Source organism: Giraffa tippelskirchi, chromosome 6 (assembly GCF_054371585.1).
Source record: "Giraffa tippelskirchi isolate mGirTip1 chromosome 6, T2T-mGirTip1v1.2.pri, whole genome shotgun sequence".
NCBI lineage: Eukaryota > Metazoa > Chordata > Mammalia > Artiodactyla > Giraffidae > Giraffa > Giraffa tippelskirchi.
The window spans coordinates 86877120-86949208 of record NC_137280.1 but is presented as its reverse complement, the minus strand read 5'-3'; the positions used below and the strand labels follow the sequence as shown (position 1 = coordinate 86949208).

General features: G+C 39.6%; 3 protein-coding genes and 1 pseudogene across 3 annotated transcripts; 3 read left to right on the top strand and 1 right to left on the bottom strand.

Annotated features, from left to right (window-relative positions):
* The first annotated feature begins 9968 nt into the window (after positions 1-9968).
* On the top strand, positions 9969-10901 carry LOC145509723 (olfactory receptor 7A17-like). Its single transcript, XM_081499011.1, has one exon. The coding sequence runs from the start codon at positions 9969-9971 to the stop codon at positions 10899-10901; it is 933 nt and encodes a 310-aa protein (XP_081355137.1).
* A 10856-nt stretch (positions 10902-21757) lies between these two features.
* Positions 21758-22690, top strand: LOC145511639 (olfactory receptor 7A17-like). Its single transcript, XM_081505227.1, has one exon. It carries the CDS (start codon positions 21758-21760, stop codon positions 22688-22690), a length of 933 nt encoding a protein of 310 aa, XP_081361353.1.
* A 12547-nt stretch (positions 22691-35237) lies between these two features.
* Positions 35238-70870, top strand: LOC145510351 (olfactory receptor-like protein OLF4). The gene is made up of 3 exons (XM_081501264.1): positions 35238-35405; positions 64519-64699; positions 69530-70870. The coding sequence occupies exons 2-3, from the start codon at positions 64662-64664 to the stop codon at positions 70494-70496; spliced, it is 1005 nt and encodes a 334-aa protein (XP_081357390.1). The 5' UTR covers positions 35238-35405; positions 64519-64661; the 3' UTR covers positions 70497-70870.
* LOC145510811 (olfactory receptor 7A17-like) lies at positions 49865-50843 on the bottom strand (annotated as a pseudogene).
* Positions 70871-72089: the final 1219 nt, after the last annotated feature.

The window sequence follows — 72089 nt, the reverse complement described above, 5'->3', positions numbered from 1 at the left end:
TGTCCATGAGACTTTCCAGGCAAGCACACTGGAGTCTGTTATCGTTTCCTCTTCTAGGGGATCTTCCCAACCCAGGGACTGAAACTTTGTCTCTTCCATCTCCTGCATTGCTTCTTTACAACTAGCGCCACCTGGAAAGCCCAATCATTTCAACAGATGCAGAATAATCATTTGACAAAATTCAATGTTTGTTTATGATAAAAACCCTCAACAGAGTGGGTACAGAGGAAGCATACCACCACATAATATAGGCTATACATACAAGTCCACAGATAACATTATACCCAATGTGAGAAGACGAAAACCTTTCCTCTAAGATCAGAAAAAAAGAGAAGAATGCTCACTCAGGCCACTTTCATTCAACATAGTATTGGAAATCCTAGCCACAGTAATTAGACAATAAAATGCAATCAGAGTCCAAATTAGAAAGGAAGAAGTAAAACTGTCACTATTTACAGATAAAATTATACTATATATATATATATATATATATTTAAAAATTCTAACAGAACTTTTTGAACTAATGAATACATTTCATGAAACTATGAGATACAAAATCAACATACAGATACCTCTTGTGTTTCTAGACTCTAATAACGAATTATCAGAAAAAGAAATGTAGAAAACAATCCCATTTAAAGCTGCATAAAAAATAAAATAACTTGGCACAATTTGTAAAAGAGGGAAAAGACCTATACACTGAAATCTAGAAGAAATGGAGGAAAGAAATTGGAGAAGTCACAAATAAATGGAAAAATACTTAAGTTCATGGATTGAAATCATTAAGATATTTTTCCAAAAAGGCATACAAGTGGCAAACAGACACATAAGCAGGTGTTTGAACATCATTAGTTACCAGGAAAATGCAAATCAAAACACAAAGAAATCATGGCACGTTCTTTAGAATGGCTATTACAAGCAAGATGAGCACCTGAGACCTTATTCATCCTGTAACTGAAAGATTTTACTACCCTCTCCCTATTTCTTCCACCCCCAACAACTTTTCTATATAGTTACGAATATTTAGTCACTCAATCGTGCCCAACTCTTTGTGACACCATGGAATATAGACGCCAGGGGCCTCTGTCCATGGGATTCTCTGGGCGAGAATACTGTAGTGTGTTGTCTTTCCCTTCTCAAGGGGATCTTCCTGACTCTGGGGTCAAATCTGAGTCTCCCACACTGCAGGCAGATTCTTTACCATCTGAACCACCAGGGAAGCCCAGAATTACAAGTATACCATCTGACATTTTTTCTTATTGGAGGTTAATTGTTTTACAATGTTGTGGTGGTCTCTGCCATACATCAACATGAATAAGTCATAATTTTATATATATATATATATACACATATATTTATATACATATATGTAGATACATATATTTATATATACCCTTCCTCTGGAGTCTCCCTCCCACTCCCCCTTCCACCTGTCTAGGTTGTCACAGAATCCCAGGCTGGGCTCCCTATATTATACAGAAGCTCCCCGCTAGTTATCTATTTTACACGATAGTTTTTATATGTCAGTGTTGCTTTTTCAATTGGTCCTATCCTCTCCTTCCCCTACAGTGTCCACAAGTCTGTTCTTTACATCTACATCCCCACTTCTCTCTAAATACGTTCATCAGTACTATTTTTTCTAGATTCCTTGTATATGCATTAATAAATGATATTTGTTTTTCTCTTTCTGACTTACTTCACTCTGTATAACTGGCTCTGTGTTCATCCACCCCACTACAACTGACTCAATGCTTTCCTTTATATAGCTGAGTTATATTCTATTGCATATATGTACCATATCTTCTTTTTCCATTCATCTGGATAGTCTAATATTAATCTAAATTTATACACACACACATACACATCCCATAACATCAAACATAAAACCCAAATGAAATTTTTGGCTAACCAAATAAATCGTGGTGACTATTGTTGACAACACTGCATTGTACAATTGAAATTTGCTAAGACAGTAGAGTATTTGCCATCACTTCATGATGAATAGATGGGGAAATAGTGGAAACAGTGGCAGACTTTATTTGGGGGGGCTCCAAAATCACTGCAGATGGTGACTGAGCCAGGAAATTAAAAGATGCTTACTTCTTGGAAGGAAAGTTATGACCAACCTAGACAGCATATTAAAAAGCAGAGACATTACTTTGCCAACAAAGGTCCGTCTAGTCAAAGCTATGGTTTTTCCAGTAGTCATGTATGGTTGTGAGAGTTGGACTATAAAGAAAGCTGAGCAGTGAAGAATTGATGCTTTTGAACTGAGAGTCCCTTGGACTGCAAGGAGATCCAATCAGTCCATCCTAAAGGAAATCAGTCCTGAATATTCATTGAAAGGACTGATGTTGAAGCTGAAACTCTGATACTTTGGCCACCTGATGCAAAGAGCTGACTCATTTGAAAAGACCCTGATGCTGGGAAAGATCGAAGGCGGGAGGAGAAGGGGATGACAGAGGATGAGATGGTTGGATAGCATCACCGACTTAACGGACATGAGTTTAAGTAAACTCCAGGAGTTGATGATGGACAAGGAGGCCTGGCATGCTGCAGTCCATGGGGTAGCATAGAGTCAGACATGACTGAGCGACTGAACTGAACTGAAGAGAGTAGAACTTAAATTTTCTCACACATACACACACACACACACAAAGATAAGTGTATAAAGTAATGGGTGTGTAAGTTAAAGGAGAAATCCTTTCATAAAGTATACATAAATCAAATCATCATGATGTACACTTCAAATATCTTATGATTATAAATATTAACTATACCTTAATAAAGCTAATTTTTTAAAGCTTCTTAAAAAATGAAAAAGGAGAAATAACAAATGTTGGTGAGAATGTGGAGAAAAGGAAACCCTAGTGCACTGTTGGTAGAAATGTGAATGTGTTATGGAGAGCAGTATGGAGATTCCTCAAAAATTATAAATAGAACTACTATATTATCTAGCTATTCAACTTCTGGGTATTTCTATGAATAAAATGAGAGCAGTAATTTGAAAAGATATATGCAACCCTATGTTCATGAAATCTACCTACATGTCCATTGATGCATGAATGGATAATGACATTGTGTGTGTGTATATATATATACACACACACAATGGCATACTACTCAGCCATAAAAAATAAAAATCTGGCCATTTGTGACAATGTGGATGGCACTTCCAGGTATTATTCCATACTAAATAGGCCAGACAGAGAAAGATAAATACAAGTATGATTTCACTTGCACATGAAATCTAAAAAACAAAACGAATAAAGAAATGAACCAAAACTTATAGATGCAGAGAACATATTGATGGTTATCAGAGAGGAAGGGGATTGGAGTAGTTGGGCAAACTGGGTGAAGGCAGTCAATTGTAATGTGACACATATTAGCTACGCTTATTATGCTGATTGGGCTTCCCAGGTGCCTCAGCGGTAAAGAATCTACCTGATAAGCAGGAGACACAGCTTCCATCCCTAGGTCAGAAAGATCCCCTGGAGGAGGAAATGGCAACACACTGCAATATTCTTGCCTGGGAAAACCCATGGACAGAGGAGCCTGGCGCGCTGTGGTCCACGGGGTTGCAAAGAGTTGACATGACTTAGCGTCTAAACAACATTCTGCCTACTACACAGTCTTTTTGGTAAGTGTATCATTTTGTGTCATTCAAGAACCCTTCAATAAAAGAAACAGACACAGAATTAACTACAGCCTCTGGAATGAGTGAATACACTATTTCTTCAAAATTAAATGCAAAGATACATTTTGGGGCAGAAGACCTAAAGCTATCTACAACTAATTGTATCATGGAATCACAGCCTTGCTACTCAAAGAGTGGTCCACAGACCAAGACCTGCAGAGTCAGCATCACCCAGCAGCTTGTTAGAAATGCTGTCCTTGGACCCACCAGGACCTGCTGAACCAGATTCTGAATTTGTAGTAGGATTGTTGTTGATTTGTAGCTACAATGAAGTTAGAAAAGGAATGACTTAGAATAACTTTTCTACCCCTTATTGTTGCCATTTGAGGAAGCATACTATTCTGGGGATGCTTTCCCACAGGTTTTAGATGTTTGGTAGCATCATTTGAGATGTTGTCAAACATCCCAGGGGAAAATCCTCTATGATTCAGAGCTACTTGTGTACAGTTTGGAAACTAGACACACCCTGACAGATTTACAATCAAGGCGCATCAAATACTCAGATATTAACTTCGGCCAGATCATTAAACTCCTCCAAGCTCCATTTCTGCAGTGGAGAATGGAGTTCTTAAATGTACTTCCTCATAGATGAGACATCTGTAAATATTTGGTCAAACAGTTCTTATCAGGCACTAAGATCAAGCTTTAGCACAAAAGATCTATCATCAGCAAATATTTTATAATGGAGGATTACATCAAAGCTCAGAACTAGAGATGTAAGTATGAAGTTCCTAAATGTTATGGCAAAAGTGTCGTGAAGACAACATATGTAGTGCCCCAAGGTTGATTAACAAAAGAACCCAGTTCTTCCCCTTATTGAAAAAGAGAATAGAAATTTCCTGGAGATTTAGAGTCTGTATCTCCATCATAAATCAAAACTTTGGAGATACAAGAGACCTAATCCAGATACACAGTCTTAGACTTGGAGAAAATTTAACACAGGGTTGAAACAAGGTGCTAGGAGATTTAGAGATCTGAAAGGGAGGAAACTCTATAGAGAAGGAGTGAAAAAAACAAGAAAAAACTTGGGTTCTCTTGACTTATACCCTGATCCCTTGTGAATAGAGAATCATTAGGAAAAATTTTCTTCCTTCCTGAACAAGTTTCCACAGGGGAATTATGTGCTTAGAGTTTGAAATAACAAGAAATGTGCCTAATGAGCAGGTAGGACCTATAAACACTAACATCTGCAGTCTCTCAGTGTGTGTAATCTTGAAGTGGATGGACCCTTTATTTCCTTTGTTTGGAGCCCTAATCCTGTTTGGGGTTGGGGGTGGGCTGTAGCTTCATCCCTTCCTGCTGTTTTGTCTGGGGACAGAGACTTCTTCTCCATCATTAGCCTTCCAGAGAAGAATTCAGACTCTCCCTCGGAGACCTTCCTCCCAGAGTTCCCCCATCCAGGTGAGTCTCCAATCTAGATGAAGAAAAGAAACCAGTTCAACTCAGCCCAGAGGCAAGAGATCGCTGTGGCTGTTTGTTTGCTTGATTAATTAATTAAAATATGTGTGTCAGTGGCTAGGTAATATTTCACAGTGTGAAATATGCTATGCTACTCACACTTTTGATGAATGGCCTTTCATACTCTTTATCATTAAAGTGCTATTTCATTTATGCTACAGAAATATGTTGAGATTTTAAGTTCAAACTGTGGTTCAAATCAGGAAGGATTTTTCCCCTGCAGAAGATTCTGAGCAATGTCCAGGAACATTTTGACTGTCTCACTGGAGAGGGTTGGTTGGAGGCCACAGAGGCTCTCAACATCTTTCAATGCATAGGACAGAGCAACAGAGACTGATCTGACTGGGAATGTCAGTAGTTCTGAGACTCAAAAAAGTTGAGTTAGAGAATATCTGTATGATAACATTTATAGCTGTCTTCAGGTTGTTTCCAAAATTTGTAAGACTTTACTTTTCTGGCAGCAAAATTAACAATGCTGCTTTCACTACTGGTTTAAAAGTTCAAACCCCAAGCAGTGTGACAGGTTTTTACACTTATTTCTCAGGCTAATGGGTATGAAAGACATTTCTTGTTTTCATAAACTGTGGCTCAGCTTTTCAGCAAACTTTACAAAGTTGATCATCATTTTGACTGGCCTATTATTATTATAAGTCATATATCATTTGCCCAGTTTTCTCCTGTTATCAGCATTTCAAAAAAATTTATGGATTATTATTTCTCAATTGACTTTTGGAGGATATTTTCATGATAAAATGTTTATTTTATTTCAAAATATCTATCTTCCAACTTCTGAGTTTTTTGGTTTTCATTTTGCCACTTGTAAATTTTATGTATAGTTTTCTAGAATATTCATCTAAAATATATTGGTCACTTTACACTAACATTGTAATACCTAATTTTTTGTAAGATGAGTGAGCTAGGACACCAATTTCATATTCTTTCAGATAAATAGTCATTCATGACAGATCTTTTGTTTTTTGGTAAGTACTTTTTTAATTTTTTTACTTTTAATTGAAAAGTAGTTGCTTTATAGTATTGCTTTGGTTTCTACTAACCATCAACATGAACAAGCTTCAGGCCAGATCTTATTTGACAATATAATCTTTTCCATCTAAATGAAAACATGACCTTGCCATTTGCTAAATGTTCATAACTATTATAACTTAATTACTGATCATTCAAAAATAAATAATGGAACATCCACTATGTGCCAGGAAGTCCTCAGTACATTATACATTATATTCTCTTCTATCAGGTCTTTGCTGCATTAAATATCAGCACATGTTCATGCCATTAAATTATTGCTATTTTATATCACATTTCAGTTAGTCTGATTCTTCATTCAATTTTGCTCACTACAGTTTTTTGAAACTCTTCGTTTTAACCTGGTTTAATTATCCTTTATTCTTTCATTTTGTAGCTTTTCACACTCTTATGTGTGTGGATAAGCACACATATATTCATATACCTTTCTGAAAAGTACAAAAGTGAACAAAGCAGGTAAGTTCCCTGCCTTTTTGGGTCACACAGTCTAACAATGAGGTCAGCTGCTGCTGCTGCTAAGTCTCTTCAGTCATGTCCGACTCTGTGCGACCCCACAGACAGCCGCCCACCAGGTTTCCCCATCCCTGGGATTCTCCAGGCAAGAACACTGGAGTGGGTTGCCATTTCCTTCTCCAATGCATGAAAGTGAAAAGTGAAAGTGAAGTCGCTCAGTCGTGTCCGACTCTTAGCGACCCCGTGGACTGCAGCCTACCAGGCTCCTCCATCCATGGGATTTTCCAGGCAAGAGTACTGGAGTGGGGTGCCATCGCCTTCTCCAATGAGGTCAGCGTACAATGAAATAAATGTGTTGTGATGCAATGTCCTCAGGCATAATTATATGAAGGAAGTTATTTAGCATAAAAATACAGAATTGTCATGGTGTAGGACACCATGGATTTACAGAGCATGGCCCAGGGAGGCCTCTGCATGTTGGATGAATTTCAAAACCAGGATCAGAGCATGGCCGTTGGGTTTCTCAAAACCCAAAGTCCACGAACAGCTAAGGAAAGATGCTACATGAGAAAAGTGAGAAAAGAGATAACCTCATTCCTTATCAGATGATACAAAAACTAATTGGTCAAGTAATTATGAAATGCACCCAGGAGAAACAAGTCTTCTACTGCTTGATATTAAAAATGCCCAATTTTGTTAAACTTTGTATATATTTTTTTTTTATAAATTTATTTATTTTAGTTGGGGGCTAATTACTTTACAATATTGTAATAGTTTTTGCCATACATTGACATGAATCAGCCATGGGTTTACATGTGTTCCCCTTCCTGGACCCCCCACCCACCTCCCTCCCCATCCCATCCCTCTGGGTCATCCCACTGCCCCGGCCCTGAGCCCTTGTCTCATGCATCGAACATGGAATGGTGTTCTGTTTCACATACGATAATATACATGTTTCAATGCTATTCTCCCAGAACGTCCCACCCTCACCTTCTCCCTCAGAGTCCATAAAATTGTTCTATGCATCTGTGTCTCTTATTCTGTCTTGCATATAGGGTTATTGTTACCATCTTTCAAATTCCATATATATGCATTAGTATACTGTATTGTTGTTTTTCTTTCTGGCTTACTTCACTCTGTATAATGGGCTCCAATTTCATCCATCTCAGTAGAACCGATTCAAATGTATTTTTTTTTAATGGCTGAGTAATATTCCACTGTGTATATGTACCACAGCTTCCTTATCCATTCGTCTGCTGATGGACATCTAGGTTGCTTCCATGTCCTGGCTATTGTAAACAGTGCTGCGATGAACATTGGGGTACACGCGTCTCTTTCAATTCTGGTTTCCTCGGTGTATATGCCCAGCAGTGAGATTGCTGGGTCATATGGCAGTTCTATTCCCAGTTTTTTAAGGAATCTCCACACTGTTCTCCATAGTGGCTGTACTAGTTTGCATTCCCACCAACAGTGTAAGAGGGTTCCCTTTTCTCCACACCCTCTCCAGCATTTATTGCTTGTAGACTTTTGGATAGCAGTCATTCTGACTGGTGTGAAATGATACCTCATTGTGGTTTTGATTTGTATATTTTTTTTTATGAAGTGTTGGTTTATCCCTTTGCTCATTTTTTCTTAGGGGGAACAATAAGTAAAATGTCTTTTGATATCTTTTGACACTGTAGAGGTATCACTACTATTGTCTTTCAGGCAAGTTCATTTTGGATCTCTTTATTATTTTGCTGGGCATCAAAGGAAAATAATTAAGGTTGGAATGCTGCCAGGACCAAGGAAGATTATTCTTTCTCACAACCTCTCAGGGACCAACTGAGCTTGTTAAGATCATTTTCTCATCATTACTCTCTCTCTGTACCTCCCTCCCTCCCTCCCTCTCTCTGCTCTCTGTTTATTGAAAAGACAATTTAATGTTTGTTTAAATACACAAAATGGCCATCTCAATATGGAACCCCAGGTTTGTCCATAGGAGACTTAAGAATTGGAATTTCAGGGATTCATTTCTATATTACACAGGGTAAAGTTCACTGATCTGCCCAACTTGGGTTGTACACATTCCTAGTGTACTCAGTAATGCTGCAGCTGAGAAAGACATGAAAATAACACAGTGAAGAAAGACATAGTGTGTTCTGTGTCTGTTTGCTACTGGTGGGGTGTCAGAAATCTTCAGAACAAGGGTACCAGTTCTCATATATTCCAAAATGACTCTTACAGTAGTGGGGCCAGAATTCAGTCAAGGGAGATACTAAAGAGGTGGGCTATTTCAATTCACAGGATCCCTTTGCAACAAGATTAATAAAGGGCAAGATATAGTATAGAACAGAAAGTCCCTTGCCCTGGGATTTCAGCAGTAGCAGAGAGACCATGTCCCTCCTCAACAGGTATGACACCATCTCTCATCACTCTTTGTCATCTTCATTCACTTGCAACACTGGTTTACTTTCTTTGACTTGAGCACTGGAAACAAGCACCTTCCTCAAGGCCTTTCACTGGATATTTCCTCTGCCAGGCACATACTTCATTACATAAACTTGCATCTCCCTCCCTCTCTTGCTTGAGGTCACTGTTCAAATGTCTGTTCACTTGTTTGCATGTCTTACCTAAACACCCATGCAAAATAGAATGCCTAATTCACTCTCTCCTCTACACGAGCTTACCCTTTCTATGTAGCACCTATCACCATCTGAAATGTAATGATCTCTATTATTTTCTTATATTTTCTATCTCCATCATTGAATGTGTATATGTGCTCAGTCATGTCTGTCTTTCTGTTACCTCATGGACTATAGCCCACCAGGCTCCTCTGTCCATGGGATTATCCAGGCAAGAATACTGGAGTGGGCTGCCATTTCTCCCTCCAGGGGATCTTCCTGACCCAGGGATCAAATCCTAGTCTCTTGCATCTCCTGCATGAGCAGGCAGATTCTTTACCACTGCACCACATGGGAAGCACTCCTATCGTTTAATAGCAGGGTCCTATTTTGTTCTTCAGCAAACTATACTTGTTGCCTAGTCATTGGTAATATGGTCAGATCTCAATTTTACTACTGAAATGTATGAAAAAATTCTAATGAAAATTATAGGATACATAATCCGTCAGGGAAAGAGTTGACAGGAACAAAAATTCCATATCAGTGGTGGTGTGAGGCAATCTAAAGGAGACCATATTCACACACAAAATATATTTTATTGAGTTACATGACTACAATATATAAATCCCAGCATTTAAAATGTGTGAGTAAAGCATGTAGTTGTGAAAATTAGTCATGTTACTTTCCTCTTTCTGTGAAGTCACTTCCATCACATGGAACGAGGCAATGATACACGAATTTCGGAATTTCTTCTTCTGGGATTTTCAGAGGATCCAGAACTACAGCCCATCATATTTGGGCTTTTCCTCTCCATGTACCTGATCACTGTGTTTGGAAACCTGCTCATCATCTTGGCCATCACTTCAGACTCCCACCTCCACACCCCCATGTACTTCTTCCTCTCCAACCTGTCCTTTGTAGACATCTGTTTCACTTCCACCACCATTCCAAACATGCTGTGGAACATCCAAACACAGAGAAAAGTTATCACTTATGAAGGTTGCATCACACAGATTTATTTTCTCATCCTCTTTGCAGTGTTGGATGTTTTTCTCCTCACTGCGATGGCCTACGACCGCTTTGTGGCCATCTGCCATCCCCTGCACTACACAGTCATCATGAACCCAAGACTTTGTGGACTGCTGGTGTTGATGTCCTGGATCGTAAATATTCTTAATTCCTCATTACAAAGCTTAATGATGCTGCAACTGTCCTTCTGCACAAACATTGAAATTCCCCACTTTTTCTGTGAACTCAATCATATGGTCCAACTTGCCTGTTCTGACATTTTTCTTAATAACATAGTGATGTATTTTGCAGCTGTCCTGCTGGGTGGAGGTCCCTTTGCTGGTATCCTTTACTCTTATTCTAAGATAGTCTCCTCTATATGCAGAATCTCATCAGCTCTGGGGAAATATAAAGCATTTTCCACCTGTGCATCTCACCTCACCGTTGTCTCCTTGTTTTATTGTACAATGCTTGGAGTGTACCTTAGCTCTGCAGCTACCCACAATGCACACTCAAGTGCAATAGCCTCGGTGATGTACACAGTCATCACACCCATGCTGAACCCATTCATCTACAGTCTGAGGAATAAAGACATGAAGAGGGCTCTGAAAGTACTCTTTGTGAGAGGAAATGTATAAGAGCCAGTTGTCATAAAATTGAAAAAGCACTTAAGATCGCAGAGGTCAAAGCCTCAGAGTCAGAGATTGTGACTATTTGATCAGACTATGAAATTAGAACTTGCTCTTTTTAAATAAATACATTCCTGAAATTTCCATTTATTTGACTCTAACTTTTCTATTCAATTCATGTAAATCACTTTATTAGGTTTCCTTTTCCTGCTTTCTCTTTGTTCTATTCCCACTTTCACACATTTACTTCAACAGTGTATCAAGAATGTTTGGAAATTCCCACTGACTAAATGAGACAACATAGATTTTTTTTTAGAATAATTTTTCACAAATGACACACCTGCATGCGTGCTCAGTCGCTCAGTCACGTCTGACTCTATGCAACCCTATGGACTGTAGTCCACCGGGCTCCTCTATCCATGGAATTTTTCTGGCAAGGATACTGATGTGGGTTGCCATTTCCTCCTCCAGGGATCAAGCTCACGTCTCTTTCATCTGCATTGGCAGGCACATTCTTTACCCCTACTGCAACCTGGGAAGCCCCACAAACGACATTTGTCTTACCAGATATTTTTCTTCTCTTTCTCTAAAAGAAGTGTCATGAGTTGTAGTCTTCCTGCCAAAAAACATATGTTTGATCACGAAGACAATTTATGTAATTTTATAATAGAGGAAAACCTGAGACACTATTTTCACCTTTATATCCAATATTCCCGTGTACATCACTATCTTAACTGACTTTTCTCGCCATTGAGACTGTAACATACTACTGTGATTTGTGACAAGTCATTGATTTTTATTCTCCTCATTTGGATCCTGTTCTTGGCCTCCGTATTGCCCGCAATAGCCACTGTCAACATGATTATCAGATACATGTCTGCAAAAGGAGTCCCCACTGAAAGACATTTTAATAAACAGATTGACTTAATATGGCTTTAGAATCACAGATGAACATCAATATTTCAGTTCAGTTGCTCACTTGTGTCTGACTCTTTGCAACCCCATGGACTGCTCATGCCAGGCTTCCCTGTTCATCACCAGCTCCCGGAGCTTGCTTAAACTCATGTTCATTGAGTCAGTGGTGCCATCTAACCATCTCATCCTCTGTTGGCCCCTTCTCCTCCTGCCTTCAATCTTTCCCAGCATCAGGGTCTTTTCCAATGAGTCAGCTCTTCACATCAGATAGCCAAATTAGCAGCTTCAGCGTCAGTCCTTCCAATGAATATTCAGGACTGATTTGTTTTAGGATTAACTGGTTTGATCTCCTTGCAGTCCAAGGGACCTTCAACACAATGAAGCAAAATTGTAATTCATACATTGTATTACTTTGAAAAATATTCATTTTCCATGCTGTATATCTACTCATTGGAATATGGAGGATTGGTGTCCATGTGTTAAGGGGAGGTTTACACATATTAGTGAAAGATTGATTAGCATTTTCCTTTTTTTATTCAATTATCTTCCTGTTTCTGCTTGAAAACTTTCAGTGCTACCTGTAATATGATTCATGTCATTGATTTAATGGAACTGTATCCCCACTACCTTTTTCATAACCCAAGAAAGATGGTGAATGATCACTATCATTATCCTCCATGATAAGTTTATTATACTCACGATTCTATTCACATTTTATGATCAAAGAATGACTCAGCAGACATCTTGAATTGCTGTCCAGTCATGCGAATCAGGGTTACCAGTTTTTTTTTTTCCTACATAGACATGCATGTCCTTTCAAACTCTTCTGGTTACTGAGAAATGAACCCCAATGAGAGATTTCAATTACAGTTATCTGAAATGAACTGAAATGACAGAGTAACCATGAAGCTTATCCCAAAATACAAGAACAAATGACAAGAATAATCAGGAGCAATTATAACTGTCCTCATTCTGTTCACTTTGATTATTGTTATCAGTTAAATATTGCTGCATAACAAGCCACCCTAAAGCTAATGCTGTAATATATTGCCTTTGTTACCAGATGAGATTATAAGGTAGAGAGTTGTTCTGAGCTCTGCTGATCTCCTAATGAGTGTAAACTCAGCTGTGAGTCTCTAACATTGCTTTTCTTGGTTTCATCGATGATACGGTGTGTGATATGATGTCTTTCTCACTTGACCCAATGTATCAGTTTATTTCTCTGGTTTTATCTTCAATTTTGCTGAAAGAGAGTGCCAAGAGTAAATTGCTTTAATTTACTTCTATTTCTATACCCACATATGACACTTTTCTTTCCACCTGGGTAAATGAGATATCTCCCATCACTGCTCAGTGTGAATCAGCTATCTGCGCTCTAGATCCTACTCTGATCCATGCACCTTTAGACTTCAAAGTGATGTATTGGAAAATAACTGCATACTATAAACTGCATATTTTGAAATGATAAATAAAATGATCTGTACCAAATTTACAATGCATACTTTACATTTCCATTTTCACATAATTCATGACAGTGCACAATAACTTTAAAGGCTTTTAAAAGTGTTTAAATATGTTAATCTCCCTGAGCCTAAATCACTATCTATGTAGGTAATGTGGCATAATAAACATAACTTCAGAGGAAGAGTTCAAGAAATCAATGATGTAAGTGGACATATTTTTGTGGAATCCTAAGAAAATGTTCAAATGTAAACTTGTGTGTATTTATTTATATAAATTTATCTTCAAATGAGCATAAGCATAGCTATATATGTACACACAGAAATGCATTTGTGGTTCTATGTTTTATATAGAAAGAAAGCTTGAGAGAAAATTGGAGAGGATACGCTACTGGCCATATACACCGAGAAAACCATAATTCAAAAAGATAATTCAAAGCACGTGTACCCCAATGTTCATTGCAGCACTATTTACAATAGCCATGATATGATATGGAAGCAACCTAGATGTCCATCAATAGATGAGTGGATAAAGACAATGTAATACATATATACAATACAATATTACTCAACCATAAAAAGGAATGAAATTGAATCTGTTGTAGTGATGTGGATGAACCTAGAGCCTACCACACAGAGTGAAGTAAGCCAGAAAAACAAATATCATATATTAATGCATACAGGATGGGGGAGCTTGGTGGGCTGCCGTCTATGGGGTCGCACAGAGTCGGACACGACTGAAGTGACTTAGCAGCAGCATAGGATCTAGAAAAATGGTGCTAATGAACTATTTGTGAGGGAAGAACAGAGATGCAAATGTAGAGAATGGACTTGTGAACACAAAGGAGAAAAAAGAGGGTGAACAAACTGAGAGAGTAGCATTGACATATATACACCACCATGACTAAAATAGATAGCTGGCAGAAAGCTGTTGTATAACACAGGGAGCTCAGCTCAGGGTGCTCTGTGATGACCTGAGATAGGGGATGGGGTGGGAAGGAGACTCAAGAGGGAAGGAATATATGTATACATATGGCTGATTCACTTTGTTGTACAGCAAAAATTGACATAACATTGTAAAGCAATTATATTCCAATAAAAATTTAAAAAACATTATGAGCAAAAAAAGACTATAGAAAGTTAAGCACAGATTTAAAGTGAACCACAGAGGGGCTGGTCCAAGATGGTGATACAGGAAGATACAGAATTCACTCCTCCCATGTATATGCTGAATCTACAGCTACATGTGGATCAATTCCCTCTGAAAAAGACATGAAAACTAGCTGAAATGGTCCTTTGTATCAAGTGAGAAAAGACCACATTGAGGCAGCTAGGAGAGACTAAGATGATCTCTTGCCAAAACCCCCACCTCTGATGCAGCAACCCAAATTCAGAAGGGGTTTTACACATCTGGAGCCTCTTCTTGAGGATTAAAAGGTTCATAGCCTATATTAGACACCCCAGCTCTTAAGACCTACATATAGGAGATGAGCCTCCAAAATACCTATCTTTGAAAACCATCAGGATTTATGTCTATGAGATGCAAAGTGACATAGCAAATGGAAACACTGCTTTTAAAAGGCTCCCACATAGACTCAATCACCACATAGACTCAATCATCTCAATGCTCACTGCTGAAGTAGCAGTTTGAAAAGTGCCTAGACTATATGCAAGGGACTGTTGCTGTTGCTATTTAGTCGATAAGTCATGTTCAACTCTTTGCAACCCCATGGACTGTACCCCACTAGTACCTCTGTCCATGGGATTTCCCAGGCAAGAATACTGGAATGGGTTGCCATTTCCTGCTCCAGGGAATCTTCCCCACCCAGGGATCAAACCTATGTCTGGTGCACTGGCAGGCGGATTGTTTACCACTGAGCCACCTGGGGAACATTCAGTTGCTAATCTAAATATATCCACCAAAAGGGCAGAAGCCTGTTGAAATTCTCTCTTGGCATGGAGGCATTGGTGGGAGGCATCTCACACTGTCCTTCTGCATCACTAAAGTCAGCAGGTACCATTCCTTGGCTCATCCTTTGTCAAGCTCCATACTACCACTACCAGGGGAGATTTTGCACACGTCTGGTCCTCTGTGATATTTTTTTCTTTATGTGGAGCATTCCAGTTTCTCTGGCAGCACTCCAGAGGACATTCTTTGTGTCCCTGGTTCTAGAGGCCAGGGGACTTGCATTCCAAGGTCTGATTGGATTGCAAAATCAGGAAGACAGTTCTTGACAGCCTACCACTCCCAGGATATTGCACAGGTAGCAGGCTGAATCACACCCCAGCCTTCCTGGAAGAGAGGCCCCGCTTACTTGTGCAGGAGCTTTGGCCTGAGGGGCAGGCTTCTGTTCTGGTGTGCTCCTAGAGGTCTGTGGCTATGATCTCAGGGAACAGAGATGAGCCTGGTGGATGAGTCTTTGTGCTCTGCCTCTGCTCTGCTTCATCTTGATGGTGAGCTTATACCCTTCTCTGGCCTCCGGAATTTTGCAACTGCTTCCTGGGACAACCTTACATGCCAGGAAGACAGTGGAGCTTATACTCTCAAGACCTGCAGGACTATAACCAATGGAGGAAGAATTCTTAAACTGCTACCACTTTCAGGACACAGGAGATAACAGACGTAGATGCTCGATCTTTCTGTGAAATAAGCTTACAAAGTTATCATCAATTGTAGCTGCAACCTTAGAGACAGGCTTCTCATTAAACACATACCTACTGGCTTCCCTGGTGGTTCCCTACCAGGTGGAACCCTACCAGGTTGAACCCTACCAGGTTCCCTGGTAAAGGACCCGCCTGCCAATGAAACATAGGTTCAATCCCTGGTCCGGGAAGATACACTGGAGAAGGAAATGGCAGTCCACTCCAGTATTCTTGCCTGGGAAATTCCATGGACAGAAGAACCTGGCAAGCTACAGTCCAGGGGGTTGCAAGAGTCAGACACAACTTAATGACTTTACAATACAAGAACATGGCTGAATATAAACCTTTCCAGTTACCTTGAAAGGTGGGTATTACCTTCATGCTCTCTCTCTACAACACCCCAGAATCCCAGTATACCTTGGAGTGGAATTCTCACATGTGTCTGGTGCCCCAGTTTTTACATCCAATGGCCTGGACTTTGTAGCTACTGCACCAGGAATCATCCTCTATTGTCTGGCTCTGGAGGCGGAGGTGGGGAGGCTTTTATGTAGTGCCCAAGGTTCACTAACAAAAGAACTCAGTTCCTCTCCCTGTTGAAGAGGAGGACAGAAATTTTCTGGAGGTTCAGAGTCTGCATCCCCATCATAAATCAAAGCTTTGAAGACACAAGAGACTCAATCCAGATAGGTTCCTCAGTCTTTGACGTGGAGAAAATTCTAATTGAGAGTTGAGATAAGATGCTAGGAGATTTAGAGATATGAAAGGGGGGCAATTTAATGGAGAAGGAGTAAAAAGAAAACAAAACTGAATTCAACTGACTTCTATGGTGGTCTCTTTTGAGGGGAAATCATTAGGAAAAATTTCCTTTCTTTCAGAGGAGCTTTCCACAGGGGAATTATGTACGCAGAGGTTGAAATACAAGAGAGAAGTGTGCTTAATGAGCACATACAGGGAGCTATAAATATCTCCATGTCTGAAGTCTCTTGGTGTTTGCAAACCTCACCTAGAAGGGCCCTTTTTTTGTTTTGTTTGATTTGAGTCCTAATCCTGGCTGGGGGGCTGTAGCTTCACTCTTTCCTGCTGCTGGTCTGGGGACAGAACCTTAGTCTCCATCATTAAAGGGGTTCAGACTCCTCCTCGGAGACCTTCCTCTCAGAGTTCCCATCCAGGTGAGTCCAACAACCCAGATGATGGTGCGTGAGATGGTCAGAGAGAATGGAAGCCAATTCAACTCGGCCCAGAGGCAAGAGATTGTTGTCCTTGTTCCTTTGTTTCATTGATTAATGTGTTTATTTCTGTGATTACATATTTCACAATGCAACAGTGCTATTTACACCTTTGACCATCTCTCACAGTCTTTATCATTAAATTGCTGTTATGTCAGTGCTAGAAAAATATGTTGAGATTGTTAATTTAAAACTGTGGTTCTAATCAGGGGATTAGATTTTTACCCAGGGGACACACTGAACAATGTCCAAGGACATTTTTGGCTGTCACACTGGAGAGGGTTGAGTGGAGACCATGGACGCTGTAAGCATCTTTCAATGCACAGGACAGAGCATACAATAGAGAATGATTTGGCCCAGAAAATTCACAGCACCGGGGTTGAGAAAGCCTGAGTTAAAAAACAATATTTATTGCAATATTTATAGTTGTCTTCAGGTTTCTTTCCAATCTTGTAACGTTTTATGTTTCTAATAGCAAAATTAGAGAACTGCTTTTGCAACCAGTTTAAAAGATCGAATTACAATCAGCATGACAGTTCTTTAAGGGTTTTCCCCCCCAGGCTGATGGGTGTGAAAGACACTTCTTTGTTTCTTAAACTATAGCTCAGATTCATCACACTTTACATATTTGATCACCATTTTGATTTGCCTATTATTATGTTGTTGTTGTTGTTGTTTCATGGCTAAGTCATGTTCAACTCTTTTGTGATCCCATGAACAGTAGCCCACAAGGCTCCTCTGTCCATAGGATTTTTCCCAGGCAAGAACGCTAGAGTGCGTTTCCATTTCCTTCTCCAGGGATCTTCCCAACCCAAGAATCAAATTCCCAACTCCTGCATTGGCCTATATAATAATTACCTATTTTTCTATAGTTTTTAGCATTTCAAAAAATTTCTGCTGATCATAGTTTTTCAATTGACTTTTGGAAGATATTTTTGACCATAAAAAGTTTTATTTTATTGAAATATATCTATATTCTTAGTTTTGAATTTCTTGTTTTATTGGATGGTTTTGCCCCCTGCAAATTGAATATGTTGTTTTCTAGATGCTCATCTAAAATGTATTGGTTACTCTTACACAGAGATTGGATGCAATACATTTCTTTTGTATGAAGTATGAGGGGGGAGAACTGTCATATTGTGGACAGGACTTATAGAACATGTCCCAGGGCAGCCTCTGCATGTTGGATGAAGTCCAGAATCATGATTAGAATGTGCTCACTGAGATTCTCAAAAAAGACATGAAATATTACAGAACAGGAACAGTAAAAGAAAGATACCACATGAGAAAATTGAGAAAAGGGCTAATCTCATCCGTTATTGGAGCATACAAAAACTAATTGGTCAGGGACTTCCCTGGTGGTCCAGTGGTTAAGAAGTCACCTTCCAATGCAGGGGGTGTGAGTTCAATCCCTGGTAAGGGAGCTACGACTCCACATGCCTGATGGTCAAAAAACTAAAATATAAAAAAACAGAAGCAATATTGTAACAAATTCAGTAAAGACTTCAAAAATGGTTCACATCAAAAAAATCTAAAAAAAAAAAACCTAATTGGTCAAGTAATTATGGAATAGGCACAGGAAAAGTAAATCTACTGCATCATACTAACAATGTCCAAATTTTGTTATACTGTATGCATTTTTTGGGGGGAAATGTTGGTTTATCCCTTTGCTCATTTTTTGGTGAATGTACCATATATAAGGTGTTTGACACCATTAAAGAAAATCACTACTTCTGTCTTTTAGACAAGTTTCTTTACTTTTCTTTTCTTTTTTGGTTCTCTTATTATTTTCTGGGCATCAAAGGAATGTAATCAGGTTTGGAATGCTGCCAGAACCAAGGGAGATTATTCTTGCCCACAATCTCTCTGGGGCCAGCTGAGCTTATTAGATCTTTTCCTCCTGACCCACTTTATTTTTTCTCTCTTTCTGTTAATTGTTCAATTAACAATCTGTTCAGATTCTTTTTTGCTTAAAAAAACAACCAAAAATGGCCCTATCAGTATGGAGTCCCAGGTTTATATGTCCATGGGAAGTTGAAGAATTGGAATATCTGAGGACCATTTCTGCATTCTGCCCGGGAAAGTTCACTGATTGGGCCAGTTTGGGTTTTATGCATTCCTAGTGCAATTAGGAAAGGAAATCAACCCTCAGTATACACTGGAAGGACTATTGCTGAAGCTGAAGCTCCAATACTTTGGCTGCTTGAAGACCTGAAGACCCAACACATTGGAAAAGACCCTGATGCCAGGAAAAATTGAAGGCAAAAGGAGAAGAGGGCAGCAGAGGATGAGATGACTAGACAACATCACCGACTCAATGGATACGAATTTGGGCAAACTCTAGGAGACAGTGAAGGACAGGGAGCCTGGTGTGTTGCAGTCCATGAGGTTGCAAAGAGTCAGGCAGGACTTAGCAACTGAAAAACAACAACAACAAAGTGTAATCAGAAAGGTGGTGGCTAAGAAAGACATGGAAATACTTCAGTGCTGGAGGCCATGGTGTGTGTGAGAGAGAGAGACTTGGAGAGTGTGACCAGTCTGCAGAACAAGAGTACCAGGACTCATACATTCCAAGATGATTCTTATAGTACTGGGACCAGAACTCAGAGGAGATACTTAGGAGGGGAGCTGTTTCTTTTTTAAAATATTGACTGATTGATTGATTGACTGACTGACTGATTGACTTGGCTGTGCAGAATCTTCTTTGCAGCCTATGAGATCTTTAATTGAGGGATGTGAACTCTTAGCTGTCTCCTGTGGGATCTAGTTCCCTGACCAGGGATCAAACCCGGGCCCCCTGCATTGTAAGCAAGAGTCTTAGCCACTGGATAACCAGAAGAGTTCCCTGGGGACCCTTTAGCCACAAGATGAATAAAATGCAAGTTGTAGTATGGAACAGGAAATACCTGTACCCTGGGGTTTCAGCAGTGGCAGAGAGACCACCTCCCTCCTCAACATGTGTGACACCACCTCTCCTCAGTCTTTATCAGGTTCATTCACTTGCAACACTGCTTCTCTTTTTTTTTTTCAATTAAGCACAGGAAACTAGCACCTTCTTCAGGCCCTTTGCCCTGGCCATTCCCTCTGCTGGGCATACATGTCCCCTCATAGACCCAATCTCTTCTTTGTGCCTGTTGTTAGTTTCATCACAGAATCTGTCACCATAGCATGATATATAATTTTACTGTCTGTTTAAATAGTCATTCTCTTTTTCTATTCCTGATTCATTTGTTTCAATTTATTTTTAATTGGAGGATAATAATTACTTTATGATGTTGAGCTGGTTTCTGCTGTACAATAATGTGAATCAGCCAGAAGTATCCACGTATCACCTCCTTCTTGAGCCTCCCTCTCACCCCACCCAATCCCACCCCTCTAGGTCATCACCAAGGACAAGGCAGGGCTCCCTGTGTTATGTAGCAGCTTCTCACTAGCTAGCTATTCTACACATGATAGTATATAGATGGCAATGTTATTTTCTCAATTCATGCCCCTGCTTCCCCTGATGTGTTCACAAGTCCATATTCTACATCTGCATCTTTATTCCTACACCTCAGGTAGGTTCATTTGTATCATTTTTCTAGATTCCATATATATGCATTAATGTGCAATATTTGTTTTTCTCCTTCTGATTTGCTTCACTCTATATAACAGGCTCTAGATTCGTCCACCTCCCTTCAACTGACTCAAATTAGTTCCTTTTTATGGCTGAATAATATTCCATTGTGTATATATACCACAACTTCTTTATCCATTCTTCTGTCCATGGACATCTAGGTTGCTTCCATGTCTTGGCTATTGTAAATACTGCTGCAATAAACATTGGGGTACATGTATTGTTTTGATTTATAGCTTTCTCAGGTTATATATCCAGTTATGGGATTGCGGGGTCATATGGTAGTTTTATTCCTAGTTTTTTTAAGGCATCTCTATACTATTTTCCATAGTGGCTATATCGACTTACATTCCCACCATATATTCATTCTCTATGATTGAAATGAGACTTTGGGGACTTTTGTTTTTTAGCACCTCATACTCATTGCCTAGACAGTGGTTAAAAATGATGGACTTTGTATTACATTCTTGAATTATACTATGAAATTCTCATTGAAAGTGCAAAACTCATGACCCTTATGGTAAAAGCTGGTTGGGAAAAAATTCCATATTATGTGGGGCACAAAGATACCTTCCATGCTACTGCTAAGTCACTTCAGTCGTGTCTGACTCTGTGCGACCCCACAGAAGGCAGCCCACCAGGTTCCGCCGTCCCTGAGATTCTCCAGGCAAGAATACTGGAGTGGGTTGCCATTTCCTTCTCCAGTGCATGAAAGGGAAAAGTGAAAAAGAATTTGCTCAGTCGTGTCCGACTCTTAGCGACCCCATGGACTGCAGCCCACCAGGCTCCTCCATCCATGGGATTTTCCAGGCAAGAGTACTGGAGTGGGGTGCCATTGCCTTCTCTGATACCTTCCATGGGGCTATACAAAATACACAAAACATCAAATTAATATTTGGCAACAAAATATAAATTTGAAACACCATTTTGAATATGTGAGTAATACAAGTTTGTGTGAAAATTAACCATATTATATCTCTTCTTTTCCAGAAGTCACCTTCCTGCATGGAACCAGACAATGACACGCAAATTCTAGAATTTCTCCTTCTGGGACTTTCAGAGGAAGTAAAAGTACAGCCCCTCATATTTGGACTTTTCCTCTCCACGTATCTGATCACTGTGTTTGGAAACCTGCTCATCATCTTGGCCATCACTTCAGACTCCCACCTGCACACCCCCATGTACTTCTTCCTCTCCAACCTGTCCTTTGTGGACATCTGTTTCACCTCCACCACCATCCCAAAGATGCTGTGGAATATCTGGACGCAAAGCAAAGTTATCAGCTATAAAGAATGCATCACACAGATTTATTTTCTCATACTCTTTGCAGTGTTGGATATTCTCCTCCTGACCGTGATGGCCTACGACCGCTTTGTGGCCATTTGTCAACCTCTCCACTACACAGTCATCATGAACCCCCAGCTCTGTGGACTGCTGGTGCTAATATCCTGGCTCATAAGTGTCCTGAATTCCTTATTACAAAGCTTAACGGTGTTGCGACTGTCCTTCTGCACAAACATTGAAATTCCCCACTTTTTCTGTGAACTCAATCATATGGTCCAACTTGCCTGTTCTGATACCTTTCTTAGTAACATAGTGATGTATTCTGCAGCTGTCCTGCTGTGTGGTGGTCCCTTCTTTGGTATCCTTTGTTCCTATTCTAAAATAGTTTCCTCTATATGCAGAATCTCACCAGCTCTGGGGAAATATAAAGCATTTTCCACCTGTGTGTCTCACCTCACCATTGTCTCCTTATTTTATTCTACAATGCTTGGAGTGTACCTTAGCTCTGCAGCTACCCACAATGCACACTCAAGCGCAACAGCCTCGGTGATGTACACAGTCATCACACCCATGCTGAACCCCTTCATCTACAGCCTGAGGAATAAAGACATGAAGAGGGCTCTGAAAGCATTGTTTATGAAGGGAAATATATAAAGGCCAATTGTCGCAAACCTGAAGGAGCACCCAAGATTGAAGAAGTCAAAGCCTCAGAGACAGATATTGTGACTATTTGATCAGAGGATGAAAGTAGAACTTGCTACTATTATTTTCTTGAGTTTCCATTTCTTTAATTTCAACTTTTCTATCTTAACTTGTAGCTCATTTTATTAAGCTTTCTTCTTTCTTTGATAGCCAGCAAATTTTCCCTTGTTTTATATTTTTTATTTTTTTATTGAAGGATAATTGCTTTAGAGAATTTTGTTGTATTCTCAACATGAATCAGACATAGCTATACATATATCCCCTCCCTTTTGAATCTCTCTCCCATTTCCTGGCCCATCCCACCCCTCTAGATTGGTACAGAGCCCCTGTTTCAGTTTCCTGAGCCATGCAGCAAATTCCCATTGGCTATCTATTTTACATATGGTAATGTAAGTTTCCATGTTACTCTTTCCACACATCTCACCCTCCCCTCCCCTCTCCCCATGTCCATAAGTCTATTCTCTATATCTGTTTCTCTATTGCTGCCCTGTAAATAAATTCTTCAGTACCATTTTTCTAGATTCCATATTTATGCATTAGAATATAATGTTTATCTTTCTCTTTCTGACTCACTTTATTCTGTATAATAGGTTCTAGGTTCATCCACCTCATCAGAACGGACTCAAATGCTTTCCTTTTTATGCCTTAGTAATATTCCATTATGTATATGTACCACAACTTCTTTATCCATTCATCTGTCAGTGGACATCTAGGTTGCTTCCACATTCTAGCTATTGTAAATAGTGCTGCAATGAACAATGGGATACATATGTCTTTTTCAATTTTGCTTTCCTCGGGGTATATGCCTACAAGTGGGATTGCTGGGTCATAAGGTGGTTTTAGTCCTAGTTTTTTAAGGAATCTCTATACTGTTTTCCATAGAGGCTGTATCAATTTACATTCCCACCAACAGTGCAAGAGCATTCCCTTTTCTCCACAGCCTCTCCAGCATTTATTGTTTGTAGACTTTTTAATGATGGCCATTCTGACTGGTGTGCGGTGATATCTCATTGTAGTTTTGATTTTCATTTCTGTAATAATAAGTGATGTTGAGCATCTTTCCATGTGTTTGTTAGCCCTCTGTATGTCCTCTTTGGATAAATGCCTGTTTAAGTACTTTTCCCACTTTTTGATTGAGTTGTTTGTGTTTCTGGCATTGAGTTGTATGAACTGCTTGTATATTTTGGAAATTAATCCTTTGTCAGTTGTTCCATTTGCAATTATTTTCTCCCATTCTGATGATTGTCTTTTCACTTTGCTTATAGTTTCCTTTGCTGTGCAAAAGCTTTTAAGTTTAACCAGGTCCCGTTTGTCTACTTTTGTTTCTATTTCCATTACTCTAGGAGGTGAGTCATATAGGATCTTGCTTTGATTTATGTCATTGAGTGTTCTGCCTATGTTTTCCTGTAAGAGTTTTATAGTTTCTGGTCTTATATTTAGGTCTTTAATACATTTTTAGTTTATCTTTGTGTTTGGTGTTAGAAAGTGTTCTAATTTCATTCTTTTACATGTAGCTGTCCAGTTTTCCTAGCACCATTTATTGAAGAGGCTGTCTTTGCCCCATTCCTCCTTTGTCAAAAATAATGTATCCATAAGTGCATGGGTTTATTTCTGGGCTTTCTATCTTGTTCCATTGGTCTGTATTTCTGTTTTTGTACCAGTACCCTGCTGTCTTGATGACAGTATACTGTCTTTGCAGTATAATCTGAAGTCAGGAAGATTGATTCCTCTAGCTCCATTCTATGTCTCAGGACTCCTTTGGCTATTTGGGATCCTTTGTGTTTCCATATGAACTGTGAAATTTTTGTTCTAGTTCTGTGAAAAATGCCATTGGTAATTTGATAGGGATCACATTGAATCTATAGATTGCATTTGGTAGTATAATCATTTTCACAATATTGATTCTTCCTACCCAGGAGCATGGAATGTCTCTCCATCTGTTTATGTCATCTTTGATTTCATTCATTAGTGTCTTATAATTTTCTGTGTACAGTTCTTTTTTCTCCTTCGGTAAGTTTATTCCTAGATATTTAAGTCTTTTTGTTGAAATGGTGAATGGAATTGATTCCTTAATTTCTCTTTCTGATTTTTCATTATTAGTATATAGAAATGCAAGTGATTTCTGTGTATTGATTTTGTATCCTGAAACTTTACTAAATTCACTGATTAGCTCTGGTAATTTTCTGATACTATCTTTACGGTTTTCTATATACAATATCCTGTCATCTGCAAACAGTGAGAGCTTTACTTCTTTTCCAATCTGGATTTGTTTTATTTCTTTTTCTCCTCTTATTACTGTAGCTAGGACTTCCAGAACTATGTTGAATAATAATGGTGAAAGTGGACACCCTTGTTTTGTTACTGATCATAGAGGGAACCTTTTCAGTTTTTCACCATTGAGAATAATGCTTGCCGTAGGCTTATCATATATGGCTTTTACTATGTTGAGGTAGATTCCTTCTATGCCCATTTTTTGAAGAGTTTTGATCATAAATGGGTGCTGAATTTTGTCAAAGGCTTTTTCTGCATCTATTGAGATGATCATATTGTTTTTATCTTTCAATTTGTTAATATGGTGTATCACATTTGTTTGATTTGTGTAGGTTGAAGACTCCTTGCATGCCTGAAATAAACCCAACTTGATCATGGTGTATGAGCTTTTTGATTTGTTGCTGAATTCTGTTTCCTAAAATTTTGTTGAGGATTTTTGTATCAATGTTCACCAGTCATATTTGCCTGTAGTTTTCTTTTCTGTGTTGTCTTTGTGTGGTTTTGGTATCAGGGTGATGGAGGTCTCATAGAATGAGTTTGGAAGTGTTCATTCCTCTGCAGTTTTTAGAAAGAGTTTTAGAAGATAGGCATTAGCTCTTCTCTAAATGTTTGATAGAATTCTCTTGTGAAGCCATGTGGTCCTGGGCTTCTGTTTTAGGGAGAATTTTGATCACAGCTTCAATTTCAGTGCTTGTAATTGGGTTATTCATAATTTCTATTTCTTCCTGGTTCAGTCTTGGATGATTAAACTTTTCTAAGACTCTATCTATTTCTTCCAGGTTATCTATTTTATTGCCACATAGTTGTTCATAATAGTATCTTATAATCCTTTGTATTTCTGCATTGTCTGTTGTAACCTCTCCTTTTTCATTTCTAATTTGTTGGTTTTATTCTTCTCTCTTTTTTTTCTTGATTAGTTTGGCTAGAGGCTTGTCAATTTTCTTTATCTTCTCAAAGAACCAGCTTTTAGTTGTATTAATCTTTACTATTGTTTCTTTCTGTTCTTCTTCATTTATTTCTGCTTAGATCTTTTTGATTTATTTCCTTCTACTAATTTGCGGGATTTTTTTTTTTGTTCTTCTTTTTCCAGTTGTTTCAAGTGTAAAGTTGGTTGTCTATTCAATGTTTTTCTTGTTTCTTGAGGTAAGATTGTATTGCTATTAATTTCCCTCTTAGAACTGCTTTTGCTGCATCCCATGGGTTTTGAGTTGTCGTGTTTTCATTGTCATTTGTTTCTAGAATTTTTTTTGATTTCCCTTTTGATTTCATCAGTAACATGTTGGTTATTTAGAAAAATACTGTTTAATGTCCATGTGTTTGTGTTTTTTATAGTTTTTTTTCTTGTAATTTCTATCTAGTCTCATAGCGTTGTGTTCAGAGAAGATGCTTGATACAATTTCAGTTTTCTTAAATTTACTGAAGTTTGATTTGTGATCTATGATGTGGTCTATCCTGGAGAATGGTCCATGTGCACTTGAGAAAAAGGTGTGTTCTTCTGCATTTGGATGGAATATCCTGATGACATCAATGAGATCCATCTCATCTAATGTATCATTTAAAACTTGTGTTTCCTCATTAATTTGTTGTTTTGATGATCTGTCCATTGATGTGAGTGAGGTGTTAAAGTTTCCTACTATTATTGTGTTACTGTCAATTTCTCCTTTTATGTCTGTTAGTATGTCTTATGTATTGAGGTGCTCTTATGTTGGGTGCATAGATATTTACAATTGTCATGTCTTCCTCTTGGATTGATCCCTTGATCATTATGTAGTGTCCTTCCTTATCTCTTGTAATCTTCTTTATTTAATGGTCTATTTTGTCTGATATGAGGATTGCTATTACAGCTTTCTTTTGATTCCCATATGCATGGAATATATTTTTCTATCCTCTCACTTTCAGTCTATATGTGTCTTTAGGTCTGGAGTTGGTTTCTTGTAGACAGCATATATATGGGTCTTGTTTTTGTATCCATTAAGCCAGTCTGTGTCTTTTGGTTGGAGCATTTAATCCTTTTACATTTAAAGTAATTATTGATATATATGTTCCTATTGCCATTTTAGTAAAAGTTTGGGGTTGATTTTGTAGATCTTTTTTCTTCTCTTCTATTTCTTGACTATATAAGTCTCTTTAACTTTTGTTGTAAAGCTGGTTTCGTGGTACTGAATTCTCTTAACTTTTGCTTGTCGGAAAAGCTTTTTATTTCTCCATCAATTTTGAATGAGACCCTTGCCAAGTACTGTAATCTTGGTTGTAGATTTTTCCCTTTCAGTACTTTAAATATATCCTGCCATTCCCTTCTGGCCTGCAGAGTTTCTGCTGAAAGATCAGCTGTTAAGGGAATGAGGTTTCCCTTGTATGTTACTTGTTGCTTCTCCCTTGATGCTTTAAATATTTTTTCTTTGTGTTTAGTCTTTGTTAGTTTGATTAGTATGTGTCTTGGTGTGTTTCCCCTTGGGTTTAATCCTGTATGGCACTCTTTGTGTCTCTTGAACTTGATGGACTATCTCCTTTTCCACGCTGGGGAAATTTTCAAAAATTTTCTCATACCCTTTCTTTTTCTCCTCTTCTTCTGGGACCCCTATAAGTCAAATGTTGGTGCGTTTGATGTTGTCCCAAAGGTCTCTGAGACCATCCTCAGTTCTTTTCATTCTTTTTACTTTATTCTGCTTTTCATAAGTTATTTCCACCATTTTACCTTCCAGCTCACTGATTCTTTCTTCTGTTTCAGATATCCTGCTATTGATTCCTTCTAGAGTATGTTTAATTTCAGTAATTGTCTTGTTTGTCTCTGTATGTTTATTCTTTAATTCTTCTAGGTCTTTGTTAATTGATTCTTGCATTTCCTCCATTTTGTTTTCAAGGTTTTTGATCATCTTTACTATCATTATTCTGAATTCTCTTTTCAGGTAGTTTGCCTATTTCCTCTTCATTTACTTGGACTTCTGTGCTTCTAGTTTGTTCCTTCAATTGTTTAGTATTTCTCTGCCTTTTCATTATTTTTTTTAACTTATTGTGTTTAAGGTTTCCTTTTCCCAGGCTGCAAGGTTAAATTCTTTCTTCCTTTTGGTTTCTGCCCTCCTAAGGTTGGTCCAGTGGTTTCTGTAAACTTCCTATAGAGTGAGATTTGTGCTGAGCTTTTGTTTGTTTGTTTTTCCTCTGATGGGCAAGGCTGAGTGAGGTGGTAATCCTGTCTGCTGATGACTGGGTTTATACTTTTGTCTTTGTTGTTTAGATGAGGTGCCCTGCACAGGGTGCTACTGGTAGCTGGGTGATGCTGGGTCTTGTATTCAAGTGGTTTTCTTTGTTTGAGTTCTCACTATTTGATACTCCCTAGGGTTAGTTCTCTGGTAATCTAGAGTCTTGGAGTCAGTGCTCCCACTTCAAAGGCTCAGGGCTTGATCTCTGGTCAAGGGCTTGATCTCTTCCTCTCTGGAAACGAAGATTCCACAAGTCATTTGATATGACATTGAGTGTAAAACAAACATCCAAAAATGAGAAACCAAAGATGAACCCCAGACAAATGGCAGTTAATAATAATTAAAATAATGTAATATACATATACACCCATGAGCAAAGTGAAAACAGGCCAATGAAAATAAAGTACAGTAGATTGACCCAGGAAACAAAGTAAATCAAAAATTGTATTTACCAGTTGAGAACAAAAACTGGAAAACAAAACTAAAGCAAAGTTCCAAGTGGGGAATAAAGCAATGAAAACAAAACTAACAAATATGTTTAGAGGAAAGGAAAGAAAGAATAGAGATGCAAAGTTAAATAGAGGTAGATGAAGAAGATTTATATATATTAAAGATTAATGCAAGTGGAAAATAACAGTAGGAAAGGCAAACAAAGGAACAAATATAGAAAAAATATGATAGGTTTTTTTTACATTAAAAATTAAAACTATAATAAAAAAAAATAAAAAAAAATTAAAACTATAAAAAAGAGAAAAGAAAAAAAATAAATGGAAGAAGAAAGAAAAAAGAAAAGGAAAACTCCACAGAACTGCAAAAGCCCAACATAGAGGCAGAGGTTTATAGCAGCAATAAAAAGTGTGACTGAATATACACATATACATACACACCCATAAGCAAAATCAAAACAGTACAACAAAAATAAAGTACAATAGATTGACCCAGCGAACAAAGGCAACCAAAAATTATATCTATACCAGAACAAAACTAATTAAAGCACAAACTGGAAAACAAAACTAGAGCAAGGTGCCAATTGGGGAAAAACAGCAATGAAAATAAAACTAACAAATATGTAGAGAGGAAAACAAAGAAAGAATAGATATGAAAAGTTAAATAGAGGTATATAAATAAGATTTATATACATTAAAGATTAACTGCAAGGGGAATAGAACAGTTGAAAAGGCAAATAAAGGAATAAATGTAGAAAAAATAATAATAGGTTTAAAAAATTAAAATTGCCAAAAGAGAAAAGAAAAAAAAATAGGAAAACTCAACAGAACTACAAAAGCTCAACATAGAGGCAGAGGTTTATGACAGCAATAAAAAATGTGACTGAGGGGGAAAAAAGCTCAAAAACTTATAGTACCAATAAAATTGAGAACTACAACAGAGATGGGAAATAAGGGGGGTAAAAAATTTAAAAAAAAAATCCAAAAGAATCTATAGAGCAAGTCAAAACATAAGAATAATAAATGTTTTTTTTGAGTCACTGCTGTCAGATCCCTTTCCCTCGGGAGTCACAGTCCACCTCACCTCCCTAGGATGCCCTCCAACACTGTGCTGATCTCTGGACCTGTTGTGGGGGCAGCTCAGATTCCAATCAGGTCCTACTCCTCTGTGTTCTTGCCTCCAATGTCCACAGCTATCAGAACTAGTGCATTTTCTTTTGTGGGAGTTCTCAGTGTCCTTTTACATATTCCATAGACAGAGTCTGTCTAGTTGATTATGTGGATTTAATCTGCAGCTTGTACAGCTGGTGGGAGGGTTTTGGGTCTTATTCCTTAGCCACACTGCCCCTGGGTTTCAATTGTGGGTTTATTTCCATCTCTGCATGTGGGTCGTCCACCAGGGTTCGCTCCTGAGGCTGCCCTGGAGGACTTGGGTTTGCCCTCGTGAGGACCAAGTGTGGAGGTGGTGCGACTGCTTGGGTCACAGACGTTCTGGTAGCACAACGTACTCAGGGGAGTTGGCTGCTAGGACAGCAGGAAATATATTGCTCTACAAGGGTATGGCAACCAGTATTGGCCAATAGGCTCCAGCATTCTTGCCTGGAGAACTCTCCTCCCTGACAGAAAAGCCTGGCAGGCCACAGTCCACGGGGTTGCAAAGAATTGGACACTACCAAAGGGACCCTACACACATAGACACAAGACTTTTTTTTGCCTGTGGCAGCTCTGCCCCAGTGAGAGCTGAGCGTGAAGATGGCACAGCTGCTTGGGTTGCGGGGACACTGGCAGCGCCAAATGTGCAGGGACATGGACTGCCTCCACTGCAGGAGTTATAGCCCTATCCGAGTCTTTTTTTGAGCCTCTTGTAACTGGCGATCAGAAGGCCTCTTTGGCCAGTTTTCTCCCTAGTTCCACCCGTTCAGGCGCTTAGAGGGCTCCCTTGCCTGGGGTCCTTCTCTTGTTTGAAGCATCAGGCACTTAAAGGGGCACCCTGGGTGGGGTCCTACTCTGTAGTTTAGGTGCATCATGGGCTTGATGGGCCAACGTCTCTGTTGTTCAGCTGCCGTTGTATTGTGCGTGGTTCTATATATTCTTTTCCTCTGGTCAGATACTCCTCTCTGCTCTCAGCTGATGTTCCACATGCACTTCTGTGTCTGAAGGTGTATTCCTTATGTATCAGTGGAGAAATATGTACTCCACATCCACCTGCTCCTCTGCCATCTTGTTCTCCTCTCAGGCAATTACTGTTCAGCACAGAGCAAGCAGCTTAAAATGAAACACGAAACATCCTTGCCTTTGAACATCCTCTGGCCATTGGTGACATTTAACACACCGCCTTCCCGCAGACTGTCAGCCTCCACTTTTTTTTTTTTTCCAATATGACAAAGGAGCCTGGTGGGGTTGCAAAGAGTCGGACATGACTGAGCGACTTCATTGACTGATGTATTTATTTATTTGGCTGTGCCCAGTCTTCACTGAGGCAAGTGAACTCTTAATTGTGGCATGTGGGATCTAGCTTCCTGACCAGGGATCGAACTGGGCCCCCTAAATTGGCAGCACAAAGTCTTAGCCACCAAACCACCGGGACGTTCCTCCTTTGTTGTTGTTGTTGTTGTTTTTTCTACTTTTTCAAATTTATTTAAACAATATATTAAAAATATTTGGAAATTCCAATTTGCCTAATAAGACAATAGAAATCTTTTGAAGAGGAAGAGGCAGTAAATTTATTCATATGCCTATTTGACATTTCTCCATCAGTGAAAATGGCAAACAGATAGGATAATTTCCATTTTTAAAAAATACTTTTTCTCAAATGGCATATACCACATCAAACATTTTTCTTTTGTTTTACTAAAAGAATTGTGATTAGTTGTAATAACCCTATCAAAAAAGTACACTTGATGACCAAGGAAATTTATAATAGAGGAAAATCTAAGACACAATATTCACTTTCATACCTAATATTCCTTGTACATCACTATCTTGACTGTTCTGTCTCACCACTTAGACTGTAACATAGCACTGTGAGTTATAGCAGGCCATTGATTTTTATATTGGGCTTCCCTGGTGGCTCAAATGCTAAAGCGTCTGCCTGCAACACGAGATCTGGGTTCCATCCTTGAGTCAGGAAGATGCCCTGGAGGAGGAAATGGCAAGCCAAGAGTACTCTAGTACTCTTGGCTGGAAAAATCCCATGGATGGAAAAGCCTGGTTGCAGTCCAAGGGGTTGCAAAGAGTCAGACACGACTGAGCGACTTCACTGATTTTTCAGTTCAGTTCAAGTTCAGTCACTCAGTCGTGTCCGACTCTTTGCAACCCCATGAACCGCATCATTCCAGGCCTCCCTGTCCATCACCAACTCCCAGAGTCCACCTAAACCCATGTCCCTTGAGTCGGTGATGCCATCCAACCATCTCATCCTCTGTTGTCCCTTTCTCCTCCTGCCTTCAATCTTTCCCAGCATAAGGGTCTTTTCAAATGAGTCAGCTCTTCGAATCAGGTGGCAAAAGTATTGGAGTTTCAGCTTCAACATCAGTCCTTCCAATGAACACCCAGGACTGATCTCCTTTAGGATGGACTGGTTGGATCTCCTTGCAGTCCAAGGGACTCTCAAGAGTCTTCTCCAACACCACAGTTCAAAAGCATCAATTCTGCGGCACTCAGCTTTCTTTATAGTCCAACTGTCACATCCATACATGACCACTGGAAAAACCATAGCCTTGACTAGATGGACCTTTGTTGACAAAATAATGTCTCTGCTTTTCAATATGCTGTCTAGGTTGGTCATAACTTTCCTTCCAAGGAGTAAACGTCTTTTAATTTCATGGCTGCAATCACCACCTGCAGTGATTTTGGAGCCCAGAAAAATAAAGTCAGCCAGTGTTTCCACTGTTTCCCCATCTATTTCCCATGAAGTGATGGGACCAGATGCCATGATCCTAGTTTTCTGAATGTCAAGCTTTAAGCCAACTTTTTCACTCTCCTCTTTCACTTTCATCAAGAGGCTCTTTAGTTTTTCTTCACTTTCTGCCATAAGGTGGTGTCATCTGCATATCTAAGGTTATTGATGTTTCTCCCAGCAATCTTGATTCAAGCTTGTGCTTCCTCCAGCCCAGCATTTCTCATGATGTACTCTGCATATAAGTTAAATAAGCAGGGTGACAATATACAGCCTCGACGTACTCCTTTTCCTATTTGGAACCAGTCTGTTGTTCCATGTCCAGTTCTAACTGTTGCTTCCTGACCTGCATACAGGTTTCTCAAGAGGCACGTCAGGCGGTCTGGTATTCCCATCTCTTTCAGAATTTTCCACAGTTTATTGTGATCCACACAAAGGCTTTGGCATAGTCAATAAAGCAGAAATAGATGTTTTTCTGGAACTCTCTTGCTTTTTCAACGATCCAGCGGATGTTGGCAATTTGATCTCTGGTTCCTCTGCCTTTTCTAAAACCAGCTTGAACATCTGGAAGTTCATGGTTCACGTATTGCTGAAGCCTGGCTTGGAGAATTTTGAGTATTACTTTACTAGCATGTGAGATGAATGCAGTTGAGCGGTAGTTTGAGCATTCTTTGGCGTTGCCTTTCTTTGGGATTGAAATGAAAACTGACCTTTTCAAGTCCTGTGGCCACTGCTGAGTTTTCCAGATTTTCTGGCATATTGAGTGCAGCACTTTCATAGTATCATTGATTATTATTCTCCTCTTTAGGATCCAGTTCTCTCTTAGATGGGTGACCACCATGCTTACCATAGCCACTGGCAAAACAATTATCAAATACATGTCTGAAAGGGAAGTCTTCATTGATGGACAAGTTTTATTTAGCAGGTTGACCTAAGATGGCCTTAGAATTATACCCTTCAATATGATGAAGCAGAATTGCAATTCATACATTGTATCACCATGCCAATATTTCTTATGCTGTGTAACTACTCATTGGCATATGAAGGATGGGTGTTTATGTGTCAGGGAAGGTTTTTACATAGTAGTGAAGGATTATTTGGCCTTTTTCGATTTGTACTTAATTATCTTCTTATTTCTGCTTGACAGCTTTCACTGCTACCTGTAATGTGATTCCTCTCATTGCTATAATGGAGATAAACCCCATTCCTTCATTTTCTCACAACCATGAATGGGTTATGACATCTGTTGTAGGCATCTGTTTCACCTCCACCACCATCCCCAAAATGCTAGTGAATATACAGACCCAAAGCCAAGTTATAACCTTTGAACTCTGCGTCATTCAGATATACTGTTTCATATACTTTATAGTATTGGAAAGCTTCCTCCTGGACATGATGACCTGTGACTACTTTGCAGCAATCTGTCACCCTTTCACTATATGGCCACTATGAAACCCCATCTCCCTGAATTGCTGGTTCTGGTGTCCTGGAACATCAGTGTCCTGAATTCCATGTTAGAAAGCTTAATGGTATTATGACCGCCATTCTGTAGAGTTGGACATTCCCATTTTTTCAGTAAAATTAATCCAGTGATCCAACTTGCTTATTCTAACAACTTTCTTAATGACTTCTTGAGATATTTTGCAGCTCAACTTCTGGGTGGAGGTCTTCTGGCTAGTGACTGACTTCTACTCTAAGACAGTCTCTTCCATTTGTGAAATCTCTCCAGCTAGCTGGTGGCTCGTATGGTAAAGCATCTGCCTGCAATGCGAGAGACTCAAGTTCCATCCCTGGGTTGGGAAGATTCCCCTGCAGAAGGGAATGGCTACCCATTCCAGTCTTCTTGCTTAGATAATTCCGCAGACAGAGAAGCCTGGTGGGTTACAGTCCATGGGATCGCAGAGTAACACACGACTGAGTGACTAACACACACACACCAGCTACCTAAAGCTGCATAACAAACTTTCACAAATGGCATGGTTTACATAATGACTTAATTACCAGATGAGATTTTAAGTTTCGGAGTCATTCTGATCTATGCTTGGATATTCATAGTCTATAGTCAGCTGTGAGCCACTACATCATCTTTTTATAGCTCATATATAATATTTTGTGAGACTGTTGTATATACCACTGTGCTAAGTCACTTCAGTCGTGTTCGACTCTTTGTGACCTCATGGACTGTAGCCTGCCAGGCTCCTCTGTCCATGGGATTCTCCAGGCAAAGACCCTGGAGTGGGTTGCCATTTCTTCCTCCAGGATATACCATTGGCTTGAGCCAAATTTTGTCAGTGTACTCCATGTATAGGGACTTCTGGGGTGGCACTAGTAGTAAAGAACCTGCCTGTCAGTGCAGGAGATGTAAAAGGCACGGTTCCATCCCTAGGCCAGGAAGACCCCCTGGATGAAGGCATGACAGCCCACTCTAGTATTCTTGCCTGGAGAATCCCATGGACAGAGAAGCCTGGTGGGCTACAGTCCATGGGGTTGAAAAGAGTTGGACACGACCGAATTCACTTGGCACAGCACAGCAGAGCATTCTATGTATAGGTTAATCTAGTTTACAAAAAGATAAGTTTACCAAATTTGATTTGCCTTAAGTTAATGTCACTTGCATCCACCTATGACATTTTGCTTTCTACCTAGTGATGTGTCTCCTTAACTCTGCTATTAAAATGTGACTCAGCGGAGAGAGACATTGAAGATGGCGGAGGAATAGGACGGGGAGACCACTCTCTCCTCCACAAATTTATCGAAAGAACATCTGAACGCTGACCAAACTTCACAAAACTACTTCTGAAGGCTGGCTGAGGACGTCAGGCTTCCACAAAAACTGCGCATTATCTTCAAAAGAGGTAGGAGAAATTATAAAAGATAAAAAGAGAGACAAAAGAGTTAGGGATGGAGACCCGTCCCGGGGAGGGAGTCGTAAAAGAGGAGGAATTTCCAAGCACCAGGAAACCCTCTCACCGGCGGGTGTGGGGGAGGATTTTTTATCTCGGAGGGCAACGTAACTGGGAGGAAAAAATAAATAAAATCCACAGATTACGTGCCTAAAGCAACTCCCAGCAAAGAACCCCAGACGCTCGCATCATCCGCCACCAGCAAGTGGGGGCTGAACGGAGAGGAGCGGGCGGCATTGCCTAGGGTAAGGACCGGGCCCGAGTGCCCCGAGGGCAATCTGAGGGAGCTAACGTGAGATAGTAACCTAAACTGTGGGACAGCGAGAGAGAGAGAGAACTATCCCGCGAAAAGCCCAACTCTAAGGAACTGCCGGCCCGCTCACAGAACAAAGGACTGAGCAATACCAGAGGAGAGCTAGCCGGCTGCGGACCGCCCCATCCCCCGCCGGACACAGCGGGCAGGCGGGGCCCACCAGAGCCGGAAAGGGGCAAACTCGGCTCCAGAGAGGGCACCCCCTACCAAACTGCAAACAGGCTCCCAGTTTCTAAGCAAAGACTGCCTGAGATCCCGGAGGGTCGCCAGCCGCCGGGAGGGTCGCAGCCAGAGACCAGCTCCCCAGAACCGACACAAAGCACACCGGAGCCGGGCGCGCCCGTAAACCGAGGCGGGGTCCAGGGAGGTGATAAGCCGCACCGCCCCAACAGGGGAGAGCGCCCTCGCCAAACTCCTGGCAGCCTGGGCAGCTCCCACCGGGAACGGCACAAGCCGCGGGCGAAACCGAGTCTGCGCCTTTGTGGAGTAACCAGGAGCCTGAACCTGAGCGGCTTAGACCTGGGAAGTGCACGCAGCTCAGGGCCCGCTCCCCGGCCGAGTAACCTGAAGCCTGAGCAGGGTAGACGGGGAAAGCGCACACGCCGTGAGCGGGGGCGAACCCAGTGCGGACGAGACATTGCGAGCTTACCACACACACGCCAGAATTGCAGTGTTCCTTCCTCCCCACAGCACGATTGAACAAGCGAACCTAAAGAGATCACCTCCACCGCTTTGTTGCAGGGCGGAAATTAGATACTGAAGAGATCTCCAAACAGAAGCCAAATAAACAGAGGGAAGCGCTTTGGAAGGGACAGGCCAACAGATTAAGATCCCTGTAGTTAATACCGACTGCATTGAAAAGGACCTATAGATCTTGAAAAGTATAAGCAGGAATAAGGATCTATCTGAAACTGAGCAGATCCCACACTGCTCACAACAGCTCCAGAGAAAGTCCGGGATATATATATTTTTTACTATTATTTTTTTTTTTTAATTTTTTTTTTAATTAAAAAAAATTTTTTTTTTCTCTTCTTTCCTTTTTCTTCAAGTCCACTATTACACCTTTAACTTTCATTTTCATAACCCACTATTAACTTGCAAAAAAAAAAAACCCTATTTTTGAAGCAAACTACATACATATATCTTATACCTTTTGTGTTTTCTTTTTTTAATGTTTTTTTCCTGTTCTACATTTTTTTTACTGTTTCTTTTTTTACTGTTTTACTGTTTTTTTTCTTTTTACACTGTTTCCTTTTTTTTTTTTTTTAGATTGTAAGTTTTATAAGAGTCTAACCTCTACTCTAGATTTTTAATCTTTGTTTTATATATTTGATATCAACTTTGTACATTTAAGAACCCAATCTTTAGGACCCATTTTTACTCAGGAGTGTGATCACTGGCCTGATCACTCTCTCCCCCTATTGATGCTCTTTCTTCTCCCTCAGGGAACCTCTATCTCCCACCCTCCTCCTTCTCTTCTCAACCCAATTCTGTGAATCTCTGAGGGTGTTCTGGGTACCGGAGAACACTTCAGGAACAGGATACTGCCCAGATCTCTCTCTCCCCTCTTAATTCCTCCCTTTCTACTCATGCTCACCTCTGTTACCTTCCTCCCCCCTCTCTATGTATCTCTGTGAATCACTCTGAGGGTTCCAAACTGTGGAAAGCACAGACGGAAGTGCTTACTGGCTAGATTGCTCTCTCCACATTTGAATTCCCCTCTTCCCCTCCTGGTCACCTCAACCCACCCCCCCCCTCATCTCTCCATGTAACTCAGTGAACCTTTCTGGGTATCCCTCACTGTGGAGAATCTTTTCACCATTAAACTAAAAGTTTTATTATTGAGGCTGTATGGAAGGAGAAGTCTTGAGGCTACTGCAAGAATAAGACTGAAAGCCAGGGGAAACATTAATTAATAAGAGACCATCCAATAGCCTCCATAAATTCACTGAAACCAAGCTCCACCCAAGAGACAATAAGTTCCAGAGCAAGACATACCACGCAATTTCTCCAGCAACGCAGGAACATAGACCTGAGCATCAATATACAGGCTGCCCAGAGGCACACCAAAACCATAGACATCTCAAAAATTAATACTGGTCACTCCATTACACTCTAGAGAGCAGAAATCCAGCTCCACCCACCAGAACACCGACACAAGCTCCCCCAACCAGGAAGCCTTGACAAGCCACCTGTCCAACCCCAACCGCAGTGAGGAACCTCCACAACAAAGAGGAACTTCATACTACCAGAATACAGAAGGGCCACGCCTAACACAGCAATCTAAACAAGATGAAAAGGCAGAGAAATACTCAGCAAGTAAAGGAAAATGAGAAATGCCCACAAAGCCAAACAAAAGAGGAGGAGATAGGGAATCTATCCGAAAAAGAATTTAGAATAAGGATAATAAAAATGATCCAAAATCTTGAAAGCAAAATGGAGTTACAGATAAATAGCCTGGAGACAAAAATTGAGAAGATGCAAGAAATGTTTATCAAGGACTTAGAAGAAATAAAAAGGAATCAATATAGAATGAATAATGAAATAAAGGAGATAAAAGACACTCTGGAGGGAACCAACAGTAGAATAACGGAGGCAGAAGATAGGATAAGTGAGGTAGAAGATAGAATGATGGAAATAAACGAAGCAGAGAGGAAAAAAGAAAAAAGAATCAAAAGAAATGAGGAAAACCTCCGGGACCTCTGGGACAATATGAAACGCCCCAACATTCGAATCATAGGAGTCCCAGAAGAAGAAGATAAAAGGAAAGGTCATGAAAAAATACTCGAGGAGATAATAGTTGAGAATTTCCCTAAATTGAGGAAAGAAATAGTCACAGAAGTCCAAGAAACCCAGAGAGTTCCAAACAGGATAAACCCAAGGCGAAACACCCCAAGACACATATTAATCAAATTAACAAAGATCAAACACAAAGAACAAATATTAAAAGCAGCAAGGGAAAAACAACAAATAACACACAAGGGGATCCCCATAAGGATAACAGCTGATCTTTCAATAGAAACCCTTCAGGCTAGAAGGGAATGGCAGGACATACTTAAAGTAATGAAAGAGAATAATCTACAACCCAGATTACTGTACCCAGCAAGGATCTCATTCAGATATGAAGGAGAATTCAAAAGCTTTACAGACAAGCAAGAGCTGAGGGAATTCAGCACCACCAAACCAGCTCTCCAGCAAATGCTAAAGGATCTTCTCTAAACAGGAAACACAGAAAGGATGTTTCAACACGAACTCAAAACAACAAAGTAAATGGCAACGGGATCATACTTATCAATAATTACCTTAAATGTAAATGGGTTGAATGCCCCAACCAAAAGGCAAAGGGTTGCTGAATGGATACAAAAACAAGACCCCTATATATGCTGTCTACAAGAGACCCACCTCAAAACTAGGGACACACACAGGCTGAAAGTGAAAGGATGGAAAAACATATTCCATGCAAACGGAGACCAAAAGAAAGCAGGAGTCGCAATACTCATTTCAGATAAAATAGACTTTAAAATAAAGGATGTGAAAAGGGACAAAGAAGGACACTACATAAAGATCAAAGGATCAATTCAAGAAGAAGATGTAACAATCATAAATATATATGCACCCAACATAGGAGCACCACAATATATAAGGCAAATACTAACAAGTATGAAAGGGGAAATTAACAATAACACAATAATAGTGGGAGACTTTAATACTCCACTCACGCATATGGATAGATCAACTAAACAGAAAATTAACAAGGAAACACAAACTTTAAATGATACAATAGACAAATTAGATTTAATTGATATTTACAGGAGTTTCCACCCCAAAACAATCAATTTTACCTTTTTCTCAAGTGCACATGGAACTTTCTCCAGGATAGATCACATCCTGGGCCATAAATCTAGCCTTGGTAAATTCAAAAAAATTGAAATCATCCCAGCCATTTTCTCTGACCACAATGCAGTAAGATTAGACCTCAATTACAGGAAAAAAACTATTAAAAGTTCCAACATATGGAGGCTAAACAACACGCTTCTGAATAACCAACAAATCACAAAAGAAATCAAAAAAGAAATAAAATTATGCATAGAAACGAATGAAAATGAAAACACAACAACCCAAAACCTATGGGACACTGTAAAAGCAATACTAAGGGGAAGGTTCATAGCAATACAGGCGTACCTCAAGAAACAAGAAAAAAATCAAATAAATCAACTAACTCTACACCTAAAGCAACTAGAGAAGGAAGAAATGAAAAACCCCAGGGTCAGTAGAAGGAAAGAAATCTTAAAAATTAGAGCAGAAATAAATGCAAAAGAAACAAAAGAGACCATAGCAAAAATCAACAAAACTAAAAGCTGGTTTTTCGAGAAGATAAACAAAATTGATAAGCCATTAGCCAGACTCATCCAGAAACAAAGGGAGAAGAATCAGATCAACAAAATTAGAAATGAAAATGGAGAGATCACAACAGATTCCACAGAAATACAAAGGATCATAAGAGACTACTACCAACAGCTATATGCCAATAAAATGGACAACTTGGAAGAAATGGACAAATTCTTAGAAAAGTATAACTTTCCAAAACTGAACCAGGAAGAAATAGAAGATCTTAACAGACCCATCACAAGCACGGAAATCGAAACTGTAATCAGAAATCTTCCAGCAAACAAAAGCCCAGGACCAGACGGCTTCACAGCGGAATTCTACCAAAAATTTAGAGAAGAGCTAACACCTATCCTACTCAAACTCTTCCAGAAAATTGCAGAAGATGGTAAACTTCCAAACTCATTCTATGAGGCCACCATCACCCTAATTCCAAAACTAGACAAAGATGTCACAAAAAAGGAAAACTACAGGCCAATATCACTGATGAACATAGATGCAAAAATCCTTAATAAAATTCTAGCAAACAGAATCCAACATCATATTAAAAAGATCATACATCATGACCAAGTGGGCTTTATCCCAGGAATGCAAGGTTTTTTTAACATCCGCAAATCAATCAATGTAATACACCACATTAACAAATTGAAAGAAAAAAACCATATGGTTATCTCAATAGATGCAGAAAAAGCCTTTGACAAAATTCAGCATCCATTTATGATTAAAACCCTCCAGAAAGCAGGAATAGAAGGAACATATCTCAACATAATAAAAGCTATATATGACAAACCCACAGCAAACATTATCCTCAATGGTGAAAAATTGAAAGCATTTCCCCTAAAGTCAGGAACAAGGCAAGGATGCCCACTTTCACCACTACTATTCAACATAGTTTTGGAAGTTTTGGCCACAGCAATCAGAGCTGAAAAAGAAATAAAAGGAATACAGATAGGAAAAGAAGAAGTAAAACTCTCACTGTTTGCAGATGACATGATCCTCTACATAGAAAACCCTAAAGACTCTACTAGAAAATTACTAGAGTTGATCAATGAATATAGTAAAGTTGCAGGATATAAAATTAACACACAGAAATCCCTTGCATTCCTATACTCCAATAATGAGAAAACAGAAAGAGAAATTAAGGAAACAATACCATTCACCATTGCATCAAAAAGAATAAAATACTTAGGAATATATCTACCTAAAGAAACAAAAGACTTATATATAGAAAACTATAAAACACTGATGAAAGAAATCAAAGAGGACACAAACAGATGGAGAAATATACCGTGTTCATGGATTGGAAGAATTAATATAGTGAAAATGAGTATTCTACCCAAAGCAATCTACAGATTCAATGCAATCCCTATCAAGCTACCAATGGTATTTTTCACAGAACTAGAACAAATCATCTCACAATTTGTATGGAAATATAAGAAACCTCGAATAGCCAAAGCAATCTTGAGGAAGAAGAATGGAACTGGAGGAATCAACCTGCCTGACTTCAGGCTCTACTACAAAGCCACAGTCATCAAGACAGTATGGTACTGGCACAAAGATAGAAATATAGATCAATGGAACAAAATAGAAAGCCCAGAGATAAACCCACGCACATATGGACACCTTATCTTCGACAAAGGAGGCAAGAATATACAATGGAGAAAAGACAATCTCTTTAACAAGTGGTGCTGGGAAAACTGGTCAACCACTTGTAAAAGAATGAAACTAGAACACTTCCTAACACCGTACACAAAAATAAACTCAAAATGGATTAAAGATCTAAACGTAAGACCAGAAACTATAAAATTCCTAGAGGAAAACATAGGCAAAACACTCTCCGACATAAATCACAGCAGGATCCTCCATGACCCACCTCCCAGAATATTGGAAATAAAAGCAAAAATAAACAAATGGGATTTATTTTTTTAATTGAAGAAGAGTAGTTTACAACGTTGTTAGTTTCAGATATACAGCAAAGTGACTCAGTTATACATACACATAAAATTTTCAGGTTATTTTTTTCCCTTGCACTTTATTACAAAGCACTGAGTATAATTCCCTGTGGTATATAGTACATCTCTATTTGTCATCTATTTTATATATAGTAGTGTGGATATGTTAATCCCAAACTCCTAAATTATTCCACCCCCTACCATTTTTCTTTGGTAATTATAAGTTTGTTTTCTATCTGTGGTATATTTCTGTTTGGTACATATGTTCATTTATATCATTGTTTCAGATTCTACTTATAAATGATACCATGTGATATTTTCTTTGTCTTAGTGTGATAATCTTTAGGTCAATCCATGCTGCTGTGAATGTCATTATTTTATTCTTTTATGGATGAGTAATATTCCTCTATATCTGTATCACATGCATATGTTCAATGAGTTTTATTCTCCTCATTAAGATCCCATTGTGTTCTTCAACTCTGTGTCCATAATGCCTACCACAGCCACAGCCACTGGCAAAAATAGATTATTGAATACCTGTCTTCATGTAGATTCTGAAAGTAACTCAAATTTGAGTAGTTTGTCAATAAATATGTGAAACATAATGAAGAATTTTAAAATATACTTTACACTATTGTCCAAAATATTTCTTTTTCAAGCTGTACATCTACTGTTCATATTATGGAAGATCAACATTCATGTGAAATGGATTTTATATATTGGAATGAAGGAGTTGATGGCTTATCTTATGGGTTTGTATTGGATTATCTTGCTATTCCTGCTTGAAAACTTCCAGTACTTGCCTATACGTGAATCTTTCATTACTCTACATGTAATCTCTCTGTCTTTTTGTGTGTGTGCTTACTGTTGTTACTTTTTTAGTTGGAGTATAATCACTTTACAATGTTGTGTTAGTTTCTGCTGTATAACAATGTGAATCTACTATACATATATCCCCTCCTTCTTGAACTTACCCACATCCTTCCCATTTCAACCCCTCTAGGTGATCACAGAGCACCAAGCTGAACTCCCTGTGTTATAAAGCAGCTTTCCACTAGATATTTTACACATGATAACATATATATGTCAATGCTACTCTCAATTCTTCCCACCCTTTCTTCTCCCTCAGGGTCCACAAGTCTGTTCTCTACATCTGCATCTCTTTCTTACCCTGCAAGTAGGTTCACAGTAACATTTTCTAGATTACATATATGTGCGTTGCTGTTTAGTTGCTAAATTGTGTCCAGCTCTTTTGCGACCCCATGGACTGTGGGCCACCAGGCTCCTCTTCCATGGGATTTCCCAGGCAACAATACTGGAGTGGGTTGCTATTTCCTCCTTCAGGGGATCTTCCCAACCCAGGGATCAAACCCATCTCTCCTACATTGACAAGTGGATTCTTTACCACTGAGCCACCAGGGAAGCCCCCATATAAGTATTAATACATATTTGTTTTTATATTTTGATTACTTCACTCTGTATGACTTCACTCTGTTCGTCCACGTCACTTACAAGTGATTCAACTTCATTCTTTTTTATGGCTGAGTAATATCCCATTGTATTCATGTGCCACATCTGCTTTATCCATTCATCGGTCAATGGACACCTAGGTTGCTTCCATGTCCTGACTATTGAAATAGTGATGCAATGAACGTTGTGGTACATGTGTTTTTTGAATTATGGCTTTCTCCGGATATATGTCCAGTAGTGGGATTGTTATATTATATGCTAGTTCTCTTTTTAGTTTTTTAAGGAACTTCCCTACTGTTCTACACAGTGGCTGTATCAATTTATATTCCCACCAACAGTGGAAGGAGGTTCCCTTTTCTCCACACCCTCTTCAGCATTTGTTGTTTGTAGATATTTTGAAGATGGTCATTCTGACTGGTGTGAAGTGATACTACTTCATTGTAGCTTCGATTTGCGTTTCTCTAATAATTAATGGTCTTGACCATTTTTTTCATGTGCCTCTTGGCCAGCTGTATGTCTTCTTTGAAGAGAAATCTATCTCGGTCTTCCACCCATTTTTTGCTTGAGTTGTTTCCTTTTTTGATACTGAGTTTCATGGACTGTTTGTATAGTTTGAAGGTTAATCATTTTTCCATTACTTTGTTTGCAAACATCTTTTCCCATCGAGAGAAAGTTGGAGGTTATATTTTCATCTTGTTTATGATTTCTTTTGGTGTGCAAAAACTTTTAAATTTACTTAGGTCCTATTTGTTTATTTTTGTTTTTAATTTGATTAGGAGGTAAATCAAAAGAAGATTTTGCTGTGGTTTGTGTCAAAGAGCGTTCTGTCTATGTTTTCTTCTAAGTTTATAGTGTCTGGTCTTTAGGTCTTTAATCCATTTGGAGTTTATTTCTGTATATGGTGTTAGAAATTGTTCTAATTATTCTTATACATATAACTGTCCAGATTTCCCAGCACCACTTATTGAAGAGGCTGTCTTTTCTCTATTGTATGTTCCTGACTCCTTTGTCATAGATTAAGTGACCTATGGGTTTATCTTTGTACATGGGTTTGTCTTTGGACTTTCCATCCTGTACGGTTGGTCTACATTTCTTTTTTTGTTCAACTGCCATACCATCTTGATTACTGTACCTTTGTATAGCTTGAAGTCAGGGAGACTGATTCCTCCAGTTCCATTTTTCTTTCTCAAAATTGCTTTGGCTCTTTGGGGTCTTCTGTGTTTCCATACAAATTGTACGATTTTTTTGTTCTAATTCTGTGAAGAATGCCATTGAAATTTGATAGGAGTTGCTGCACTGAATCTGTAGATTGCTTTGGATAGTATATTCCTTTTCACAATATTGATTCTTCTAACCCAAGGACATGGTATATTTCTCCATGTTTGTATCATCTTTGGTTTCTTTCATCAGTATTTTATAGTTTTTTGATTATATAGGTCTTTGCTTCCTTAGGTTAGGAATTTTTTCCTAGGTATTTTATTCTTTTTGTTTCAATGGGAAATGATATTGTTTCTTTAATTTCTCTTTCTGCTCTTTTGTTGTTAGTGTATAGGAGTTCAAGAAATCTCTGTGCATTAATTTTGTATCCTGTATTTTTACCAGATTCATTGATTAGCTCCAGTAGTTTTCTAGTGGCATCTCTAGGATTTTCTATGTATAATAACACATCATATACAAATAATCTCAGTTTTACTTCTCTTTTACAATTTGTACTTTTCAATTTTTTTTTCTTCTCTGATTGCCATGGCCAGGACTTCCAGACTATGTTAAATAATAATGGTGAAAATGTACATTCTTGTCTTTTACCTAATGTTAGGGGAAATGCTTTTAGTTTTTCACCATTGAAAATGTTTGCAGTGGGTTTGTTGTATATGACCTTTATTATGTTGAGGTTTGTTCCCTCTATGCCCACTTTCTGGAGAGTTTTTCATCACAAATGGGTGTTGAATTTTATCAAAAGCTTTTTCTACATTATTGATCTTTACCTTTGTTTTCTTCATTTCTATTACATTTATTTCTACTCTGATCTTTATTGTTTATTTCCTTCTAATGACTTTGGGTTTTCTTTTTTTCTACTTTTTCTAGTTGCTTTAGGTATAAAGTTAGATCGTTTACTGGAGATTCCTCTTGTTTCTTGAGGTGAGATTGGACTGCTATAAACTTCCCTTTTAGAATTGCCCTTGGTGCATCCCATGGTTTTGGGCTTTCATTGTCATTTGCTTCTAGGTATTTTTGAATGTCCTCTTTAGTTTCTTCAGTGATTTCTTGGTTATTTAGCAGTGTAGCTGAGTGTCCATGGGTTTGTGTTTTTTACAGTTTTTTCCTGTAATTGATTTCTAATCTCAGAATTGTGATCAGCAAAGACTTTTGATAAGATTTCAATTTTCTTAAAATTTCTAACGCTTGATTTGAGACCTAAGATATGTCTATGCTGGAGAATGTTCCAAGTGCACTTGAGAAGAAAGTGTATTCTGCCTCTTGCAGGTGAAATGTCTGTTAAATATCAATTAAACCTATCTGGTCTATTGTGTCATGTAAAACTTGTGTTTCCTTATTATTTTCTATCTAGATGGTCTGTCCTTTGGTGTAAGTCAGGTGTTAAAGTCCTCCACTGTTATCGTGGTACTGTCAATTTCCGCTTTTATGATTGTTAACATTTGTCTTATGTTTTGAGGTGCTCCTATATTGGATGCATAAATTCTGTCTTTTCTAAATTTTGTCACAATAATAAAAGGAGCAATGTATTGAAAAGTTATTGTTGGGCCATGAAAGACACCAGGATTCTTGGCCTCTGGAGGAGAGGAATTCAATCTGGGGCCAGTGACAAGGCTCGATTACTCAGAGCTTTTGTGTGACAAAGTTTTATTAAAGTATAAAAGAGATAGAAGAAATTTCTGACATAGATCAGAAGAGGGCAGAAAGAGTGCCCCTCTTGCTAGTTTTAGCAAGCTGTTTTATGTCTGTTAGAAGGCCATTATTCAGATAAGAGAGACACTTCAAGGCTGAGGGAGTTTCACCAGGGCCCTCTCCCATAGAACTTCCCTGGTGGCTCAGAAGGTAAAGCATCTGCCTGCAATGCGGGAGACTAGGGTTCGATCCCTGGGTTGGGAAGATCCACTGGAGAAGGAAATGGCAACCCACTCCAGGACTCTTGCCTGGAAAATTCCATGGATGGAGAGGCCTAGCAGGCTATAGTTCATGGGGTCGCAAAGAGTCGAACACAACTGACTTCACTTTCACTTTTCTCCCACAATGTGCATTTCTGAGATAGGATGGCATGAGATGTGTCATCCCCAGCCATAAAACAATTGATATGAATACTGGTTTGTTGAGCTATTACCAGCCCAAGATTTGAGAAAAGAAAAAAGTTAGTCTTAGGTGGAACCATTTTGAAGAAAGGCAAATTCCAAAGCAAATACATAGTTTCATTAACACAGCTTAAGAAAACATATCCATAAGAAAAACGCATTGGTTAGCTCAAGGTTTGAGAAAAGTTACGTTCAGGTGGAACCAGGTATCGTTATGGCAACACAGAATTTTAAGAGAAACCTCCTTTTTTTTTTTTATAAATTTATTTATTTTAGTTGGGGGCTAATTACTTTACAATATTGTAATAGTTTTTGCCATACATTGACATGAATCAGCCATGGGTTTACATGTGTTCCCCTTCCTGGACCCCCCACCCATCTCCCTCCCCATCCCATCCCTCTGGGTCATCCCATTGCCCCAGCCCTGAGCCTTTGTCTCATGCATCGAACATGGAATGGTGTTCTGTTTCACATATGATAATATACATGTTTCAATGCTATTCTCCCAGAACGTCCCACCCTCACCTTCTCCCTCAGAGTCCATAAGACTGTTCTATGCATCTGTGTCTCTTATTCTGTCTCGCATATAGGGTTATCGTTACCATCTTTCAAATTCCATATATGCATTAGTATACTGTATTGTTGTTTTTCTTTCTGGCTTACTTCACTCTGTATAATGGGCTCCAGTTTCATCCATCTCAGTAGAACCGATTCAAATGTATTTTTTTAATGGCTGAGTAATATTCCATTGTGTATATGTACCACAGCTTCCTTATCCATTCGTCTGCTGATGGACATCTAGGTTGCTTCCATGTCCTGGCTATTGTAAACAGTGCTGCGATGAACATTGGGGTACACGCATCTCTTTCAATTCTGGGAGAAACCTCCTTTTAATTTTGTATAGAGAAGGGAAAAAATCTGACACTTGCAGTTTGTTTCCTCTTGCCGCTTAAGGGAAAGATAAAAAAATGTCTGACACTTCACCTATTCCTCTATTTGGAGACCCCCCCTGGCCTTGCCTGTTACCCTCTCAGTATGTATATTTTAAATATCATCCATTATGTGTCCTCTTTACAATTGGGGATCTGTTCAATCGTTGAAGAGTGATTCACAAGAGCGGTTGATTCCTCCCCAATATGTGATTCAATGTCACCAACTTTTTTTTTCAAACAGACTTTTTCTTATTAAGACCCTTGGTTATCAGCAGGGAAAACTTAGTAGGCTTACACTTTAATAATACAGGTTTATGAAATAAGCTTGAATAACAGAATGGTCATGATTAAATGGGCCTTAAATGGGGCTGTCAGACTCTGCTCCACATAGCCTCTTGTCCTCTGAGTGGCCCACCTGGAACTGCTCACAGTTCTGAAGCAGATTTCCTGGAGCTTTGAGCAGAAAGGCACCAAGTCCCCTTAAGGCACATCCTCATTTGCAAGATGCTCCACTGGAGAATGCATTTCATCTCCTATTACAGATTGTAAAGAACACTTGCATTCTTTTACTCAAGACTCATCCTCCATTTCCAAGCCAGCAGCACAATATTGTCAAATCTCTCTCTCACACCAACTTTCTTCTTGTCTCGTCCACATTTATGTAGCAGCAAAAACTAACTGACACAATGATCAAATTGGACAGGTGTGATGACAGTTGTAATAATCTGAATATACTTGTTCTAGTTTTTGTTCTGATATTTGAAGGTAATATTCATGATTATTCTGCTATTTCAGTTTAATTTCTATAACTGTATTGATAAGTGACTCCACTGAAGTCTCTTTGAGGTCCCATGGACAGGCTGGAAGGACATGGATGTTAGTACAACACCTGTGACCCTGAATCACATCTCCAAACAGGAATCCAAACTTACTAGTGGGTCATCCTTTGCTTACAAGGGTGGCATATAATGGATATTGATATTGTTCATTCTCTACACTCTTAGGGGTTGTGACAAAATTTTGAATAGGAAGAGATGTTTCATTCAGAGAAATTTAAAGAATCATATTTTCTGGAAACACTGGAAATTTTCAAACAGAAACAAAAAATAATTTAATAAAAATCAAAACATGCTTGTTGCCTTTCAGCTCAATGACACACCTCCCAACTGGAAACTGATATTCTGTACTTCAGTGAGTAGATGAACTGTCCAAAAGAGACATATTTTGCTAATAATTAATGTATAACAATATTTTGTTCATAATACTTAAGACCAACTCTAACATCATCTTATAAAAACCTATTTTTGCATGTTTGTCTTTCTGTGTGGACTCCACTTGGAACAATAACTTAATTATTAATCTTTTGGCCAGTGATGGACTTTCCAGGTGGCTCAGTGGTAAAGAATCTGACTGCAATTCAGGAGATGCAGGAGACATGGGTTAGATCCCTGGGTGTGGAAGATCCCCTGAAGGAGGTAATGGCAACCCACTCCAGAATTCTTGTCTGGGAAATCCCATGGACAGAGGAGGCTGGTGGACTACATGGAGTCACAGAGTCATACAAAACTGAGCCACACGCACTGTTTGCCAGTGACTGTGGTAGACATGGTAGACAAAGGCTACTTAATGGAACAAAACACTAAACAGTAAATAAAATAATAATACCCCATAATCAGTAGTAACACCCAGTATGTTAAAATTTGGATTATCAAGGAAGACAATTAAGGAAATGATATGCAAGGAATGAATATGCCCAAAAGTGAAAAACTGTGGTCACAGGTTTTCCACTGCTATAAACTTATTAATATCTCTGGATACTAAGAGAAGTTTTTCTTCCATAAGAGTAGTACAACTCACAACTGATTTTTAGTCAAACAAGGTGCAACAGGCAAGAAGAAACCTGACTCTACATTGGACCTGTTTCTTTCATTTTAAACTTTGTATCCTATTCCTTTGGCTACAAGTTAGCCTCCAATTAAAATAAATTAATTAATTAAAATTAAAATTAAAAAAACACATTGATAATACTTGGCTCAGGGTTTGACCTCTGCTACCATAGGCACTGATTAAGCCCCAGGACAACAGGAACTTTTAGAGTTACCTTTCCAAAGACAAATTTCATATCCATGTTTAAATCGTTATTTCTCAGACTGTAAATGAAGGGGTTATTATGGGTGTGACCACAGTGTACATCACCGAGGCAACTGCACTTGAGTGTGAGCTGTGGGTAGAAGCAGAGCTAAGGTACACTCCAAGGCCTGTACAATAAAATAAGGAGACAACTGAGAGGTGAGATGCACAGGGGGAAAACGCTTTATACTTCCCCTGAGCTGATGAGATTCTACATATGGGGGAGACTACTTTAGAGTAAGAGTAAAAGATACCAGCTAGGGGACCACCAGTCAGGAACACAGCTACAACATACATCACCACGTTATTGAGAAAGTTGTCAGAATTTACAAGTTAGGTCATCTGATTGAGTTCACAGAAAAACTGAGGGATTTCTAAGACTGTACAGAAAGACAGTCACAACACCATTAAGCTTTCTAACAAAGAATGCAGGAGACTGACGATCCAGCACACCAGAACCTGCAGTCCACAGAGCCGGGGGCTCATGATGACCATGTAGTGCAAGGGTGGCAGATGGCCACAAACCTATCATAGGCCATCACAGTCAGGAGGAAGTTGTCCAATTCTGCACACAGCATGAAAAAATATACCTGAGTGATGCAGCCTTCATAGGTGATAACTTGGCTCTGTGTCTGGATGTTCCACAGCATCTTTGGGATGGTGGTGGAAGATAAACAGATGTCTACCAAGGACAGGTTGGAGAGGAAGAAGTACATGGGGGTGTGGAGGTGGGGGTCTGAGCTGACAGCCAGGATGATGAGCAGGTTTCCAAACACGGTGATCAGGTACATGAAGAGGAAAAGCCCAAATATGAGGGGCTGCAAATTTGGTTCCTCTGAAAATCCCAGAAGATGAAATTCAGAAACTTGTGTTATATGCTTTGGTGCCATGTGATGGAGGTGACTACAGGATAGGGGAAAATAACATGACTAATTATCACACAAATAGATATTCCTCATATTGTTGGAACACTATTTATATCTTGCTGTTAAAATATTAATTTCAATATTTTGTCCATAGATATTGCAAAAAACAAAACCTCTTAAGGGTTCCAAAAAACAAAACCTCCTAAGGTCTTGTCATGGAGAAAAAATAAAAATTAACCATATATATAGCATATCAGATGGTAACAGACACGATGAAGAAAATGAAGTCAAATTTGACAGAAAGCGCTAAGTGTGGCTGTTATTTTTATGGCTGTTCAAGCAAGACATGCCGGCAGATAAGGTCAGATAGGGTGATATTTGAACAGAGACTTCAAGGAAGAGAGAGCAAGAGCCATGAACAAGTGCTGAGAAGTGCGTGGCAAAACCATCTTTAATAAGGAAAGAAACTTAGAAAGAAAGCATTAGACATGCATGCGGGCTCAGTCCCTTTAGTAGTGTCCAACTCTTTGCAACCCCATGGGCTGCTGTAGCCCCCCAGACCCCTCTGTCCATGGGATTATCCCAGCAAGAATACTAGAGTGGGTTGCCATTTCCTACTCCAGAGGATCTTCCCGACCTAGGGATTGAACCTGCATCTCCTGGGTCTCCTGCATTGGCAGCCAGATTCTTTACCATGGGGCCGCCTGGGAAGCCCAAGGCAATAGACATGTAAAACTAAATAATTTTTTTTTAATTTAAGGCTAAAGTGTGTCCCAGAAGTCAATTGAAAAGCAAATGATTCATTTGTAAGAGTTATTTGAAATGTTGATAATTGTAGAAAATGGCCATATATATTGGCTTCATAATAATAACAGGTAAATCAAAATGGTGACCAAATATATCAATTTTTACTCTGAACACATCTTAATAAAACAAGAAATCTCTTTCATACTGTAGTCCTAGGAAAAAAACTGAAAGATCTGTCGTATTTTGGGGTGAGAATTTTGAACTAATAGCAAAGGTACACTGTTTGCATTTTCTAGCAAGTATCATGTGTTACAAGATTTTAGGTGAATATCTGAAATAAATAAATATTCAAAATATAGATATTCTTTAACTCAGGATTCTCCATTATTGACACGATTGACATTCTTGGCCAGGTCATTGTGGGGCTATCTGTCCTGTGCGTTGCAGGATGTTTGCAGCATCTCTGACTCCAATGAGCCCTCCAAGTGTGACAGTCAGGAAACTCTCTGGATATTACTTACTAAGCCCCAGCGGGAAAATCATCCACAGCTCGAGCTTCACCATCTCAAAATATTTTGTAACATTGATATAATAGCAAGTAAATGTTAAAATATATGAAAGACCATCGTGGTGAGTGTAGCACAGGCATATTATGAAAAGTTATAGAGCCACAAAATAATGAATCATCATGATACTAATGATTGGAGGTAAGTCCATGAAGAATTTTAAAGTAAGAGGGAAAACGGGACAAAAAGTTGGAAAATGCACTAAGACATAAAGAACATTTACAAAGTGTATTCAGTTCAGTTGCTCAGTCGTGTCCGACTCTTTGTGACCCCATGAATCGCAACACGCCAGGCCTCCCTGTCCATCACCAACTCCTGGAGTCCACCTAAACTCATGTCCATCAAGTCGGTGATACCATCCAGCCATCTCATCCTCTGTCATCCCCTTCTCCTCCTGCCCCCGATCCTTCCCAGCATCATGGTCTTCTCCAAACAGTCAACTCTTTGCATGAGGTAGCCGAAGTATTGGAGTTTCAGCTTCAACATTAGTCCTTCCAATGAACACCCAGGACTGATCTCCTTTAGGATGGACTGGTTGGATCTCCTTGCAGTCCAAGGGACTCTCAAAAGTCTTCTCCAACACCACAGTTCAAAACCATCAATTCTTCGGCGCTCAGCTTTCTTCACAGTCCAACTGTCACATCCATACGTGACCACTGGAAAAACCATAGCCTTGACTAGACGGATGTTGTTGGCAAAGCAATGTCTCTGCTTTTTAATATGCTATCTAAGTTGGTCATAACTTTCCTTCCAAGGAGTAAATGTCTTTTAATTTCATGGCTGCAATCACCATCTGCAATGATTTTGGAGCCCCAAAAAACAAAGTCAGCCACTGTTTCCACTGTTTCCCCATCTATTTGCCATGAAGTGATGGGATCAGATGCCATGATCTTAGTTTTCTGAACGTTGAGCTTTAAGCCAACTTTTTCACTCTCCTCTTTTACTTTTATCAAGAGGCTTTTTAGTTCTCCTTCACTTTCTGCCATAAGGGTGGTGTCATCTGCATATCTGAGGTATTGATATTTCTCCCGGCAATCTTGATTCCAGTTTGTGCTTCTTCCAGCCCAGCGTTTCTCATGATGTGCTCTGCATATAAGTTAAATAAGCAGGGTGAAACTATACAGCCTTTACGTACTCCTTTTCCTATTTGGAACCAGTCTGTTGTTCCATGTCCAGTTCTAACTGTTGCTTCCTGACCTGCATACAGTTTTCTCAAGAGGCAGGTCAGATGGTCTGGTATTCCCATCTTTTTCAGAATTTTCCACAGTTTATTGTGATCCACACAGTCAAAGGCTTTGGCATAGTCAATAAAGCAGAAATAGATGTTTTTCTGGAACTCTCTTGCTTTTTCGATGATCCAAGGGATGTTGGCAATTTGATCTCTGGTTCCTCTGCCTTTTCTAAAACCAACTTGAGCGTCTGGAAGTTCATGGTTCACGTATTGCTGAAGCCTGGCTTGGAGAATTTTGAGCATTACTTTACTAGCGTGTGAGATGAGTGCAATTGTGCAGTAGTTTGAGCATTCTTTGGCATTGTATTATTGCATTTGTGTTAAAGTATATTGAGTACTCATGTGTGCATAAGTGTAGAAAGACGAGTTTTAAAGTAAACTGAGAACACATGGAGAAAAATGTCAGTGGTAAAGAAATTACAATAAGTAGAGTGGTTTGAAAACAACTGCATGTAACAAAATGGAATGGAAATCAACAATAAGTTATACAAAACTATGAAATAGTAATAATTTAACAACACTAACAAGGGTAGTAATATAAAGTTATATTGCCAGCAAGTTGGAAATAAAAGAAAATAACAGAATAACTTTTACAATATAGGGAGAAAGCATTATCTAAGTTACCATTTTATCTTACATGAAGATTTGTGGATTTCAGTGTGTTTAAGGAAGATGCAGAAGATCTTTAGTCAAATGATGATGAAGAATGTCTTCCAGATGATGCTGAATGTAATGTAGCATTTGGAAATAGATCTAGTCACAAAAGGTCAAAAATAATTATGAGGAAAACAGATGCAAACCTTCTGGAAAAAAATTAAAATGGTGATTTATTATCCCTAAGCATGCAGAAATTTCATTGTCATCTTTGTTCAGAACAATGATCTGCAAGTGAAGAATTTTAAAGTGACAGCTCTTTTCTTTAGAAAAAAATAAACATTGGAGAAAACACAACATGAGTGATTGATAGATTTTACCACACAATATTATATACACATATTTCTGTTCAAATACATCTTTATGTGCATATTAATAAAATAAAATAACTAAAAGCAAACAATCAGTTTGTGGAGAAATCCAATTCTTTGTTTGAAAAATTGCAATCAAGAAATAAACAGCAGTTCTCTGAGCCCGCTGTACAAAAACAAGGGGTTCATGACTTGAAATTTGCTAAGAAAGCTTTTACATCTTCTCAACATACACATCCAAACACACAAAACAATAACTTGTACAGGTGATGGATATGCTAGTTAGCTTGATTTGATAATCTTTCCACAATTTATACATATATCAAAACATCATAAAAGGGACTCACAGATGGATATACTGTTAAAGATATGAATAAATGGAAGAAAAATTCAAGTTGTATACCTCAAGTATATATAATACTTACATGTCAAGTGTATCTTAATAAAGATGCTTTTAAAAATAACTGTTACAACTTTAAAAATAATCCAATTAATAAAGCAGGAAAGGACTCACACAGATCATTTGAGAGAGAGAAAGCTGATGGCTAACATAGCCACACACATAGTTAGCCACTTGGGAAATGAAAAAATAGCAATGTAAGATCATTAGGACTCCTGTTTTCTCATCCTAAATTTTTTTTCATTTACTTCACAGAATAATCTGTGAAACAGATGTCTCAGATACTGTGAAATATGTGTGCTATTGTTGCACAGGTGTATTTGCAAGCATCCTTTGGTGTGGATCTTTCTCCTCTCAATATTAAAACATGGTTAAATAAGACCCATCATAAAAATTAGAAATATCTTCACTTTAGGTTATACCCCTCCACAGCTAATACCCTATTTCTATACCCCATTAAATTAATATGATATTTGGACACATGTTCTACTTCTGCAGGAAGTATTTTATGCCTCTCATCCCTCTTCTAATTGGGCTTCCATTCCTATCATTGACTCTTGAGAGTCCCTTGGACTGCAAGGGGATCAAACCAGTCAATCCTAAAGGAAATCAGTCCCGAATATTCATTGGAAGGACTAATGCTGAAGCTGACACTCTAACCCTTTGACCATGTGATGTGAAGAACTGACTCATTGGAAAAGACCCTGATGCTGGGAAAGATTGAAGGCAGGGGAAGAAGGGGATGACAGAGGATAAGATGGTTAGATGGCATCACCAACTAGATGGACATGAGTTTGAGCAAGCTCCGGGAGTTGTTGAAAGACAGAGAAGCCTGGTGTGCTGCAGTCCATGGGGTTACAAAGAGTCAGACACAACTGAGTGACTGAACTGATTTCTGTCATTTAGGTAGCATCACAGAACACTGCCTTTCTGAGCTCAATATTCACTTCTCCTTTTCATATCATAACAATATTAATACATTGATATTTAATTAAGCAAACAAACCAACCACAGTGGGCTCTGGGCTCTGGGCTGGGAGCTGGTACTCAGATGACCTCAGATAAACATCTGGGATATCCTTCTCTCTAATCTTTACCTGCAGTGTCCTTTGGGCTCTTGGACTCTCCTGCATGGGAACTCCGAAAAGGTCTTCCTGTGACAGGCTGAATCTCTTCATGGATGGGTGATGTTGGAGATTGAGGCTTTGTCCCCAGACAAGACAGCAGGAAGGAGACAAGCACTGGTCCCTTAGTCAGATTTTGGACTCAAAAAGCAACAACTGTGTCTCATCCATGCCCAGGTGATACAAACTCAAGGATGTAGCAGAGGAGATATTTACAGCTCTCTTTGTTTGCTCATAAGTTTTATTTCCCTAATGCTGTAATGACCATGAATTCCCACAGGGAATTCTGGACAGAATTCTTGACAGAAAGGGTTTTTTTCCCTTGGTGATTCTCTGCGCCCAGGATACCATTAACAAGCCAGGTTAATTCAATGCTTATTAATCCTTCTATATTAACTCTTGCTTTCCAAAGGTCTAAACTGCCAGCACCTTAACTCAACCTTGAATTTAAATTTTCTCCAATGAGACTGAGGCAACTATCTTGAAAAGGTCCATTGACTCATTAAATAATTGACTTGTGATGGTTACATACCCCATTAAACCTATAGAAAATTATAACTCCCCTCTTTATAAGGAGGCTTCCCAGGTGGCACAGTGGTGAAAGAATCACTTGCCAGCACAGGAGACACAAGAGAGGCAGGTTTGATCCCTGGGTTGGGAAGATTCAGTGGAGTAGGAAATGGCAACCCACTCCAGTATCCTTGCCTGAAAAATTCCATGGACAGAGGAACCTGGTAGGCTACAGTCCATGGGGTTACAAAAAGTCAGACCCACTAAGCGACTGGGCACACACACACAGTCTTTATATGAGGGACAATTTTGTTTCTTTAATGTAAAATATTGGACAGTGCACTCTTTCAGTTTCTGACACTTTTGCTAAAATCATTAGGCATTTCATATTTACATCTAAAGTTGAGCGCTGTCCTTTGCTTCTCATTATAAAATGTTTTTAAGCTTGGGGATATATTTAGATTTTTTTAAAGTACCATAATCTGCCTTAGTACAGTGTATGTATCTATGTGTCAGTCACTCAGTCGTGTCCGACTCTGCAATTCCATGGTTGTAGCCCATGAGTCTCCTCTGTCCATGAGATTTCCCAGGCAAGAATCCTGGAGTGGGTTGTCATTTCCTTCTCTAGGAGATCTTCCCAAGCCAGGGATAAAACCTGCATCACCTGCATTGCAGGCAGATTCTTTACCATCTGCACCACCAAAGAAACCTGCCTTAGTACATTATAGGGAGTTAATTTTTAGAGAAGCTCCTTTTGTGAGGTAGTGCTATTATAACTCCCTCCTCCAATTCAGGAATGGGTCTGGGATGTATTTAATGATCTGCTGAAAACTTCAAACTGATTTTGGGATGGGGTCTTGATTGGAATTCTTTCAGGATACTTCCAGTTCTCAGGCTTTGGTTTGTGGTTCTCAATCAGAGATGGTTTTGCTCCTGGGGTTGTTTGACAATGAAAAGTCAAATGCTGCAAAACACCACAATACACAGGATAGCAGGGAACACAAGTATCCTGTCCCAAAGTTAACACTGAAGATGTGAAAAGCCATTTACACCAGCGCTTCTCCAACTCCACTCTGCATACAAGTCACCAGGAACTGTAATTCAGGGCAAATTCTCATCGAGCAGGTCTCCAGTGGGCCTGAGAACTCTGCATTCCTAACAATATCATGGCAGTGTGAAGTTACATGTCCTAATCTCTGGATAATATTTTAAGTAACAAGGCTCTGGGCCTGTGTTAGAGTCAGGTACAGGAATATTTATGTGTTCTGTAACAAAACTAATTTTTGTACACAATTTTGAAAGAAAAGTGTTTCACCAACTGCACAGGCTGTGATAAATTCTGATTGATTCTTTTATGCTTTTGAATGATAGTAAATAATATATGCCAGGAAAAGACTTTGTAGTTGGCAGAATACAGGCCTCAAAATAATGTGCACATCCTAATCCCAGGTACTTTTTAATATGTGAGCTTATATAAAGGGGGATAAAGCTAGTAGATAAAATAAATTTGCTAATCATTGACCTTAAAATGGGCTTCCCTGGTGGCTCAGATGGTAAAGAATCTGCCTGTAAGGCAAGAGAACCAGGTTTGATCCCTGGGTCTGGAAGATCCCCTGAAGAAGGGAATGGCTACTCACTCCAGTATTCTTCCTTGGAGAATTCCGTGGACAGAGGAGACTGGCAGGCTATAGTCCATGGGGTCACAAGAGTCAAACATGACTGAATGGCTAACACAGAGAGACAAGGCCCAGCAATCCCACTACTGGGCATATACCCTGAGAAAACCACAATTTATAAAGATACATAAACCCCAATATTCATTTCAACACTAATTATAATAGCCAGGACATGGAAGCAACCTAGATATCCATCAATAGATGAATGGATAAAGAAGTTGTGGTACATATATATAATGGAATATTACTTCATCATAAAAAGGAACAAATTTCAGTTAGTTTGAAGTGGATGAACTTAGAGCCTGTTATACAGAGCGGAGTCTGAAAGAGAAAAACAAATATCATACATTCACTTCAATTCAGTCACTCAGTTGTGTCCGAATTTGTGTGACCCCATGGACTGCAGCACACTAAGCTTCCCTGTCCATCAACAACTCCCAGAGCTTGCTGAGACTCATGTCCGTTGAGTCAGTGATACCATCCAACCATCTCATCCTCTGTTGTCCCTTTCTCCTCCCACCTTCAATTTTTCCCAACATCAGAGTCTTTTCCAATGACTCAGTTCTTTGCATCAGGTAGCCAAGTATTGGAGTTTCAGCTTCAGCATCAGTCCTTCCAATGAACATTCAGGACTTATTTCCTTTAAAATTGACTCATTGGATCTCCTTGCAGTCCAAGGGACTCTCAAGAGTCTTCTCCAACACACAGTTCAAAAGTATAAATTATTTGCTGCTCCACTTTCTTTATAGTCCAACTCTCACATCCATACATGACTACTGGAAAAACCATAGCTTTGACTAGAGGGACCTTTCTTGGCAAAGTAATGTCTCTGCTTTTAATATGCTGTCTAGGTTGGCCATAGCTTTTCTTCCAAGGAGCAAGCATCTTTTAATTTCATGGCTGTGGTCACCATCTGCAGTGATTTTGGAGCCCAAGAAAATAAAGTCTCTCACTGCTTCCATCATTTTCCCATCTATTTGCCATGAAGTGATGGGACAAGATGCCATGATCTTAGTTTCTTGGATGCTGAGTTTTAAGCCAACTTTTTCACTCTCTTTTTTCACTTTCATCAAGAAGCTCTTTAGTTCTTCTTCACTTTCTGCCATAAGGGTGGTGTCATCTGCATATCTGAGGTTATTGATATTTCTCCCAGCAATCTTGATTCCAGCTTGTGCTTCATCCAGCCCAGCATTTTGCATGATGTACTCTGCATATAAGTTAAATAAACAGGGTGACAATATGCAGCCTTGACATACCCCTTTCCCAATTTGGAACCAGTCTGTTGTTGCATGTCCAGTTCTAACTGTTGCTTCTTGACCTGCATACAAATTTCTCAGGAGACAGGTACGGTGGTCTGTTATTCCCATCTCTTTAAGAATTTTCCACAGTTTGTTGTGATCCACATAGTCAAAGATTTTGGTGTAGTCAATAAAGCAGAAGTAGATGTTTTTCTGGAACTCTCTTGCATTCTTAATGATCCAAAAGATGGTGGCAATTTGATCTTTGATTCTTCCTCTGCCTTTTCTAAATACAGCTTGAACATCTAGAAGTTCATTGTTCACGTACTGTTGAAGCCTGGCTTGGAGAATTCTGAGCATTACTTTACTAGCATGTGAGATGAGTGCGATTGTGTGGTAGTTTGAACATTCTTTGGCATTGCCTTTCTTTGGGATTGGAATGAAAACTGACTTTTTCCAGTCCTGTGGCCACTGCTGAGTTTTCCAAATTTGCTGGCATATCGAGTGCAACACTTTCACAGCATCATCTTTCAGGATTTGAAATAGTTCAAATGGAATTCCATCACCTCCACTAGCTTTGTTCATGGTGATGCTTCCTAAGGCCCACTTGATTTTGCATTCCAGGATGTCTGGCTCTAGGTGAGTGATTACATCATCGTGATTATCTGGGTCATGAAGATCTTTTTTGTATAGTTCTTCTGTGTTTTGTTGCCACCTCTTCTTAATATCTTCTGCTTCTGTTAGGTCCATATAATTTTTGTCCTTTATTGTGCCCATCTTTGCATGAAATGTTCCCTTGGTATCTCTAATTTTCTTGAAGAGATCTCTACTCATTCCCACTCTATTGGTTTTCTCTATTTAATATCTTGTGGCATCTGGTCCCATCACTCCATGGGAAATAGATGGGGAAACAGTGGAAACAGTGTCAGACTTTACTTTTTTGGGCTCCAGAATCACTGCTGATGGTGACTGCAGCCATGAAATTAAAAGACGCTTACTCCTTGGAAGGAAGGTTATGGCCAACCTAGATAGCATGTTTAAAAACAGAGACATTACTTTGCCAACAAAAGTCCGTCTAGTCAAGGCTATGGTTTTTCCAGTGGTCATGTATGGATGTGAGAGTTGGACAGTGAAGAAAGCTGAGCGCCGCAGAATTGATGCTTTTGAACTGTGGTGTTGGAGAATACTCTTGAGAGTCCCTTGGACTGCAAGGAGATCCAATCCATCCATCCTAAAAGAGATCAATCCTGGGTGTTCATTGGAAGGTCTGATGTTGAAGCTGAAGCTCCAATAATTTGGGCACCTCATGCGAAGGGTTGACTCATTGGAAAAGACCCTAATGCTGGGTGGGATTGGGGGCGGGAGGAGAAGGGGATGACAGAGGATGAGATGGTTGGATGGCATCACCGACTCGATGAACATGGGTTTGGGTAGACTCCGGGAGTTGGTGATGGACAGAGAGGCCTGGCGTGCTGCGATTCACGGGGTCACAGAGAGTCGGACACGACTGAGAGACTGAACTGAACTGAATTGATTACATATATATGGAATCTAGAAAAATGGTACTGATGAACCTATTTGCAAGGCAGCAGCCGACAGGGGCTAGGCCAGGCCAGGGCTGGGGGCCAGCGGCGGCGGTGAGAGGAATTACCCAAGGCCCAAGGTAAGAGAAACCCAAGTAAGATGGTAAGTGTTGCGAGAGGGCATCAGAGGGAAGACACATTGAAACTAGAGTTACAGAAAACTAGCTAATCTGATCACACGGACCACAGCCTTGTCTATCTCAATGAAACTAAGCCATGCCATGTGGGGCCACCCAAGACGGATGGGTCATGGTGGAGAGGTCTGACAGAATGTGGTCCACTGGAAAAGGGCATGGCAAACCACTTCAGTATTCTTGCCTTGAGAACCCCATGAACAGCATGAAAAGGCAAAAAGATAGGACACTGAAAGATGAACTCCCCAGGTCAGTAGGTGCCCAATATACTAATGGAGATCAGTGGAGAAATAACTCCAGAAAGAATGACGGGATAGAGCCAAAGCAAAAACGGTACCCAACTGTGGATGTGGCTGGTGATAGACACAAAGTCCGATGCTGTAAAGAGCAATATTGTATAGGAACCTGGAATGTTAGGTCCATGAATCAAGGCAAATTGGAAGTGGTCAAACAGGAGATGGCAAGAGTGAACGTCGACATTCTAGGAATCAGCGAACTAAGATGGACTGGAATGGGTGAATTTAACTCAGATGACCATTATATCTACTACTGTGGGCAAGAATCCCTTAGAAGAAATGGAGTAGCCATCATGGTCAACAAAAGAGTCCGAAATGCAGTACTTGGATGCAATCTCAAAAACGATAGAATGATCTCTGTTCGTTTCCAAGGCAAACCATTCAATATCATGGTAATCAAAGTCTATGTCCCGACCAGTAACGCCAAAGAAGCTGAAGTTGAACGGTTCTAAGAAGACCTACAAGGCCTTCTAGAACTAACACCCAAAAAAGATGTCCTTTTCATTATAGGGGACTGGAATGCAAAAGTAGGAAGTCAAGAAACACCTGGCATAACAGGCAAGTTTGGCCTTGGAGTACAGAATGAAGCAGGGCAAAGGCTAATAGAGTTTTGCCACGAGAACGCACTGGTAATAGCAAACACCCTATTCCAACAACACAAGAGAAAACTCTACACGTGGACATCACCAGATGGTCAACACCGAAATCAGATTGATTATATTCTTTGCAGCCAAAGATGGAGAAGCTCTATACAGTCAGCAAAAACAAGACCAGGGGCAGACTGTGGCTCGGATCATGAACTGCTTATTGCCAAATTCAGACTTAAATTGAAGAAAATAGGGAAAACCACTAGACCATTCAGGTATGACCTAGATCAAATCCCTTATGAGTATACAGTGGAAGTGACAAATAGATTTAAGGGACTAGACCTGATAGACAGAGTGCCTGATGAACTATAGACAGAGGTTCGTGACATTGTACAGGAGACAGGGATCAAGACAATCCCCATGGAAAAGAAATGCAAAAAAGCAAAATGGCTTTCTGAGGAGGCCTTACAGATAGCTGGGAAGAGAAGAGAAGCGAAAAGCAAAGGAGAAAAGGAAAGCTATTCCCATCTGAATGCAGAGTTCCAAAGAATAGCAAGGAGAGATAAGAAAGCCTTCCTCAGCGATCAGTGCAAAGAAATAGAGGAAAACAACAGATTGGGAAAGACTAGAGATCTCTTCAAGAAAATTAGAGATACCAAAGGAACATTTCATGCAAAGATAGGCTCGATAAAGGACAGAAATGGTATGGACCTAACAGAAGCAGAAGATATTAAGAAGAGGTAGCAAGAATACACAGAAGAATTGTACAAAAAAGATATTCATGACCCAGATAACCACATTGGTGTGATTACTCACCTAGAGCCAGACATCCTGGAATGTGAAGTCAAGTGGGCCTTAGAAAGCATCACTACAAACAAAGCTAGTGGAGGTGATGGAATTCCAGTTGAGCTATTTAAAATCCTCAAAGGTGATGCTGTGAAAGTGCTGCACTCAAGATGCCAGCAAATTTGGAAAACTCAGCAGTGGCCACAGGACTGGAAGAGGTCAGTCTTCGTTCCAATCCCAAAGAAAGGCAATGCCAAAGAATGCTCAAACTACCGCACAATTGCACTCATCTCACATGCTAGTAAAGTAATGCTCAAAATTCTCCAAGCCAGGCTTCAGCAATAGATGAACCGTGAACTTCCAGATGTTCAAGCTGGTCTTAGAAAAGGCAGAGGAACCATAGATCGAATTGCCAATATCCGCTGGATCATCAAAAAAGCAAGAGAATTCCAGAAAAACATCTATTTCTGCTTTATTGACGATGCCAAAGCCTTTGACTGTGTGAATGACAAGAAACTGTGGACAATTCTGAAAGAGATGGGAATACCAGACCATCTGACCTGTCTCTTGAGAAACCTGTATGCAGGACAGGAAGCAACAGTTTGAACTGGACATGGAACAACAGACTGGTTCCAAATAGGAAAAGGAGTATGTCAAGGCTGTATATTGTCACCCTGCTTATTTAACTTATATGCAGAGTACATCATGAGAAACGCTGGGCTGGAGGAAACACAAGCTGGAATCAAGATTGCCGGAAGAAATATCAATAACCTCAGATATGCAGATGACACCACCCTTATGGCAGAAAGTGAAGAAGAACTAAAGAGCCCCTTGATGAAGGTGAAAGAGGAGAGTGAAAAAGTTGGCTTAAAGCTCAACGTTAAGAAAACTAAGATCATGGCATCTGGTCCCATCACTTCATGGGAAATAGACGGGGAAACAGTGGAAACAGTGTCAGACTTTATTTTTTGGGCTCCAAAATCACTGCTGTTGGTGATTGCAGCCATGAAATTAAAAGACGCTTACTCCTTGGAAGGAAGGTTATGGCCAACTTTGATAGCATATTTAAAAGCAGAGACATTACTTTGCCAACAAAAGTCCGTCTAGTCAAGGCTATGGTTTTTCCAGTGGTCATGTATGGATGTGAGAGTTGGACGGTGAAGAAAGCTGAGCGCCGCAGAATTGATGCTTTTGAACTGTGGTGTTGGAGAATACTCTTGAGAGTCCCTTGGACTGCAAGGAGATCCAATCCATCCATCCTAAAAGAGATCAATCCTGGGTGTTCATTGGAAGGTCTGATGTTGAAACTGAAACTCCAATACTTTGGCCACCTCATGCGAAGGGTTGACTCTTTGGAAAAGACCCTAATGCTGGGTGGGATTGAGGGCGGGAGGAGAAGGGGACGACAGAGGATGAGATGGTTGGATGGCATAATCGACTCGATGGACATGCGTTTGGGTAGACTCCGGGAGTTGGTGATGGACAGAGAGGCCTGGCGTGCTGCAATTCATGGGGTCGCAAACAGTCGGACATGTCTGAGCAACTGAACTGAACTGAATCGAGACACAGATATAGAATGTGGACTTGTGGACACAGCTGGAGAGGGTGGGACAAATTGAGAGGATAGCAATGACATACCATTGACACTACCATGTGTAAAATAGCTAGCTGGTGGGAAGCTGCTATATGACACAGGGAGCCCAGCCCGATGCTCTGTGATGACCTAAAGGGGTGGGCTAGGGAGGCGGTGGGAGGGAGGCTAAAGAGGAAGGGGATATATGTATAAAAAATAAAAATAAAATGAAATTATATACAAAATATTATTTTGAGTACAGACCTAAACATTCCTATACCTGACTCTAACAGATGCCGAGAGCCTTGTTACTCAAAGTGTGACCCACAAGACCAGAATCTGCAGCTTCATACCCCTACACAGCTGTTAGAAATGCAGAGTCCTTGGACCCACTGGAGACCTGCTCAGTGAGAATTTGCCCTGAGTACAACTCCTGATGACTTGTATCCACAGTGGAATTGGAGAAGTGCTGGTGTAAGTGGGTTTCCTCTCCTGTAGACCTTAACATTTGGGGCAGGATAATTATTGGTGTTGAATGTTATCCTGTTAATTGTGAGTGTTTTACAGCATCCCACCTTACATTGCCAAATAACCCCAGAAGCAAAACCATCTCTAGATGAGAACCACAAATGAAAGCCTGAGAACTGGAAGTATCCTGATAGAATTCCAATCAAGATTCCATCCAAAAATCAATTTGTAATTTTCTGCAAAACATTAAATTCCTCTGAGGTCCATTCCTGAAACAAAGGATGAAGTTATAATAGTGCTACCTCACAGAAGGAACTTCTCTACAAATTAAATCAGATCATCCCTATAATGTGCTAAGGGAGGTCATGGTGCTTGAAAATATCTAAATATATCTCATTACTTACATATACTTTATAATGAGGGGCAAAATGAGAGCTCTCAACTTTGGGTATAATATGAAGTTCCGAATGGTTTTAGCAAGTGTCAGGAAACCAAAGATTTCCCAGGTGGTGCAGTGGTAAAGAATCCTCCTGCAATGCAGGAGATGTGGGTTTAATCCCTGGATTGGGAGCACTCCCTGGAGGAGAAAATGGCAACCCACTCCAGTATTCTTGCCAGAAAAATCTCATAGACAGAGGAGCCTGGTGGGTTGCTCTCCATAGGGTCACAAAGAGTTGGACAGACTGAGAATGCATGAAAAAAAAAATGAAAGTCAGGAAGACACAAGGTGCACTGTTTTGGGGACAAAAAGGTCCCAATGTTTTCCACTAGAGAAACAAAACTGTCCCTCTTATAATGAAGGGAATAATTATCTCCTAAGGGTTTCATGGGCTGTTAGCCATCACAAGTCAATGCTTTAATGTTTCAAGGGAACTAGTTAAGACAGTTGCCTTAGACTCAGATGTTGGAGAAAACTTAAATTCAGGATTGAGATACAGTACTGGGAGTTTAGACCTCTGGAAAGGAAGAGAGTTAATGGAGAATGATTAATAAACATTGAAATCTCCTGACTTACAGCTAGTATCCTGGGAACAGAGAATCAGAAGACAAAAATCCTTTTTGTCCAGACCAGTGTCCACAGGGAAATCACATAGTAACAAGGGCGGGCTACTACTACAAGGTTTAGTAACAAGAGGGGAATGAACCTACTTAGCAGACAGAAGGAGCGGTAGATATCTCCTCTGTTGCATCCCTGAGCTTGTACAACCTTGGCATGGACTAGACCTGGTTGCTCAATTTGGAGTCCTAAATCTGACTAAAGGACGAATACTTGAACCCTACATGCTCTTTAATCTGGGGACAGAGCTCCAGTCTCCATCATCAACCATCCAGGAAGAGATTCAGACTTCCATGGGGAGACCTTCCTCTCAGAGTTCCCATGCAAGAGATTTCAAGAACCCAAAAGACACTGCAAGAAAAGGTCAGAGAGAATGTTCACTAGCGGTCACCTGAGAACCATTTCAGCCTAACCCAAAGCCCAGAGATCACTATGGTTGCTTGCTTGCTTGATTTAATATCAATTCATTTTTATGATGCTAGAAAGAGAAGTGAACGTTCAACTCAGTACGGCAATATTCAATGATGCTAATTAAATGATATCAATGTAAGCCCAAATAGAAGAGGAGTGAGAAGCAAAAAGTGCTTCCAGTAGAAGTAAAACAAATGTCCAATATCTTATTCATTTGGGAGTAGAGAAATTGGGTATTAGCAATGGATGGATATAAGACATAGTGAGGGCATTTCTTTTTAATCTGTTTTTAATTGGAGGATAATTGCTTTACAATATTGTATTGGTTTCTGCCATACATCAACATGAATCAGTCATAGGTAAACATATGTTTACCCTCGCTCTTGAGCCCCCCTTCCACCTCCCCCATCCCACACCTCTAGGTTGTCATAGAATACTGGTTTGAGCTTCCTGCATCATACAGCAAATTCCCACTGGCTATCTTTTTCTATTTTATTTTACATGTGGCATTTCTAATTTTTATGACAGGACATATTTGATCATGTATCAGTGTTGATTAGCAAGCTCCATACTAAGGAATGACTGCAAATACATCCTTGAAACAGCAGTTGCCAAAGACATAAACTTCACAGTTTTCTTCTGTGAAAGAAATGAAAAAAATTTTTATGATGTGAAAAGGGGTGTGCTAATGAATTCAGCTTCCAATTATTTCATTACCTCTGAGGATGAATATACATGTGGATTTGTTGACCCTTTACTTTTTCTCTTATCGACATGAGTCTTCTGATTTTGTGTAATAGGATCTGTGAGCTTTTATTCCTATTTTTTAGTGCAGTCTCTCAAACAAAGAATTGGAGTTTTCCACAAATTGGCTGTTTTAGTTGCTTTATGTAAGTATAATTGTATTTGAGAGGGACTGTGAGTGTATGTAAATGTTGTGTAGTTACATCTACCATCAGTCATATTGTGTTCTCTCCATTGCTCTTCAATTTTAATTTTTTCCCGAAAGAATTGGGCCAGCATATTACTACTCTTCACCTGCAAATCATTGTTTTAAACAAAATGAGTGGTGAAAATTCTACCACTTTAGTGCTAATAAATCGCCCTTTATAAGTTCCCAGCAAGTTTTACGTCTAATTATTCCTTAATGCCCTTTCGGACACTTTGTTATTAGTGTGTGTTGTGTGTGTTAGTTGCTCAGTCATGTCCGACACTTTGTGACCTCATGGCTGCTCTCTCCATGGAATTCTCTGGGCAAGGATGCTGGAGTGGTTGCTATTCCCTTCTCCAGGGGATCTTCCTGACCCAGGGATCGAACCCAGGCCTCCTGCATTTGTAATTAGATCTATATCTAAATGTTGCTTCACATTCAGCCATCATGAGGAAAACATCCTCTTTTACCATTTGACTAAAGATCACTTATACCTTCCTTAAGCATATTGAAAGCCACAAATCTCCATAAATGTGAAATTACAACTTGGATACTACTTTCTCCCTACATTTTATTTTTTAAATTAATTTTTATTGGAGTATAGTTGCTTTACAATGTTGTGTTAGTTTCTACTGTACAGCAAAATGAATCAGCCATACATATGCATATATACTCTTCCTTTTGTAATTCTTTCCACTCAGGTCCCCACAGGGCATGAAGTAGAGTTCCCTAAGCTATACAATAGGTTTTCATTAGTTATCTATTTTATACATAGTATCAATAGTGTACATGTGTCAATCTCAACCTCCCAATTTCTCCCACCTCCTCTTATCCCCTTGGTATCCATACATTTGTTCTCTATGTCTGCATCTCTATTTCTGCTTTTCATATGACCCAGCAATCTCACTCCTGGGCATATACCCAGAGAAAACCATAATTCAGAAATATACATGCACCCCAATGTTTATTGCAGCACTATTTATAATAGCCAGGACATGGAAGAAACCTAAATGTCCAACAACAGAGAAATGGATAAAGAAATAAAGGCTGAATTGTTTCCATGTCTGAAGGCTTTGTGTGTGTGTGTGGACTGCAGAGGTCATTGATGGTTGGGCAAAGATCAGAACTAGGACTAGAGTAGGCCCATAGGACTTATCAGAAAGGCAATCAAAATCCAAGAAGAACAAAGAGAAGATGTCACATGTGAAAATGGAGATAGAGTTTTGCTGATAGGAGAGTATTATATAAAACCAGTAGCTCAAATAAATATTAAATAGTCTTAGGAAAAACAAGATTTATTGCATAAGACTAAATATTCAATTCAATATTCAATTCATATTCATTGTACCTTATATACATCTTTTTATAAAATATTGGTTTTTCCCCTTTGCTCATTTTTCTCTTCTACTGTACAATTTGTGTTTCAGATTAGAAGATTATAGATATATAGATATATAGAGAGACATCTTTTCTCACTGAAAAGAGCAAATAATGTATGCTTAATACAAGGAAGAAAATGACCATACCAAAATAAAACTCAAGTTTATTGGTATCTGAGATTATAAACCAGAATTGCTAGATGCCATTTGTAAATAATTTGATCTGATTGACTTGAGTTGTATCAACTAAGTCAATCAGGGTAGTTAGGAGTGAAAAATACATGGAAGTAATATAGCCTAGGAAGCCAGGGTCTACTGTGTGTGTGAGAGAGAGACTTGGTGCCTTGTGGAGCATGAGAAGTCCTGATATCAGAGGTGCTGAAATGATATATTCCAAGATGACTCATAGAGAGGCCATAACTCAGTCAATGGAAGGATTTATTTAAATATACAGGACAGTCTTGCAACAATTTCAGAAAGTGCTAGAGGAACATAGTATGGATGAAAGACTCCCGTGACTTGCAATTTCAGCAGCATCAGGAGGCCACCTTGGTCCTCAACAACCTCTGACACCACCCGTCCTCACTCTACCTCTTGTCTATTACCCTCCCCACACTGGCTTCCTTTCTTTAAACTAAAACATCTTAAACAAGCACCAGCCTTTGCACTGGTTGTTCTCCCTGCCAAGCACACACTTGATATATTCAAGGCTCCTGCTCTCTCTTCATTGAGGTCTCTGTTCAAAGTCACCCTATCTGCATGCCTTGCCTGAACACCTATAAAAAGTAGCACCCCCTTTTTACTCTTTCCCCTTACACTTGCTTTCATTTTTTTCATACTCTCTGTCGTCTGACATGCTGTATTTTTTTATTTCCTATATTCTTTTATTTCCTATATTCATGACTGGATTTTAGGAGAATTGGTTTTTCAGGACTGTATACTCTGCCAAATCCAAAAACAAAATACTGAAATTAATTTTTAACCACAAAATATCAATGGTAGCATTTCAGTAACGTGAGGGTACAAATTAAACATGTCATTTTCCCCTTTCTTTGTAGTCACCTCCAAAACATGGCACAAAGGAACTTAACAAGACCTTCAGAATTTCTTCTCCTGGGATTCTCAGAGGAACCAGAACTACAACCCCTCGTATTTGGGCTTTTTCTCTCCATGTACCTGATCACTGTGTTTGGAAACCTGCTCATCATCCTGGCCATCAGCTCAGACTCCCACCTCCACACCCCCATGTACTTCTTCCTCTCCAACCTGTCCTTTGTAGACATCTGCTTCACCTCCACCACCATCCCCAAAATGCTATGGAACATCTACATCCAAAGTCAAGTTATAACCTATGAAGCCTGCATTACTCAGGTGTATTTTTTAATGCTGTTTGCAGGGTTGGATGACTTGCTCCTGACGGTAATGGCCTACGATCGCTTTGCAGCCATCTGTCACCCCCTGTACTACACAGTCATCATGAATCCAAAAGTCTGTAGAATATTGGTTCTGGTTAGCTGGGCCATCAGTGTCCTGCATTCATTGTTACAGACCTTAATGGTGTTGAGACTGTCCTTCTGTAGAGAGTTGAAAATCCCTCACTATTTCTGTGAACTCAATCAGATGGTCCAACTTGCCTGTTCTGACCGCTTTCCCAATGACTTGGTAATATACATCACAGCTGTGCTGCTAGCTGGTGGTCCCCTCACTGGAATCTTTTACTCTTACACTAAGATAGCATCTTCCATCCATAGAATCTCATCTGCTCAGGGGAAGTATAAAGCATTTTCCACCTGTGTATCTCACCTCTCAGTTGTCTCCTTATTTTACTGTACAAGCCTAGGAGTGTATGTTAGCTCTGCTGCTACCCACAGCTCCCAGTCAAGTGCAACAGCATCAATGATGTACACTGTGGTCACACCCATGCTGAATCCTTTCATCTATAGTCTAAGGAACAGAGACATAAAGAGGGCTCTGAAGGCATTCTTCAGAATGGCAGCTATAAAAAGGACACTTGTCCTGAGATAAAGAAAGGCATATAACTGAAGGATTCAGAGATCCAGTGCTTGAAATTGCAAATCTTTGATCAGATTCTTTGATCTGGCTGTGAAAGTAGAACTTGCTCCTCCTTATTTCCTGGAATTTTCATTTCTTTTATTTCAACATCTCCATACAGTTTATATCACTCACTTTATTGAAGTGTGTGCTCACTCTCTCTTTCATATACAAGAATTTTTCTGTTTTATGGTTTTTCCCACTTTCTCAGATTTATTCTCAAGCTTGGATCTGAACAATTGGGAAATTTCCACTATCCTATGATGAGATGCGTTTCTTAGGAACAATTTATTCTCAAATAAAATATAAAGTGTCCTGCATACATTGTCACATGCGTGCATCCTCTACAAGTGGTTGTGGTTTTGTGTACTTTAGAGTACAGTGTTGTATAGGGTACAGTAACTCTCTTTATTTCAATCCCAGGATGTCCAGAAGCAAGCATAAAAGCAGTGGTGATGTTATTGGTACTGCTAAGAAGCACCAAGTAAAAAATGATGGAAACAAAAATGAAAATAATTAAGAGACTGGAGCGAGGAATTGAAGGAATTGGAGGACCAGAGAAATGACTAAGACAAGAAGAAGAAGATTTAACTGAAGAACCAGAGAGAACCACGACACAGAAAATAACAAGGGGATTTTCTTTATTTGACAGGGCACTTGATGCAAAGAGTCAACTCATTGGAAAAGACTCTGATGCTAGGAAAGATAGAGGGCAGGAGGAGAAGGGGCAACAGGATGAGATGGTTGGATGGCATCACCGATTCAATGGACTTGAGTGTGAGCAAACTCTGGGAGATGGTGATGGACAGGAAAGCCCGACCAAGAGGGAGGGAATATATGTATACATGTAGCTAATTTACTTTGTCATACAGCAGAAACTGGGCTTTTCTTGTGGCTCAGATGGTAAAGAATCCACCTGCAATGCAGGAGACCTGGGTTCAATCCCTGAGTTGGGAAGCTGCTGCTACTAAATCGCTCCAGTCGTGTCCGACTCTGTGAGACCCCATAGACAGCAGCCTACCAGGCTCCTCCATCCATGGGATTCTGCAGGCAAGAACACTAGAGTGGGTTGCCATTTCCTTCTCCAATGTGTGAAAGTGAAAAGTGAAAGTGTAGTCGCTCAGTCATGTCCGACTCTTAGCGACCCCATGGAGGGTAGCCTACCAGGCTCCTCCATCTATGGGATTCTCCAAGCAACAGTAATGGAGTGGGTTGCCATTTCCTGCTCCATGAGTTGGGAAGACCCCCTGGGGAAAGGAAAGGCTACCCACTCCAGTATTCTGGCCTGGGGAATTCCATGGACTCTCCATGGGGTCTCACAGAGTCAGACATGACTGAGCGACTGAACAGCAAGAACAACTTAGTTTTTGAGGTGCAGGACCTGAATGTAGAATGGTATATGAAGGTTGCAGCAGCCATTCAGAATGCAATCTAATGCTGCCATGTCATCTCTGATGGGAGAAAAAGTTACACCAAAGCATCAGTAGATTGTTTTTTCAAGTGCTTAGTTGCTCAGTCGTGTCCGACTCTTTGCGACCCCAAGGACTATAGTCACCAGGCTCCTCT

Excerpts from the sequence above, each read along its gene's own strand:
- LOC145511639 (XM_081505227.1), top strand. The coding sequence starts at position 21,758 with ATGGAACCAGACAATGACACGCAAATTCTAGAATTTCTCCTTCTGGGA.
- LOC145509723 (XM_081499011.1), top strand. The coding sequence starts at position 9,969 with ATGGAACGAGGCAATGATACACGAATTTCGGAATTTCTTCTTCTGGGA.
- LOC145510351 (XM_081501264.1), top strand. The coding sequence starts at position 64,662 with ATGACTTGTATCCACAGTGGAATTGGAGAAGTGCTGGT. Across the intron at positions 64,700-69,529 it reads GGAATTGGAGAAGTGCTGGT|TCACCTCCAAAACATGGCAC; the intron begins GTAAGTGGGTTT and ends CTTTCTTTGTAG.